The sequence below is a fragment of the Micromys minutus genome, assembly GCF_963924665.1.
Source record: "Micromys minutus genome assembly, chromosome: 12".
NCBI classification, from domain to species: Eukaryota; Metazoa; Chordata; class Mammalia; order Rodentia; family Muridae; genus Micromys; species Micromys minutus.
The window spans coordinates 36290112-36341572 of record NC_137981.1 but is presented as its reverse complement, the minus strand read 5'-3'; the positions used below and the strand labels follow the sequence as shown (position 1 = coordinate 36341572).

The window sequence follows — 51461 nt, the reverse complement described above, 5'->3', positions numbered from 1 at the left end:
TTTATTTGCATGAGTACACTTCTTCAGACACACCAGAAGAGGCCATCAGATCTCATTACAGATGGTTGTGAGCCACCATGTGGTTGCTGGGATTTGAACACGGGACCTCTGGAAGAGTAGTCAGTGCTCTTAACCACTGAGCCATCTCTCCAACCCCTAAATGTGATTTTTAGAAGTGGTGGAGAGTGACAGAGGAAGCCACCTAATGTCAAACTCTGGTTTCCATATGCACAGATACTAGTGAACACACCCACATGTGTGTGTGTGTGTGTGTGTGTGTGTGTGTGTGTGTGTGTGCACATGAACACAACATATACATAAAAGAAGGTAGAGGGCCAGCCTGGGTTTGGTGACACATGCCTTTAACTCCAATACTCCATAGGCAGAGACAGACAGACCTTTGAATTTGAGGCCAGCGTGATCTACATAGCAAGTCCAGGTCAGCCATGGCTGCACAGGGAGACCCTTCTCATCAATACAAAAGACAAGGAGATTTGTTGGACTGGCTTATTATGTAACAATGGCGGTATAGTCCAGCAATGGCAGTACACACATGCTGGAGAGGCCGAGCGCCTGGAAGCCGCTCAGTCCATGAAGCTGCGTATGTCAGCAGTCCTAAACTGATTCCAGAAGATTCTTAGAAAGCTGCTGGCCTTTAGCCTATGCTAGAACCCAAAGAAGCTGGTGTTTGGTGCCATCAGGTTATGGTGGCAGCAGCAGCAGCAGCAATGAGGCAGATGCACTCACCAGCACAGAGCAAAGGCAGGCAGGCCGGCAGCACTGCTTTCCCTCAGCCTCTCTGATCCGGACTATGACCAGAAGAAAACACAAACGCCAGAGAAGCGTCCTCTCTCAGGTAATTAGACCTGGAAAGGACCTCACAGACCTACCCAGCAATGCCTCCAGGAAGATTCCAGACTAATCAAGGTGACAAGGGCCAGCCATCCCACTTGCCATGAAGGCTTGCACCAGCAAACCTAAGCATCTTTCCTGCACATGCTATGCTCCTCCCCTTCTGCCAGACCCTTATATCCTCCATCTTTAACAGTCCATTTAATTCTGAGCCTTCCGAGTGCCCCCAGGACAAACTTTCCCCTTTGTTCTCCTACTCTCCCTCCTTTCCTTCCTCCTCTTTCTTTCTTTTTTTAAACTTTTTATTGATTTTCTTGTGAGTTTCACACCATGCACCCATCTCCCCATCCCCTCATATCCACCCTTTGCCCTTGCAACCTCCCCCCAAAATCCCAAAATAACACACACACACACCACCGCCGCCACCACCACCACCAACAATGAAAACAAAGGATAGAAATCTCACCGTGGAAGCTGCAGTGTGTCGTAGAATGTCTGACAGTGCACCTCTCTGTCCACACAACCTCACTTGATGCAATGAGTCATTGGTCTGGTTTGAGGTTTCTGGCTTCTCTGACTCCATCCATATCAGTTCATCGCTGGGACTCCTCTCAGACATCCCGTTGTTGCTCTGTGTCATGGAGATCCTGCAGCTTTAGACAGCAGGACCGATCCTTTCACACGCCCCGAGCATTCCCAGATGATACAGATTTGGGGGTGGGCCAATTCAAAGCCCTGGATCTGCGCCTGGGTGGCAGCTGAGCTGGTCAAGCCTCCAGTTTTACCAGCACCATCGGTGAGCTCCCCAGCGCGGCTCCAGCGCGGCCATCCAGTCAGTTCTCCTGCCCTCGTGTCCTCAGGCTGGCTCATGGCACCCGCTCTCCCGAGCCAGCTCCACTGTGCTGCCCAGTCAAGGTTCGGCGGCTACTCTCCAATGCTGCAGGGAGTGAGGGACCAGACAGCTCACCCGTTCTCATGACCTCAGGGCCAGTTCTCCCAACTGCTGTGGGGGTGATGAGTGGGGAGCAATGGCTTCGGGTTGCCACTCTCCTTTCTTAAGGATTTGGACAATACTTGTCATAGTCCTGCCCTTTCTAGGTTGTTAGCAACCAGTTTCAGTGTCTGATATATACCTGTTGCTTGATGAATGCTCAGGGAGAATGTGTCGAAATCTGAAAGACTAGGGATGGCCTTTGTGATCACAAGAGCCTGTGTGTGTGTGTGTATATGTGTGTATGTGTATATGTGTGTGTGTATATATGTGTGGTATATATGTGTATATATGTGTGTGTATATATATGTGTATGTGTGTGTGTGTATATATGTGTGTATATGTGTATATATATGTGTGTGTATATATGTGTGTGTATATATATGTGTGTGTATATATGTGTGTGTATATATATGTGTGTGTATATATGTGCATATATGTGTGTGTATGTATATATGTATGTATATATGTGTGTGTATATATACATGTGTATATATTTATATGTGTGTGAATATATGTGTGTGTGTGTGTGTGTGTGTGTGTGTGTAGGAATGCTGGGGAAGGCATTCTCCCACTGTGCCATGTCTTAAGACCCACATGATCTTTGATAGCTCCTAAGAAACAACTGAAGCACACTGTCTGAGAACTCACTAATTTACAGATGACAAATTGGATGCATTATAACTTTTTACAAACAGGGTTAAGCTAAAAATACCACGGTATAAACAAACACAGCCATTTCATGGACAAGTCGCCCGTTCCATATGAACAATGGACGAGTTGACTTAGGAAATATTCTCACCTATTAAAGCACATTCTCCTTAAGACCTACACAAACGAGCCACTTATTAGCATAGCTCCATGACATTCAAAAGGTAATAAAGCAGACTTCTTTCTAATGTGCTGGGCCTCGTTATTCTGAATTAGCTGAACCCACAGTTCTGGCCGCTGCAGAAAGCACTGGTTCATTCTGATAGCGTGCGTTTTGTAGCTTGTCTCAGACACTTGCTGGCAACTCAAGGGGAAACCCCTGCTGTTTGGAAGGGGTGAGGACAGTCTCTCTAGCACACTTGAACCACACTGGAGCCTCATGAATCTCATGCACTTTTAAATTACTTTTAAAATGGAAATCCACAGATATACTTCGTGCTCCTACACTAAGGTGGGTTTCTTTAAACCCTACATCCTGCAGGGACTATAAGCAATGAGGGCTTTAGCTCAGGGTTGGTGGATACACAAGATTATGTCCCCTTTGACTCCACAGTACCCACACCTTACCGCCTCTGCAGCAAACAAAAACTCTGCTACCAAAGCAAAAGCCCACAATTGTATAGCACATAGACTTCTTCTGAGAGGAAGGCCACAGAGGGTCATCCTGACAGAGCGGAAGGAGGCTCTAGGGTAGGAGACCTTGCCTCAGTCAGCATTCTTGCTTAGCAAAGAGGGCTAAGTTCCCAGTTAGAAACTTAGGTGGTTTTTTTCTGTCTGCCTTTTTTTGGGGAGTCAGAAAGAGCCAGGGGTTGAATCCAGGCCTCTGAGCTGCACCCCCAACCAGCCTACGTTCTCTGATACCATTTCCTTGGAGATGTGACTTCAACCAATAACCTTGGGGAATAGCTTCCCCTTCCAGCAGAACATTAGGCCTGGAAACAGGCTGAAATCCTTCTTTGGGCCTGAGCTACAGCTGTGCACAAAGGTAGAAAATGAAATCCTGGTAGCTGCCTCTTACCAAGACTCACAGTTTGGAAGATATCATGGTTTGGGCTACTGACGTGTTTATAAAAAGATAAAGAGGGCTGGAGAGATGGCTCAGGGGTTAGGAGCACCTACTGCTCTTCCAGAGGTCCTGAGTTCAAATCCCAGCAACTGCATGGTGGCTCACAACCATCTGTAATGAGATCTGATGCTCTCTTCTGATGTGGCTGAAGACAGCTACAGTGTACTCATATATAATAAATAAATCATTTAAAAAAAGATAAAGGGGGGATACATTCTATGGAGGTGTAGTCAGGTATGGGGAGAAAGGGGTGCCTCCGAGGGCCCATGCTGAGGGACCAGCCACAGGATGATGGTATAGTATAGAATAGAGTTTATTCAGGGCCTGGGGAGAGGAGTTAAGAGGGTAGTAGAGGCAGAGAAAGGCAGACGGGGGGGGGGGGTTGTGGGGAAGGGGAGGAAGAGAGAGAGAGAGGAGAGAGGGAGAAGAAAAGTAGAGGCCAGTCATGAGGACATGGAGGGGAACGGAGGGAATGGGGAGAGAGGGGAGAAAAGAAGGCAAGAGCAAGAGAGAAGGGGGGGGGCAAGTAGCCCCATTTTAGTGTCAGGCATACCTGGCAACAGCCAGGTAAGTGTGGGGCAGAGCTTAGACAGAAAGCTAACAGCTACCAAGACAGACTCCTAAGAAAACTAAAGCAGGGTGGTTTGGCATCCTGGGTGAAGCAGGGAGACTGGTTCTGATGGGCAAGAAAGACCTTGCTCTCAAGATCTTAATTGTGTTCCTTTGTTGACACATTATATCACTGTCCTTTCCAATTCCGTTCCTTTGGTTTCCTGCCCCCACCCACTCTTTTTTCCTAGTTGCCCTGAGCTAAGGCTTTCATTGCTAAAATAGTCCTTGCAGGTGTAGGGCTTAAAGAAACCCACCTCAGTGTAGGAGGGCAGAATATATTTGTGGATTTCCTTTATAAAAGTAATTTAATGGTACATACATGTATCTTATGTGTGTGATCATACTGTGGCTTACATATGGAGAACAGAGGACACCATACACCATGTGGGTCCCCTTAGATTGTAGCCTTGGCCACACGTGCTCTTACCTGGTGGGTTGTATTCACCTGTTGGCTCCACTTTTTATAATATTTTTAATGTATTGTTGGTTCCATGGATGTGGAGCTGGTGATCTATGCTGGGCCAGCCATGCTTCTGAGCCTCTGAGATACTGGAAGACTCAGCCTGCTTCTGATTGGATCCTCTGTCTTTGAGACAGCCCCACCCCCAACAGTTCATCTATTTGTTTACCCTCTGGGTGAAGCCTCTATCTCAGGTCCTTCTAGGCATTTATAGGAGAGGAAGCTCACATTCACCACACTGGGGAGTTTATAGTCTGACAAGGGAAGTGGAATTAAAAACCCTCTGCGACCGGAAATAATCCTGGTGATTCTATTCCTTCGAGTACCTACAGCACACCCATTTCATTTACTCCTTACAAGAGCTTGTCATAACCCTTCATTGTACAATTAATCGAGGAGCTTCCTAAAGCCTGAGGATTCAAACTTGCAACACTGTCTCCCGGAGTCTGTGAGCTTCGTTCCCTTCTGTAGTGGGACACCTCCAGGAGGAGCTGCATCTGGTAAGGATCTGAGACAGGTGGACTAGAATAGGTTCTTCCGGCAGCAGGTGCCAAAGCGGGATCAGATAGACAAGTGAGAGATTTGTTGAAGGTCAGTGAGCTGGCTCAGTGGTGAAAGGTGCTTGCAGTGCAAGCCCAGTGACCTGAGTTCGATCCCTGGAACCCACGTTAAGGTAGAAGGAGAGAACAGACTCCACAGAGCTGTCCTCTGACCTCCACACATGCTCCCTGGCAGATGCCTCCCTAAGTAATAAGATAAAATTAACAAGAGCTGTGTTGAAGGAATGTGCATGAGGGAGAGAGGCTTTGGATTGTGGTCCATGAAGCTACAGTCCTAAGAGGAACCAGCCAGGACAAAGCATCTTCAATCAGGATGCCTTGTTTGACAAATTGTGTGCTTTGCAGGGATAGACTAAGAGCTCCAGGCATATTGGTCCTGAGCTGGAAGCATCTGTGTGACTTTCAGTGGGTCCTGATGGGCAGAAACTGGGACACTGGTCCCGCACCTCACCATAGCAGACCTAAACAGTGTTCTTCATGGTAACCATGATAGACCCAGAACTGGTTACACTTCGGGGTGGCTATGCTGGGGGTGCTGTTTAAGATCGGCATACTTTCCGTGGAACGCGAGCTCTCGAGATCCTTGTTGAGAATTCTGTGTTGCTGCTGCATTGTCTCTGATTTATCATGCAGCGTAGCAGGACTGAGACACGGCTTCATGCTGGTTTAACACAGCAACTGTTAAATCCATTGTATCTCCGTGTGTGTGTGTGTGTGTGTGTGTGTGTGTGTGTGTTTAGACCATCAGGTCTGGGCCATGTAGTGGAGGTCTATATCCTGTGCTCAGCCCGGTGTGTGGATTGCTTCATGGTGAAGTTCTGAAGCAGCGTCATGGGCTTGGTTGTGTTTATTCGGCAGCCCCGTGTTGTGCAGACAGAAGAGGGAGACCTTCTAAGTCACCCCGTCAGTCACCCTGTCAGTCTTTATAGCCAGGACCCAGCTGGGTTCGCCCTCCAACCCTTGCTCCAGACCTAGGGTCGGAATCATTTAAAAATCAAGTTGCTCTCAACTAAAGCTCAATGCAGGCTGGTGGGAGGGGTGGCAGGTCACCCTGTGCCAAACCGACCAGCCTCCCACAGCTAGAAATAACGGCCCATTGTCCCTCTGCTTCCTCCTCAGTTTTGCTCTGTATGGAGTGTCCAGGCTGCCTGCCAAACTGCCCTTGTGACTTCCTGGGGCCCAGAATTCTTCCTGTCTTCCCTCCACTGCCTCCCACTCCGACTCGGGAGACACAGGGCAGGCACACAGTAGATACTGAAAGGTGTGGGGTGCAAGTCAGAAGGTAGACTTGGCATTGACCCAGTGAAGCTGTTGCAACCCTGCTAAATTTCTGGGGAGGGAAAAGTTAGGACGGCAGCTGTGTGTCAGGGAGCAGAAGCCACAGCTGACCTAAAGCAGCTCACTTCTTGTTTCTTTTGTTATCAGTCAGTAAGGCTTTGAGTGTAGACGGCAGAGTAACTGGCCGTTAACATGGTCTGTCTGCCTCTGCCCCTAACAAAGCTCGACTAAAACTGTGTCTCCCTAACTTAAAGAGCCGGCTGTATGCATTCAGAGCCAGGGACTGACTCACGTTCTCCGAGGGTTGCCGTAAGAATCTAATAAAGCATATGAACCTTTCAGAGCCAAGGAAGGGCCTGGCGTGTGTTAATCATGATTATTTTAATTATGTTCATGATCAATGTCTATGTCAGGATTATTACTTGTTGGCTAGGTGGGTGCAGCTGAGGAAAATATAGTACTCACAGTTAAAGAGCAGAATCTTTAAAAAGTGATATAGGTGAACTTTAATTGGAAAAAACCTATAAATTAATAACAAATTTTTGAAAAGATGTATTTATTTTATGTATTTGAGGACACTGTCGCTGTCTTCAGACACACCAAAAGAGGGCATCGGATCCTGTTACAAATGTTTGTGAGCCACCATGTGGTTGCTAGGAATTGAAGTCAGGACCTCTGGGAGAGCAGTCAGAGCTCTTAACTGATGAGGCATCTCTCCAGCCCCTAATATCAAACTCTTAACAATATGTAAGCTGAAGATTTCAACGTGTTTAAATGTACTGTCTGCACTGGGGGTGTAATGCACTAAAAAAAAAATAATAAGTTGAGCTTGGAGCTCACTAGAGAGATGGCTCAGTGGTTAAGAACACGTGCTGTCCTTGCAGAAAGAAGACTGGGGTTCAGTTCCTGGCACCCACATGGTGGTTCACTTTGTGTAACTCCAGATCTAGGGGATATCTGATGATCTCTTCTGGTCTCTGTGGGCCCCAAACAGTCACATAGTACAGACTCAGGCAAAATGCTCATACACGTTAAAAGTACAAAATAAAATCTGTGAAAGACAGAGAATTAAAGCAGCAGTAATGCTTGCCAATGTTGCAGGTCTCTGAATAGATGTGAATAACAAGGTCCTTTCATCAGTCTTTGTACCGACCCTCGGCATCAGCTGGAAGCAGCTATGCGGAGCTCACACCTCCTTTGTGCCTCTAAAGCAGCCGGTCCACTGACTACCCAGTCACCACAAACTAGACACTAAGCTAGTGCGGTAGTTTGAATGTAATTGCTGCCCCCACGACCCCCATAGGCCCATAAGGAATGGCATTATTAGGAGGCATGGCCTTGCTAGAGTAGGCTGTGGCCTGGCTGGAAGAAGTGTGTCACTCTGCGGATGGGCTTTGAGGTCTCATTTCTCAGGCTATGCACAGTTGTGGCACATGGTCTCCTGTCAGACACGGCTATTGAGGCTGTAGTCTGCCACTTCTGGACAGCTTTCCTGAGCGTGGCACAAAAATGAGTCTTTTTCTTTTTCTGCCTGATCCAGGGAGCCCGACCCCCACATCTTCTATGAGAGGAATGTCACATAATCCTTGGCAAAATGACAAGGTTGAGCCTTCTCTCTCAGGATAAGAGCCTGGTCCTCAAGTATCTGGGATTCCTGGAATGCCTCTCTGGGCCAATGAGGCATTCCCAGCCCATCAAGGTCCAGCCAAGGACTTACATTCTCCCTGAGAAACTCCTCCCCACTCCCCGAGGTTCCTAGAGTCCTTGTTAAACCTGAATACAGAGCACAGGCTGTTTCAGGAATATCCTCTAAGAGGATTTAACACTAAAACCCACCACGAAGACCTTCTTTCCCTAGAACTCACTGCTGGACCAGCATCCTGCTGACCACCCCAGTGTGCAGTGGAGCCTGAACACTCCAAGGGAGCTGAACTCGGAACCACACGTCTCCTTCTGCTACCTGTGAGTCTCAGCTTCTTCTTCAGGTCTGTCTGCAGGCCACCATGTCCTGCCATGCTGACAATGGACTAAACCTCCGAAAAGTGTCAGCCCCAATGAAATGTTTTCCTTGAACGAGTTGCTATGGTCATGGTGTCTCTTCACAGCAATAGAAACCCTAAGACACCTGGAGAGCACCCAACTTTGTTCTGATCTGGAATGCTGAAGGACAGCAGTCTTTCCCTAATTTGCCTTTGGAATATGAATGTCTTGTTTTTTTTTTAAGATATATTTTTCAGATTTTTTAAAATTATGTATACAGTGTTCTGCCTTCGTGTATGCTTGATCCCATTACAGATGGTTGTGAACCACCATGTGGTTCCTGGGAATTGAACTCAGGACCTCTGGAGGAGCAGTCAGTGTTCTTAACCACTGAGCCGTCTCTCCAGCCCGGAATGTGAATGTCTTAACCAGTGTTTTTCACACTGCGGTGTGTTTAGAAAACGGCACCCTGAGATTTAGACCTCAAACCGACTCATGGCCATTGTTCTACATGCACAATAGGGTGACTATCACATGTACTGACTGAACTTTGGAGACCACTTATTTCCAGGATATCCTTCACAGCTGACCGTGGGCACTAATGTCCTCAAATACAAAGCCGTGCGTGCTTTTCTGTCCTTCCCAGCTCTGCTGGCTAGTCTTCTGTCAACTGGACACACAATCTCAAGTCATCTGAAAGGAAGGGACTCCAATTGAGAAGATGCCTCCAGAAGATCCAGCTGAAAGTCATTTTCTTAGTTAGTGATTGATGTGGGAGAGGGTCCAGCCAATGGTGAGTGGTACCGCCCCTGGGCTGGTGGTCCTGGGTTCTACAAGAAAGCAGGCTGAGCAAGCCATGAGGAGCAAGGCAGCACCCCTCCATGGCCTCTGCATCAGCTCCTGCCTCGAGGTTCCTGCCCTGTTTGAGTTCCTGTCCTGACTTCCTTCAGTGATAAACAGTGATATAGAAGTGTAAGCCAAACAAATCCTTTCCTCCTGTTGTAGTTAGGGTTTCTATTGCTGTGATAACCTCGACAACATCTTATAAAGGAAAACATCTAATTGGGGCTGACTTATGATCTCAGAAGTCAATTTATTATCATTATGGCAGTGTGTAGCTCCACATGGTGCTGGGGAAGGAGGTGAGGCTTCTACATCTTGACCTGAAGGCAGCCGAAGGAGACTGTGTGCCACACTGACTGTAGCTTGAGCACAGGAAACCTCAGAACCCACCTCCAGAATGACACACTCCCTCCAAGAAGGTCACCCTTACAACAACAAGGCCACACTTCCGAATGGCGCCACTCTCTATGGGCCAAGCATTCAAAGACATGGGACTTTGGGGGACACTCCTTTTCGAACCACCACACCTCCCTAACTTGCTTTGTGGTCATGGTCTTTTGTCTCAGCTGCATAAACCCTAACTAAGACAATAGCTTCCCACCCTGTCTGTGCGCCTTTCTACTTGGAACTCCTACTCTGGTCACCCTGCCATGCTATGCTCTATGCTCTCTGAGCTTTCTAAAACCCACATTGCGGCTGGAAACAAACGACCTGTGTCTGTAGCCGCTCCGCTGAATCCTTTTCTTCTCCCCTTTCCCAGTTTCTACACAGTTTCCTATCTTGGCGAGCTCCAGCCTGGCCTGTAGATGGAAGGGCGCCATTGATTTCCTCACACGGTCCTACAAGATTGAGTTTAATCACCAGCTATAGCTTCTTCTTCAACTTGTCAATCTATTTTTGTTTTTTCGTGTAGCGCTGGGAGGGGAGGGGATAAATCCCGGGTCTTGCGCGTACCAGGCAATATCGTCCAGCTGGACCACACCCCGAATTCCTTTATGACCCATTAGCCGATCACTCCTTTTTAGTCACCGAGGACTTTGGCACCTGACTCAAGGCTGTTCTTGCGTCCCAGTCCTGTTGGGTTAATGTGGGGCCCCATGTCCGCTCTGCCACAGGGCACGGCAGCTCTGGGAGGAGGGAGGTTTGACTTCGCTTACTCCACGCCGTCACTGGGTGGGTGTCCGGCCATAGGGCAGCCACAGGGCTCCGCTCCGGGGGCACTAGACAGTCAGCCAGAGCTGGCCTGGAGGTCCCCGGGCCTGTGACGAGGCTGTGGTCGTCTGGTTCTCAGGCTCTTGGACACCCAGGCGCTGCTGGACGCCGTGGAAGAGCTGAGTGGGAGTCCACGGTCTGGATCTAGCCTGGAGCCGAGGGGGGAAGAGGGCAGCTCTGGCTGGTCCCTCGGTGGGCTGCAGGCTTGGGCTTGGTGGTGGCCGAGGCTGGGAGAGCAGAGCAGCCTTCTACGGGAGATTAGATGGCGGATCTGTAGGAGAAGGCCTTCCCCACAGCTCTCCACAGCGGATCCGAAGGGAAAGAGAGAGTCCATGGTTTTAAGGCTTTTATTGTCATGCAGGAAAGAGGATGAGTAAAACCGTACCCCACTTCTCAGGGTGGTCCTGAGATTAAATACCTTTAGGAGGGACGAGGGAAGAAAAGTGAATTGGCTAAGCCTCCAGACCTTTAGCTACCTCATTATAGTGAAGCTCTGTCTTGAGCCTGTGTGACCTGTGGTCTCCTCTTCTACCTGTGGAGGGGCTGTGGCGTTGCCCTTACGTGACCGATGGCCATAAATCTATGGAGGACTGTGGCTAGTGATGGGGCCCGGTTTCTTGGGAGTTTAGGGAAATTCCTACTGTCCCTTAGGGTTACTGAGGTTTCAAACCTCATCTCCACTGGGAACCAGGGTGTTTTTCACGGTCCCACAAGTCCCACTATTGTGTGAGATGTGGTGGCACAGCTCATGCCAAAGTCCTAGCCTTATTCAACCAGTGAACTTCATTTCTGTTCCACAGGTCAGACTCTCCTCAGCAACCAAAGTAGCTTAGTGTAATCCCAGTGGCTCTCTGTGTCTCTTTTTAACCTTCATTCTCACTCCTCTCTCTGTATTTTCTTTTTTCTTTTAGATTTGTGTGTGTGTGTGCCTGTGGAGGCCAGAGGCCTTGAATATCCTGGAGCTGGAGTTTCTTGTTTTAAGATTTATTTATTTCATGTATGAGTACACTGTAGCTGTCTTCAGACTGCACTGGAAGAGGGCATCAGATCCCACGACAGATGGTTGTGAGCCACCACGTGGTTGCTGGGAGTTGAACTCAGGACCTCTGGAAGAGCAGTCATTGCTCTTGACTACTGAGCCATTCATCTCTCCAGCCCCCAGCTTCTATATTTTCTCCCACACCCTTCCCACTTTGAAAACTACTGGTCTCACTTGACTCCTTCTCGGATTGTGCCCATCTCCAGGAGGAACGGAAACTCAGGCCACATTTTCCATATCTAGACCCTCTTCGACATGTAGGAGCTTCCAGAATCCCGCTGAGCCTTCCTGGGCTTAATGCTAGGGCCTGCATGAACTTTAGCCTCAGTTTGTTTGTCTGGAGGATGGATTGAATTTCCAGGGACACATCCCTAAGCCCATGAAATAGTCCAGGGTTGTGTAATGTAAGCAGTCATGTTCATGTAAGCTTGGGTGTGGGCTGGGGCGGCCCTCGCCCGGTCTGTGTCAGAGCCAGTGGCAGGAAGAGAAAGGTGTGTGTGTACCGGACCTTTTGGAGCCCATGCAGGGGTGAGGCTGAGTTTGCATGGCTGGATTTCAGAATTGCCATGGACCAATGACTCTCGTTTCCCATCTCAAGAGCAAGAATGTTCTTGAAACACTCCTGTGCTTATTTTACCCTTACGTGCTGGATGGGGGTGGGTGGGGGGAGGGTAGAGAGTATCTGGTTCACAGGAACCAACTGTCTCAGCAGCCCTTCTCCGGTATGAGGGTTAGATGGTTGGGGTGGGTGTCTTTGAAGGGAGTAAACACACTTGCATACAAGTTTGTAAATGACTCTATGACCAAACCACGGACTGGAGATTTAAAATATCCACATTTACTGACACTTCTTTCAAAAGATGTAGCCTAATCCCCCTAACCCCCATTGCTGCCCCTTGGTATAATTTGGTCTGAGTAGTTAATTAGCTTTTTTTTTTTTTTTTTTTAAAGTCTAAAGCCAGGTGATGGTCCAGCCTTTAATCTCAGCCCTCAGGTGGCAAAGTCAGGTGGGATCTCTGTAGACTCAAGGCTAGCCTGGTCTACAGAGCTAGCTCTAGGACAGCCAGGGCTACACAGAGAAACCCTGTATCAAAAGTGAATTAATAAATGAAACATAGACAGTGTCTAAGTAACCTAGGTTGGTCCTCAGACTTCTGGTTTTGCTTTTGCCTCCCAAATGCTAGGATTACAGGTGCATTTTCCCTGCCCAGTTTAGTAACTCAGGTCTAGCAGAGTAAGGCACAGTACCTTATGTTGTCTAAGACTGAAGAAGTCGCTGCAGCTTCAGTTTATGTTATCAGGTTTTGTTGTTGTTTGCAATATCATGAATTCAACATCATGCTTGTTGAAACAGGTGTCTGTAGACCGAGTTGGCACCAAACTCCCGATGTAGCCCAGGATGACACTGAAGACTCTCCTGCCTTCACCTTCCAAGTGCCGAGATTTCAGGAATGTGCCACCACGCATGTCTTGGTCTTCTAAAGGAGTCTGAGTGTGGATACTCAGGTGTGTTCACTGAATCCTGCACAAAGTGAAGAGAAACAGTTTCTCTTTGAACTGATCCTGTCCTGGCTTTGTTCTCCGCCCAAGGAAAGCCAAGAAATTAGATTAAAAAAAAAAAAAAATCAGAAACAAGTCTTATAGAGAAGTAAAATCCACTCCTCCTGTCCTCAAGGCCTCAAAGCTTAAAACCACTCACTTTGCCCTGCCATAAAGACATTCTCTTGATTAACAGATCATGAGACTTCTTTTAATTAATTAATTTTGTGTGTATGCATGTGTGTGTGTGTGTGTGTGTGCGTGCGCGCACTTGTGATATATGTAGGGGGCAAAGGAAGTCGGAGTGAATGAAGTCCCGAGAGACTGTGTACTTTGTCCTGGGCATGGCTCTTTCAAGAATCCCAAGGCCCTCAACCCATGGGGCAATTGGCAAAGTGGTTACCCATGTGGACCAGGCTCAAGAACAGCGGTGAAGCTTCTCTTGGGAGGTATGAATGTTTGTAGAAGATTAATAGGTGCAAAAACTAGCAACTGCAGCTTCCTCCTCCGGGATGTCCACAGTCTGAGACTGTTGCCTACAGACACCTCCTACCGAGCTAGCAAACCTCTACCCCTAATAAACACAGGGAGATTCCTGGTTGCCGTGGTAGCAATTAGAGATCCCTACCTCCTCTCTCTTCTCTGTATGAGGGTGACTGTCTTTTCTTTGTTTCTTCACAGCCCCGAGCCAGGGTTCCTGGATCACAGCTATGCTGGACAGGGAAATAACATTTTTGCATGTGGGCACATGTGCAAACGTGGGCATGCGTCTGTGTCTTTATCGATGGCTCTTTAATTCACTGAGGCAGAATCTCTCACAGAATCCAGAGCTTGCCATTTTCAGCTAATTAAGATAGCTGCCTTGCCCCAGGGCTCCCATGTCTGTCTGCTGAGATGCCTGAGTCCTGGACTGTTACGTCTTGCCCAGCTTTAAAGTGGGTTCTAGAGATCTGAACTCCTAGTTTACACAGCAAGGACTTTATTGAGTCATCTTCCCAGTTCAAGACCTCCACGTTAGTGGGGCTTGCTGGTTCAGGCCTATGATCTCCGGTACTTGGGGCAGGGTAGTGGTGGCCATGGCTGAAAGAGGAATATGGCAAGTTCAAGGTTTTCCTGGGCAACTTAGTGAGAGACTTGGTTTTGTAGAGTTTAAAAGGGGATGGAATTTATTGCTCAGTGGTATAATGCTGTCTAGTATTAGTTCAATTCCAAGACCCCGCCCCCCCTTTTTGAAGGAGTCCTCTCTACAGCTGGGGTAGTGGGTTACCTGGACTGACCTTGTAGGATTCTTACTTATTTTGTTTTAATAGATTACATGCTTTTTGTTCATTTATATTCTTATATGACCATCCATACTTCATTCAATCTAAGCACAAAAGTCAATAATAAAAAAAATTAATTCACCTTGGATATTTGGACTCTTCAGTTTGGTGGCTTGTGTATCCTATAAAATCATGATCGAATAAATGAGTTGCACATTTCTCTTGCTAACCTGTCTTTTACATGGGAGTGTCAGCTGTGTCTTTATGATGGGAAGGAGTCAGCATCCTTTGCTTAGGCAGGAGTTTGTCTCCAGTGGCCCTTAAGCTCTGCCCACATACTTTACAGAGTAAAGCTTCAGACTTGTATCAGAAAAAGTGGATATCAAAAATGGTCTTTAGATAACTGAGGTAACTAACTTAGCAGACTTGAGTTTTTCTAGCAGGTGGTGTTGTGAGGCAATGGGACGGGGGAGGCCAAACTCCACCACAAGCAGCAAAACTCCCTCAAAAGCATCAAGCAGCTAGGGCTGATTGTTTCCTGTGGTCCACGGCAGACCAACCTGCCTGAGCTTGAATGAAGGGCTGAGTCAGGTGCTGGAGTCCGATCTCATTTAATTTTTTTACAACACAATTCCAGCTGTGACTTTAATCTTGGGTTTGGGGTGGGGGTGGGGGACGCCCATCTAGCCATCTTTCCCCGGTTTAGGAGGAGAGTAACAGTACTTGAGTAGAGGAAGGATTTGGAGACAGTTGAGTAGTCAGTGTGTGTGTGTTTGAAGATTATTAAACAGCATCTTAGAGATGAGCAAACTGAGTTCCATGGGCTAAATTATTTGAGTTTACTGAGCTGAAGTGTCAGTTGTCTCCGTTTCTAATCTTCTGTATGGCTGTCGTGTGTGTGTGTGTGTGTGTGTGTGTGTGTGTGTGTGTGTGTGTATTGGATTGTGTTTACTGCTCTTCACCTTACTCCGTTGAGACAGAATCTGTTACAGAATCTAGAGAACTCCGTTTGCAGGCCACTTTACAGAGAGCCCCAGTGATCCTTTTGTTTCTCTTTCTGGTGCTACTCCTGGCTTTTATTGTAGGTGCTGGGATCCATCCGAGTTCAGGTCGTCTTGCTTGCACAGAAAGAGTTCTTACCCACCGAGCCTCCTCCGAAGGCCCCGTTTCTATCTTTATTATTTTTCTTCTTTTTAACCTGTTTGCCTCATGCTGTAGTTTAGTCTCAAACTGGTCGTAATCTCCCTGCCTTCCACGCTCTGAGACTACAAGGCGGCTGCTCCCCCACTCCTGCCAACCTAGAGGATTTGAGAGCAGCATTCTGATGACTGGTCAACATGAATCCTACAGTTCTTCCCACATCGCTGCAGCTCAACCGGGGCAAACTTATCTTCCTACCGCAGGATGTGCTTCTGCGCGTGTGTAAACCCATACCATATATGGGTGAGAAGGAGGCTGCAGAAGCGCAACCCTGAGGCTCTGAGAGAAATGTCCAGAGATTGGCTCAAGTTTGCTCCTCTGGAGCCCAGCCTAGCCCCAGCTAGGAGGACACTGCGGTGGGTGGTGAACCGAGATAGGAAGCGCACGGACGCTGCACTTGGGGGGAGCGCCTCATTCCCACGAAGCCGGACCTTAACTCCAGCTCTCCAGGCTGGGACACTCAGAGGAGGCTGAGAGGATGCACGTGACCCTGCGGGGCACACCGCCCCGCCCCGTCCAGACTCGCGTGGCCACTCCCATCCTGACCGCGCGGGTGCCGTTGCGCCGCCTCCGCCGTTCCCCGGTCCTCGCCTCTGGGGCTGTCCTGGACATTGCCTGACCCGAGGCCCGGCAGCTCCTGCTCGCCCCGTCCCTGCCGGACGGTCCGAGTTAGCTCACCCAAAGAGACCGCTGTGCTCTAGACCCACGTGGCCACTCCGGAGCAGGTGGGAGTGGGCAGCGGGCGGCGCGGCAAGGACAGGCGCGGTGGACAGCCCGGGCGGCCGCGGCGGGGACCTGGCTGGGGGAGGCCAGGCTTGCGGCGGGGCGCAACGGTGTCTCCTTCACTTCGCCCTCCAGCCGCGGTGGCTGCAGCGCAACTTGCAGATAGCGGAGTGGCCTCAGCTGCGAGCCGAGCGGTGGCGCTCAGGACACCCGCAGGTACTCTGGCGCCGACCTTTTGCGGGGGTCTGGGGCCCTAGGGCTGGTCAGCCGCCTGAGTGAACTCGGGGCGGCCCTGGTCCCCTAAGATGGCCGCAGCGGCCCCGGCTCTTTGCTCTAATGTCCGAGATCCCTAGTGGACACTTTTGACCGTCCACTGACCGCACTTCTTGTCCCTTCTACAGATCACCCTTTCCCCGCGACTTCGCCATGGCTGAGTGTTGTGTACCGGTTTGCCCACGGCGTAAGTAGCACAGAAGTGTTTGGGCGATGGGACGATGGAACTGCGCTGTTCCTCTTTAGAAAACCATAGCTGGTTCCGCCGTGACCCACATGCCAGCAAGGACTTGGAAAGTTTGCTTCTTTGTGCGGCCTCTAAGTCTTACTGCCACCTCTGTTGACGGACGTGGTGTTGGGCTGTTGGGTTGCAGATAGGGGGCTCGCGCCTGGGGCGTTGGTCCTTGGCCGCACCTACCCTTGGCTTTTGGATGTGTCATTTACAAATCCGAAAGCAAACCAAACCACTAGTTGTTGAATTCCGTCTTGGGAGGAGAGTTAGTTAGATCAGTTTACTTTGCAAGAGGAAGTAGTTCACCGGGCTGGCTGCTTATAGATCGAGTGCACTACAAGGTCATTACACGTGTTCCTAAGGGCGTGGATGTGCTCTGTAGAATGAATGAGCTGCTGTTGGAGCTCAGATTCCTTGCCCTTAAGCCTCAGGTTGGCGGAGGACTTGGGAGTCTAAAATGCCATTTGATATTTGGTTGCAGTAGACGCGACTGAAACATAGATGGTTGTTTTTATTTTTTACTTTTTTTTTTTTTTTTTAACCCCCATGTCTCAATATGTCAGTTCCCTGGGTGTTGCTTTTTGTTTTTGGAAGTCGTTCCAAGAGATTTGTTAGGGGAGAATGCCTAATCTTAAGTTTTGGTTTTAATCTCAGTTAAATCACTCAGTCACCTTGAGTTTTGGCAACTGTGTGTACATTCGTGCTAGTCCTCTGAGGTGAGGCTGTAGACACTATGTTTAGGAATTAGAAAGGCTTCCGCCCACTCTTAAAAATCGGTAGAAACGTCCCAGGTTTGTATTCCCACATCGCTACTTAGGAGTAAGTTTTTGTTATGGATGGCTACTTAGAGTAAAATTTACTGTAGTTCTGGTGGCATCAAAACCAACTCCCGTTGGACTGCTTGAGTGTAAATATTAGTAGTAGGTCATAGTGCAGTCATTAACTGTAGAATGTTTCTTTTTACTAGCAATGTGTATCCCTCCACCATATGCTGACCTTGGCAAAGCTGCCAGAGATATTTTCAACAAAGGATTTGGTAAGGACTTTTTTTTTTTCTTTTAATATTTACATAAAGGAGAAAATGTATGCTTAGACCTCTTCAGAAAATGAACTGCCTTGCTTTTCTAGACTGATTATCCTGCTGCAATCAGGTTTTTGCCAGGTGCTTGTGTGCCTCAGTTTCTTAGCCTTTCCTCAGGTCACAGTTGAAAAGCTTATTCTTTTTTATCTATCTATCTATCTATCTATCTATCTATCTATCTATCCATCCATCCATCCATCCATCCATCCATCCATCCATCCATCCATCTATCCGTCCATCCATCCACCCACCCACCCACCCATTCACCCACCCACCCATCCATCCATCCATCCATCCATCCATCCATCCATCCATCCATCCATCCATCCATCCATCCATCCATCCGTCTTTTCAAGACTGGGTCTCTCTATAGCCTTAGCTGTCCTATCACTCACTCTTTAGACTAGGCTGGCCTTGAACTTTCAGATCTACCTGCCTCTACCTCCCAGGTGATGGGAGTCAGGTACCACTCCCCATCCTGGGGGGAGGGGAAAGCTTGTGCATTATTCTTGGGTTCAGGCCATGGTTGGATAGAGCTGTCTGGAATTACTGTTTTATGAGTTTGGGCTTTGTAGAGTGAATCTGAGTTTTCTTGAAAATTGTATTGCCCATACCATGACCCCTTGCTTTTTGGTGGTACACCTTTGGGATAAATGTCCTTAAGTGTGTTGCCATAAACAATAGGCTAGTCTAAGGAAGTCATTTCCTAATGCAACATTTAAAAATGGCTTGAAAAGGGTGTGTCAGGAAGTGGAGCCAGTTACAGAAGCTACTATCACCTTAGCAGAACTGACTGCCTGTAAGATGCTCTTTCAGGTGCTGTGCAATAGTACGTTTTTGTTCCCTGGATGTTGGAATTATGTTAACTGTAATGTGAAAAGTGGTATACGTCGTTTCTGCAGAAGAATCATATCTTTGCTCTCTATTTTTTGAAGGCTTTGGGTTGGTAAAGCTGGATGTGAAAACGAAGTCATGCAGCGGTGTGGTAAGTGATTGATACATTTTCATGAATGTTAACTTCGTAGCTCATAACTGTCTACAGCTGTTTTCCCTTAGGGAGGCAGAAATTAATTTGTTTTGAGAGATTTATGTGTAATCTGATTTATTGGCTTTGTATATGATTTCTGATTTTCACGGGGTTTTGTGATATCCCTGTTTATGTGTGTGTTACTATGATTGCATAGAGAAGTTGGGAAGCCATTGGTTATTTGGGACGAATTACTGAGGTAGATGACAAGTTTGAAGGCCATGGGCCCATTAGACTCCTGTAACCTTTTTTCTTAATACCTGTCAGCGTTCTGGGCTTATCAGTAACTTATTTGACCACAATGATCATTTAGTATAGTGGCTACATTCTAACAGTCATCCATCTAGATGTCTACTGACTGGAGTATCTCTAAAGAATTTACTGTGTTGATATGCCAACACATCCTTCCCAACTGTTGTTTAAAACGGGATAAAGTAAAATGTTGTATGCTTTTTCTTTCTGTAAAAGTTTTTGTTTTGGAATTGGAGGTGGATGTGTAATGTACATGCTAAATGTATGCGCTCTGCAGATAACTGGTATTTAAGTTTGTGGTGGCGTTTCTTAATGCTCAGACCTGTTGCACTTATGGGTTTTATATTTGTCTTGTTCTGTGGTTTCTTTGGTCTGTAAAGAAGTCTAATAATTTGGTTATGGTTGAGTGACTGACTTGGTTGAATTAGTAGATTGCAGAATATTAGGTGACTAAATATTTTTTTTCTCCACTGTTGCTGGGGTTGAACTCAGGGCCTTGCATCTCTACTACTAATCTATATTTTCAGCCTACTGAGTTTTAAATATGTTTGTGCACATATGTTGTTCTAAACTAAAACATACCATCCTTGTCTTTTAAAAGTTTACGTTTTAGACTGGGAGTGTAACTTATCAGTAGAGTGTTTACCCAGCTATTATGTATGAGGTCCAGTGCTGCAAAACAAACAAAACACCCTTCTATTGGAAAGACAAACTTTAAGCAGAAAATAATCAGAGAATTGGATCAAGCACTAGATTTGCAGATGAAAAGTTCTTGTTGGAAAGGAAAGGCTGATGGTAAAACAGTTAGGGAAGGTTGTGGAAGTAAGTTTAAGTTCTTGAAAGATATGTAGGAATAAAGAGGGGATGCTTTGTTTATACTTTTGAAATTAGAGCTCTACCTGCCTCTGCCTCCCGAGTTCTGGGGTTAAAGGCATGCTTCACCACTGCCTCGCAGTGTTTGATATTTCTTAATTCTACAGGCATCACAATTACTTTTTTTAAAAAAGATTTATTTATTTTATGTATATGAGTACACTGTCAATGTCTTCAGACACACCAGAAGTGGGTGTAGGATTTTATTACAGATGGTTGTGAGCCACCATGTGGTTGCTGGGAATTGAACTCAGGACCTGTGGAAGAGCAGTCAGTGCTCTTAACTGCTGTGCTGTCTCTCCAGCCCCTCACAATTTCCGATAAACTTAAAAAAAAAAAAAAAAAGATCAATTTTAGACATAGCTTTAAAGTGGTTAGAGTGCAGAGACATTGAACAGAAACCATAAATCAGAACTCTGACTGGCTATTGTAAGAGTTACATTTTACTTTGGGATATTTTACTCACTTGCTGTACTTGGTAAAGAAAGATACTTTGTTCCTCTAGAAAATTCTAAGATACAGCCTCCCCTGTTGCCCCTTTACTTGGTATACCACAGGGGATTGCAGATCTCTTTTTGCTACAAACCCAAGATAAAAACTTTAAAAAAAAGATTCATTTATTTTTAAATAAGACTTTTATTTTAGGTGTGAGAGTGTGTGCTGCATGTATGTCGGTGTGTGCTGCATGTATGTCTGTGTGCTACATGTATGTCTGTGCTACATGTATGTTGGTGTGTGCTGCATGTATGTCAGTGTGAGATGCATGTATGTTGGTGTGTGCTGCATGTATGTCTGTGTGCTGCATGTATGTCAGTGTGTGCTGCATGTATGTCAGTGTGTGCTGCATGTATGTCAGTGTGAGCTGCATGTATGTCAGTGTGAGCTGCATGTATGTCGGTGTGAGCTGCATGTATGTCAATGTGTGCTGCATGTATGTTTGTGTGCTACATGTATGTCGGTGTGAGCTGCATGTATGTCAGTGTGTGCTGCATGTATGTCGGTGTGAGCTGCATGTATGTCGGTGTGTGCTGCATGTATGTCGGTGTGTGCTGCATGTATGTCTGTGTGCTGCATGTATGTCGGTGTGAGCTGCATGTATGTCGGTGTGTGCTGCATGTATGTCAGTGTGAGCTGCATGTATGTCTGTGTGAGCTGCATGTATGTCGGTGTGAGCTGCATGTATGTCAGTGTGTGCTGCATGTATGTCAGTGTGAGCTGCATGTATGTCGGTGTGTGCTGCATGTATGTCGGTGTGAGCTGCATGTATGTCAGTGTGTGCTGCATGTATGTCAGTGTGTGATGCATGTATGTCGGTGTGTGCTGCGTGTATGTCGGTGTGTGCTGCATGTATGTCGGTATGTGCTGCATGTATGTCGGTGTGTGCTGCATGTATGTCAGTGTGTGCCTGGTGCCAGTGCTGTCAGAGTCCCTGGAGATGGAGTCACACATGGTCGTCGTTGGTGCTGGGACCTGAACTTGGGTCCTCTGCAAGAGCAGCAAGTGGCCATTTTTCTAGTTCCAGGCCTGAGCTTTTTATGGTACTTCATATTAATCCCTGTATTAATTATTTTCTCTGCTGACAGGTGATGTATGATACAAACTAAGTATAAAGGAATCAATAAAGCTCCCACGCTTCACTTTTAGAAGAACTTAGTCTTATTGGTGTGTGGTTTTGCCTCCATGTGTACAACATGTTTGTGTCATATCCAGGGAGACCAGAAGAGGGCGGTAGATACTGTTAAACTGGAGTTACAGACTTGCTAACCACCTTGTGGGGTGCTAGGAACCAAACATGGGTCTGTACAAGAGCAACAGTGTTCCTAACTACTTAGACATTTCTCCTTCTCCTCCCACTGCTTTCCATAATTGAAAATAGGGTGAGTAGGGTGAGATGTGTTGGCGTGCACATCTCGGCACTAGGGAGGCAGGCAGGCAGGCCAGATTCTTTCTACTGGTCTAGGTCAGCCAGTGTCACATAAGTGAGACAAAACAGCAAAAAGATGATTTATAAGTTGTTTGGAAAGGCAAGAAGCCTAGTGAAGACTCATCTAGACAAAGCAGAGGGCCTGGAGAAGTGGCTCAGTAGGTGCTGCTCTTGTAGAGGGCTTTAGTTCATGTCTCAGGACCCACACGATGGCTCACATTTGCCTTTATCTCCAGTTTCAGGGAAATCAGACGACTCTGGTCTTCACAGGCTCCTGTGCTTACATACGCAAATTGAAGATAAATCTTTATAAAGGGAAAAAGAAAAATAGAATATGACTATGGAAGAATTTAAATCTTTCTTACTTAACATTTTTCACAGTATTCTGTGTGTGGATTATGTGACTGCAGGCATCTGTGTCACTGCACATGTGCAGGTTAGAGAGAGGACAACTTGCTGGACTCTGTTCTTTCTTTCCACTGTGGGTTTTAAAGATGGAAGTTGGGATCAGACTTGGCAGCAAGCCTTTATTCCCTCTCAGCCACCTCACCAGTCCTGTATACTTAATCTTTATTGACTCATGACTTGTTAGACTTGGAATGGGACATTTTGGTGACAGTCAGTTGTCAGAGGCTGGCTTGTCACTGTTGTTTGCTTAGGAGGTAGCAGAGTGGAGAGCTGTGACTGCTGTATTCGCTGGGCAAAGGATTCTTCCAGGCGTAGAGAAGGTTCATGGAGCTGTTTTTTGTCTTGTCAGGAATTTTCAACATCTGGCTCATCTAACACAGACACTGGTAAAGTCAGTGGGACCTTGGAGACCAAGTACAAATGGTGTGAGTATGGTCTGACTTTCACAGAGAAATGGAACACCGATAACACTCTGGGGACAGAGATTGCAATTGAAGACCAGGTAGTGTTTCCAGACTTGCCTCTTGTGTTACCTTTTATTTTCATATTCCAAAAAGGAGATATCACTGACCATGAATTCTTTTTCCTCTAAAATAGATTTGTCAAGGTTTGAAACTGACCTTTGACACCACCTTTTCACCGAACACAGGGTAAGTGCTGATGTTTCCGTGAGTTGTACACAGCACTTGTGAGGTGGGGCAGTGCTGTCATCCCCTGTGGGTGTTTTATTTAATTTACTTGGCTATTTTTAACCCTGTAATTGTCATTCTGCAGCTTGTTTAAATCTGTTTCACGCACACCATGCGTGATATGTATACATCTTTGTCATTGGCATCAGTTTCAAATCAGTCTCCTCTTTTTCCAGAAAGAAAAGTGGTAAAATCAAGTCTGCTTATAAGAGGGAATGTATAAACCTTGGCTGTGATGTTGATTTTGATTTTGCTGGACCTGCCATCCATGGGTCAGCCGTCTTTGGTTACGAGGGCTGGCTTGCTGGATACCAAATGACCTTTGACAGTGCCAAGTCAAAGCTGACAAGGAGTAACTTTGCGGTTGGCTACAGGACTGGGGACTTCCAGCTACACACGAATGTGTAAGTTCCTTTATGGGCTGTCGAGATGCAGGTTCTCGCAGGATGGTATGTGTGTGAATGTGTAAGGATTTCTGTTGCCGGGTGGTCCTCAGAAGCATGTGGGATGGATACTGAGTGGTGCTCATGTTGTCAGGCTCGGGATGTCTTATGTCTCTAGAAGAGGTGTTAGACTCAACTCAGGTGCCTGGTGAGCTGTTGCCTCACACCTTTAATCCTAATTTGGAAGGCGCTGTATCTTTCTGAGATTGAGGCAGTGTTAGTCTACGTAGTAAGTTTCAGCTGGTTAGAAGTACATGGTAAGTTCCTTTCTCAAAAAAGGGGGTGGGATGTGGCATTTTTACCCAATTTAAATTAGATAATTTAGAACGGACTTAACTTTTTTCTTTGACAAAACTGTATTTTTAAAAGATTTACTTAGTTTATATATATGAGTGCTCTGTCTACATATATACCCGAATACCAGAGAGGGGGCATCAGATCACATAGATGGTTGTGAGCCACCAGCATGGTTGTTGGGAATTAACCTTAGGACCCTCTGGAAGAACAGTTAGTGGTCTTAACTGCTGAGCCATCTCTCCAGCCCTGACAACATAGTATGCTAGTAAATAACAGGAGCACAAAAGAAAACTCTCATAATCCTACCAGCTAGACACAGAATCCTAAATTTTTTTGTTTATCTCTTTGTTAGTGGTACATATGTGGAAGTTAGTGGGAAATTGAGTCCCAGGGATTGAACTCAGGTCCTTAGGCTTGGTGGCAAGGACCTTAAGACCCAATAAAACATCTTTCTGCTCCTAGATAACAGTTTTTTTTTTTTTTTTTAAGTCTCTTGTGTGGCCTTCTGGTGGTGCTGCTGGGAGTTGATTCATAGGATAGGCAGCATTCGATCATTGAACCACAACCAACACGTGTGTGGAATCATACATGCATTCGAGCCAGGGTTTCATACTTTTGATCACAGCACTCCTGAGACAGAGGCAGAAAGATCTCTATGAGTTTGAGGCCATTCTGGTCTACATAGTGAGTACATATCCCTACATAGGGTAGCAGGGCCATATAAAGCCCTTGTCTTTAAAAAAAAAAAAGGCGGGGGTAGAAGGATTGTGGGGAAGGAGTCTAGCCTGGGCTACAGAGTAAGACTCACCCTATCTCAACCACACCAGAAAAGACTTTGCAGTTTTCAGTAGAACTCAGGGCTTCTGGCGTACTAGGCAGGCATTGTACCAGCGTCACCTACTCAGCTGTGGCAGTAGCTTACACCTGCTGCAGTGTCACCCAGTGCCTTAGAAGTGGTTACATTGTCTGTTCTAGATTCTAATTCAAAATATCTTATAGAAATAATGGGACAGAATTTGGAGGATCAATTTATCAGAAAGTATGTGAAGATTTTGACACTTCAGTAAACCTTGCTTGGACATCAGGTACCAACTGCACTCGCTTTGGCATTGCAGCTAAATACCAGCTGGATCCCACCGCTTCTATTTCTGTGAGTACCTCCTGGGCTTAGGATGGGGTTTTCTGGTTGTGGGGATTACTCTGGGTTTGTCGGATGGTGTGGAAAGCTTGCCTGGGATTCACACAGGAATGTTCCTTCTCCTATGGGAATTGTGATAGAGGTTTGACTTTCAAGCTAGATCTCTGTGGTGATTTAGATGAGGACCCCCCCAGGCTAAATATATTTGAATATGTGGTCCCCACTTGGTGAGAATGTATTAGTAGGTATGGCCTTGTTGGAGGAGATTGGGTAGATTTTGAGGTTTCAAAAGTCCAGCCATTCGCAATGCCTTATGTTTATGGATCAGATGTAAGCTCAGCTACTTATCCAGCGCCCTGCCTGCTGCCATGCTTCTCACCAGAATGGTCACGGACTCACCTTCTCAGTCAGAAGCCCCGAATTAAGTGTTTTCTTTATAAGTTAACTTGGCCGTGGTGTCTGATCACAGCAATAGAAAAATAATAATCATGTAACAATACTAGATAATAAAATAGAAAAATAACAGCAGTCACGGAAGTTAGCCTTACGCTGAAAGCTGCTGAATTCGTTTTGCTAATCTCTGAGCTCAAGCCTGCCTAAGCTCCAGGTAGCTAGCATGTGCAGCTCTGGGTGGCTTGTCTTTTTGTTGGGAATAATAGTACTTTCTTTGACTTTGTCTTTTTATAGTTTATGAAATACCTTCAGATTTTTTCTTAGAGGTCACTGGTCAAACACAATTTTTACAGGTGAAGCGACTATTGGTGGGGTGGGAATGGCTAGCCCAGACTAGACCCAGTTTTGACCTTAATCCGTCTAGGGTGAGTAGAGTATCTTACTGGTGCTGTTGTCTAAAATCCAGCACCTCCAGGACTTCCTTCCCTCAGCTAAAGGCAAAGTGAGATGGCCACTCTTGTCTGGATCTTGTCCCTTTCTTCTGTTTCTGTCTTTAGTCACAGTGGCTTGAGATAGAGGAGTGTGTGCTGACTATGAGGGGCAGGGAATTGGCTTCCATTTCTGGCAGCTCAGCAGCTGTTCTGTGTGTCAGGGACTGTCTGTACCATATGTACTAGGGATGACAGGAAGTTAAACAGGAGACTTACTTCTGTTACATAAAGTTCTCTTGATCCCCAAGGAAGGACAGTATGTTTTGATACCTTTTAAAAAATTATTTTATGCACGGGCACTCTAACACCTGCATGGCAGAAGAGGGCATCAGATCTCATAGATGGTTATTTGTGATTGCTGGGAATTGAACTCGGGACCTCTGGAAGAGCAGCCAATGTGCTCTGAACTGCTGAGCAGTCTCAACAGCCTCGTGTTTTAAAGCCTTAAGCTGTTATGTTTTAACCCTATCTTTTGCTTTATGTTTAAAGATTTATAATCAGAGATAGTGTAGAAAGTACCCAGAATGCTTTTTCCCTTTGACCAGTCTGTGGTGCATCTGTGACTGGCTGCACTAGGTGAAGCACTCTCCTCAGCACGCTGGTCTCTTTTACATTAAGTATTCTCGTCAGATGTATGCTTGTGGCACCATGGCAGAAACACCTTTTAGCTCACAGTCATGTGGAAACAAATACAGCATTTCCCACCCCAGTAGAGTAGCACCCAGAAGCATTGGCTTTATCTTGTTTTGATGTTATGTTAGTTATAAGAAGAGTCACTGAATCATTCCATATCTGTTGTTCTCACCGTACACTGTTATGTTCATACTTGTAGCCCCAGTATGCTGAAGAGCATTAAAATTGAGGGGAATGTGCTCCCCCCACCCCTGCCCCCAGGCATATCTATCCATCCTGTAGCTTGCATGTTCAGTGTGTCCAGTAACTGGATGTCCTAGCACATTTGTAGGAGAAGACGTCAGGGTACAATGTGAAGCGTTTAGATACCTGTTAGTGTGTAGGTGGCTCAGTGACGATGTTAGCTGAGGTCGTGGAGACCGGCTCTAGGAGGAATTCGGGTTGTGCGTGCCTGCTGCACCCTCCCAGCAGCCCTTTGGATTCAAGAATGAAAGACATACATACCAAGTAATTTTGATATGCCTTGACTAGCTCAATGGTTGGGCATTTCCAAACCTCCCTGTGGCTAGCACACACTTCCCTCTGGTATTCCAGGCTTAACACCTTCTAAATCTGTGTTGTATTGCTGTCCAGTAGTTACCTTTTGGGCAGCTTCCCCCCCCATGGGGCTGCTTTCCCTTCCCACCTACATTGCTGGATGGTTTCTGTCCTGTAGCTGTTCTTTCGAACCCCTCTTTCTTGAGTCAGGGCGATTCTCTTCTCTTCCCCTCTCTCTCTCTCTCTCTGTCCCTTGTCCTCAGAGTCTAAAAGTCCTGTCCCACCTCCTTGCTCAGTCATTGACTGTATGACAGTTGTTTCTTATCAATCGAAGGAGCTGGGGGCAGGGACACCCAGGTCTGGGGCATGGCTCTTGGGGACCAAAATAAGACAAGGCATTAGAACCAACTTCCAACATGCTGCTTAACAGATCCCTTAAAGGTCTGTGACCTAAATCCTAAATTGTCAAGGTTTATAAGGAATTGATAAACCATGTTTCTCATCAGACCCCAACTAGTTACAGCCAAAATCTGGCAGTTTAGAGGTCAGAGTGTGAGGAAGGAATTAAACTGGAGGCTTGAAGAAGTAGTGATGTATGGGTCTAAGCCATGAAAAAACTCCTCACTATTCGTTTCAAAGAAGGCTCTCACCTCTAGTGAGTCTGACAAGTGTCATCAGCTACATATTTACTTGTTTTTATGAGTCCCACAAGGGCGAGTTTTGTTGAGGGTTCTTTGTTTTTCTGTTTTGTATATGCTGTATGGATCATGTGGGGGTCTGTATACACATCCTAAAGTGTATGAAGAATGTTGTTGAGCTCTTCTGACAATTTGATTTTGAGTTAATGTCTAATGTGTAAGTGGCACTTAGTGTTTATTTAATATATGATACTAAATTTTAGTATCTCATTGACTTAAAGGCACACACCCATATCTCCATGATGGGGAATACCCAAGAACTTTTGTCTCCTTTCAGAAATGTCTTTCTCTCTTTCTAGGCAAAGGTCAACAACTCTAGTTTAATTGGCGTGGGCTATACTCAGACTCTGAGGCCTGGTAAGTATCTTTGATAAAGGATTGCTTTACACACCCCTCCCCTTTTTAAGGTTTATTTATTTAGGTGTATGTGTTTTGTCTGCTTGTACATTTGCACCCTAGAAGAGGGCATTTATCCCATGGGATTACAGATACAGATGGGTGGGTGCTGGAATTGAACTTAGGACCTCTGGAAGAGCACCCGGTGCTCTTAGCTTCAGAGCCATCTCTACATTTTACATCATTTTCAAGATTACGTATTTTAGTTTATTATTTTGTGTATTTTATTTAAAGCCTCTGGTGCGGCTGATACTCCTTTCCTGGAAGCTCCAGCTTACCACACCCTCCCTCCCCTCACTCCTTATAGGGAGTGGCCTGCTCTGAATAGACATGGCTGCCCTCACTCCGCACCATTTAACCATTATGTACTTCCTCTGGTGTCTTGGGTCAAAGGCAGCTGCAGCTCCTTTCAGGTCATGGATACCAGAGCAGTTCCAAACTTGGGAGTAGTCTGGGTTGCATGCAGATCCCCACCCAGTAGGTCTGAGATGGAGAATACTGTATTTCTTATGGGCTGTGGAACTCACAGCTGCTTAGAACAGTTGCCCAACAAGGTTCGAAAGCCCTGCCAGCCAGTTTTCCTAATGGGGCACCTGCTTTCCACACCTAAATCTTATGTAGACTTTTAAAACCTAAAGAAAAGTGAAAGTGAACACTGGACCAGTTCCTGATATACTAATCTCAGATGAGCATCAACTTACCCACTGTGTGGTTTCCACTTGTCTCCTCTCCCCACTTCCCACTCCCACCCCACAGCTGCTGCTTCCAGTCTTATTTAGTCTGGGTAGTCTGGTGGAAATGATCTTTAGAGCATGGCTTTTAGGACATTTTGGACTTATTACTCATTACCAACCTTTTTATGCCCTCAGATGTACAATTACCAGCAGGTTTTAGCATCACTGTCCCCCCCCCCCCCCGTTGCTCTCTGCTGGCTTGAGTGCTGAGGAGGGACTGGCAGGGTTGAGTGCTTTCAGGCATCATGGTGGTTTGCTTTGTTTACAGGTGTGAAGCTTACACTGTCTGCTCTGGTAGACGGGAAGAGCTTTAATGCTGGAGGCCACAAACTTGGGCTTGCCTTGGAATTGGAGGCTTAATCCAATTAAAGGAAACCTCTGGGAACGGTTATCAGAAGATTTGGCCTTAATATATTTCCATGCGACCAGCAGGCTCCTTCCCACCCCAGAAGGTGATTACATCAAAGGATGATTAGGCAAGAGCTGAGTTTTAAATATTTAGACAGTCACCCGTTGGCTGGTTTCTAGTTGGATGGTTATCTCGTTGTCAGTGCTGCCGTCGTGTGGCCTCCTATACATTATTTAAATGTACTTCACTGTTAAATGTGCTGCCCACCAATGATGAAATAGACGTTTATGAAAACCGTGCCATGGTGTGCATGTTTGTTTTATGTTCCATCATAACATTGACTGTTGTACTGAAGGAGATGGATCAGTGGATGTTTTAAGAAGAGGCAAAGATTTTTTTTGTTATATTTACCCATCATTAGAATTACTTTGGTAATCCCAAACATGACAAATTATGAATAAAACAAGTGTACATAACTAACGGCTCACGTATGTGCAGTTACAGATTGCCAGCCTAGGTCTTGGTAAATACTTTTTTCTGGTGAGCATTTGCTCTTCACCTAAACCTGTGCAACCAAATTCTCCGCATCCCTAGCATAATTCACCAGGTCTTTGAGACTACAATAAAATACAAGGATACATGCTTTAATACTCTGCAGTTTGTAAGTTTGTGCAAAGTTACAGTGAATCACTGTTAATCCATGGATGATGGAGGGAAATGCAGCTGTGGTGCCGTATGGTTAAGTAGGCATGCACACACTTCTGGCCACGCTGTAGAAAGTGGGGAGGTGGAAGCGGACGGAGCAGGGATCGGTGGCACTAACAGGCTGAGCAGGAGATGTCACCAACTCTTTTCTGCTGAGAGGTCTGGGGCCTGGCAGCCCCCTTAGCATCACCTGGGTGAGCTGCTTTACCTAGTGATTCTGCAGGGGGTGGGAAGGAGGTATGTCCCAGGTCAGAGAGTTAGTCAAAGATGAGAGGTGAGTGTCACTTCTGAGGTTTACTTGTGAGGACAGCTAAGGAAATGGATTACTCTGGGACTTACCCAATAATGGTGCATGTCCACTGAGTGCCCTGTGGTCCTCTGGCCTAGTGTCCCTCAGCTTACAAGTGCAGGTCATGCTGGCCCTGCTCTGGGCTAGTGTGCACACATGGTGCAACTGAGTATGTACTTGTGAATGGGCAGGGCACAGCTCGCCCCCAGGTCAGTAATGGCTGGCTCCTTACAGTGTCCCCCAAAGGAAATGCTGGAAAATCTTTAAGTTGAGGTTCCTTGGATGAGGCTGACACTCTCTTTTCTGCTTCACACCTTGGACATTAGTTTCCTCCCTTAGGACTTAAGCGGGTGAGGGAGCAGTTAGATACCAGCCAATCTTAAGTCCTCTGGTCTGGGCCAAGAGGTTTGTTTCTGGAGTAACTGCCACGGTTAGGACTTCCACTGCACACAGGTGAGGCCTTGTGAAACCGTGGGTAGACTGCCAGCAGACCTGACTTAGCTATAAAGGTACCCATGACTAGGTTGGTCTCTGGCCCGTGGCCAGGACACAGGAAACAGATAGGGTCCTCCCTTACATCTAAGCTCTCAGAACCTGTTGGAACTGTACTCACTGCGTACATCTGGGACAGTTACTACAACTATCCTGTCAGGTAGGGCCACAGCCTTGCTACCACTTTACTAGAAAAGCTACCTGTAGCTTTTTACTGGAAAAGGTTCCTACAAGGAGGGAACTCTCCGCCGAATGAGCACTGGACATGGATGTTCAGCATTTTTATTGTCAGGTTTAAAAGTCGGGTCACTGGCTGGGATTCTCAGGTTCTCACACCCAAGCCCTAGATCTTAAAGGCCAAGGAGAGTCCGTCATCCAGGGGCAGGAGGCTGATGTAGACCCTGGCGTCCCGCAGGATGCGCTCGTTTAGGTTCCGCACACATTCAGCAGCCTTGTTCTTGGGCTGAGGTTGGAGCACCTCTCCGCGCCACAGGACCTACAGATGGAGGGGCGGGGCCATCGGAAGTGGGGGGGGGTAGGGGACCCGGGGCTTTAGCGGGGAGGGGCGGGGCCTATGGTACTCTGGGCGGGGCTTGGGACGGGGCTAGGGCAGAGCAGGGACCCAGACACGTGTAGTAACAGTTTTGCCTTAGCTGGTCCTTACTCTGAGCACGGCGAGTACGCCTCCGGGGCGTAGGAGCTGCAGACAGCGCTCGTAGTAGGCAGTACAGTTCTCCTTGTCGGCGTCCACCACCGCTATGTCGAAGGTTCCGGCCTCGCCCGCCGCCAGGAGCTCATCTTACGGGGACAGAGGGCACGTGCTGCTGAGCTACGGTCTCAGCGGGCCAGAAGCCCCTGCCCATGGCGGGCCACTCAGAGTCGCCAGTTTTGTTCCCCCAGGTTGGACAGTGCTGGCCGGGTCCCTCCCGCGCCGGTGCTCACCCAAAGTCTGCAGGGCGGGCTGCAGCCGGAGGTCGATCTTCTGCTCCACTTCTGCCTGCAGAAGGAGGCCGGTCAGGCCGGCACGCCCCCGAGCCGGAGCCTGAACGGCCGCTTGTGTGGGGCTCTCACCTGCTTCCACAGGGGCTGTCCCAGCTTCGGGGGCTCTGCGTCCACCTCGCAGGTCACCACGCGGCCAGCCTCGGGAAGCGCCAAGGCTAGGGCCAGGGCCGAGTAGCCCGTGAAAGTACCTGTGGACCGGGACACCCGCAAGCTCAGTTCTGGGTGCAGGGTGGCCCTGTGACCCTGGTTTCCATAAACCATGGCTGCGCGTTCCTACCCAGATCCAGAGCTTTCTTGGCCTTGATGAGGCGCGCCAGGTTGGCCAGAAGCTGGGCCTGTTCACAAGTCATCATGGAATCCCCCTGCGGTTGCTCCAGGGTCAGCTGTGTGTGGGGAGAGGGTGGTGCCATTCATACCAGTCACTCACCCCCCCCCCACAGGTTTTGAATCATTCAGGGCCTCGGTGGCGGGTGTGGCTTGGAGGGGTCTGGTCGCTGGGAACCCGGAAGCCCAGAGAGGGTTTCTGCCTAGCTCAAGGTCACACAGCCACGTGAGATCCACCACGCTGGAAGTGGGGAACCCATTCTCTGCTCCAGTCCTACTGACCAGTCGCAGGCTCCGCAGCGCCGGGTGCTCCCTCATGGAACGGCTCAGCAGATACTGCCACAGGGGATTATCCTCAGGGGGCAGCAGGCGCTGTGGCCGCCTGGACCCCCACGGAGGCCACCGTTTCCCTGCCAGGGAGAGGGTGCCAGGTCAGGGCCTGCAGTTTCTGATCGGTTTTCGGGCTCTGCTCCGCGCCCTCCCATTCCCGGGCTGCTGCAGCTCAGCCCCGCTTACCCAGAAAGAGACCAGTAGCGAAGGCGGCGCCCAACGCGGCCGAGCCCAGGGCCAGCGCGGCGGGGACAGATAGCCGAGGTACGGGCTGGGCCATGGTGCGGGCTTGCGGCGGCGGAGGTCACGTGTGCTGGAGTAGACAGGATGGGACTGGGACCAGTTAAGCCGACTGGGCTCCACCTTGTCCGGGCCCTGCCCGCAGAGCCGCGGCCTCGGGCACCATCTGGTGACACAAGGCCGTATTGCAAGGCTTTGAACATCTCGCCGCCCGGTGGCTGCATGCGGAACTGCGTCGGGCCGTGGAGTCATCCCAGCACTGGGGCTCTTGTGAGGATGGGGAGAGGGGATAAATAAAGCGAGTGTGGCTAATGGAGGAGTCCAAAGAGACTGGGGGGATGCTTCTTAGAGAGGTGCTCAAGTTAAAGGAACCAGTAATCTGGCTTGGAGTCACCTGGGTTCCAGGACAGTAAGTATCCTTAGTGGCTGGAATACTGGGTATAGCTATTTTTCCCTTTTTTTGGTGCTTGTCTGTCTTTCCGAGTCTGTTTGATTTTTTTTTTTCTTTTTCTTTTCTGTAAAGCAAGAATTACAGTCTTACCACGAAAGGCATGGGATTCCTCGAACATAGTAGGTGGTCAGTAGTGGTGCTTGCTGTTATGATCATTGGCTAGAGAGGGTACCTTGGGAAGCGGTGACCTCTTGGAACAGGCAGCAGCTGAGATCCCCTTGCAGGGCTATCTGCTAGACTGGTGCTCCCTAGACATTTCTTGAATACCTACTATGCGCTGAACTCTGGTGGGAGCAAAAGCCGGTGGTGGTTTATGGTTGGAAACAACTGGACGGGTACAACTGGAATGCAGCTCAACTGTCCCTGTCCCTCTTCCTTTACAGAGAAATCCTTACTAGACCTCTCTAACCGACGACTCGGGCTGGCCTGCCCCCAGGGACCTAGCAATTGCTTAAGGTATCACCTGCCTCACCCCACGGGGTGCGACAGGTGTGTGCTGCAGATAAAAAGGAACCCCTGCCAGTACAGTACACACTCCCTCCCTCCCCCTCATCCCCTTTCCCTCCCTCTTTGCCTCCCTCCTTTTCTCTGCCCTCATTGCTTTGCTCCTGTTTACACGTCCACTTGCCCGCCTCTATCCCTTCCCCCAGGTTCTCCCTCCTCTCCCCTTTTCCCAATAACCCTCTTTATACCAGATCTGCTGCATAGCGAAATTTCTCAGGGGTGCACCTTGCCTCGGGCCACCAAGAATGCAGCATTATATTTCATAACACTCAACTGCACACAACATCTGACGGAGTTCTGGTTGAAAACACAGCGTGCCTTACACAGGCCTAGTAGGCTATTGTTGTCTTTAAGAGGGGACTCCACAGGGCCCCAGAGGTGGTTTTTTTTTTTTTGTTGTTGTTGTTTTTTTGTTTTTTGTTTTTTTAAAACAACACTGGCTAGGCTCTGAGACCCACGGAAGGCAGGATCAGTGAGAGACCCTAGGCCTGGTCAACTGGAACCAATGTTGCTAGAATCCTGGGCCTCGGAGGTAAGGGCAGGTCTCCAATCACAATCAGGGTAGATTGATTGGCTTCCTGACCTATCAGCATCTGTCGGGGCGGGGGGGGGGGGGCGGGGGGGCGGGGCGGGGGTACTGCCAAACAGGAGAGGAACCTACTTTCTCTAGGTGCACGGTGAAATCTCAGCCGTGGCTCCTAACTGCTCCTGGGACAGGCCCCTGGGACAAGCTTGCTCTTCTTGTTGACTCTCAATATCCGTCAGTCCTGAAAATGTCTCTGAGCTTGAGTCATATTCTCCAGGTAAAGCCCGAAGAAATGTAAGTTCCTTTAGGACTGAGCACACAGTGTGCTGGCGGGGCCTGTGTGGCCAGCGGTAAAAATAGGACAGTTGGAAGCCTTTACTTAGCACCTACTGGGTACCGTACACCCAGCGTCCTTAGAAGCAGCAGTCTTGTTCCCATTTTCAAGAGAAGGAAAGTCCTGAACTGCTCATTTCTCCGAGCTCACTGCCTAGTGGCTTTGCCCTCCTAAATTTCCACTGTCTTTATCAGTAACTCCCTGGGCCGCACACAGTGGGAACAGGCAGCCTTGACCCCTCTAGGCCTCTCTAGCCGGCGTGTGACACAGGGTCCTGGTCCTTAGCTGGAGCCCTCTGCCCCATATCTGGGCATTCGTGTGGTCTGCAAGTTCTCAGCACACGCGACAGCCTTTCTCCCCCAACCTGGCTCCAGGCAGGAGCGGTGGAGGTGGGGGGAGTGGGCGAGGAGGGGCCATGTCACCATATATCTCAGTCAGATTAAAAAACTAATTTGAAAAGATTAATGCCTTCCATTCCTGTTACGCTGGCTCTGATACCTCTGGGCCTGCGGCCGCTCTGCCTCCTGATTATTGAATTTTTATGGCCTGGTAATTAATTGCAGATTCCCTGTTTTGTTCTATTTCTTTTTCTCTGACATTTTAATTTCAACAGAAAGCACTGGTCTCTATGCAGATTCCCTCTGGAGACCCTAATGGTCTATAAAACAGAATGACTTATACATGGTGCACCCACTTCAGCGGGCGAGCGATTGTTTGAAACCTTGCTGATCACGCAAAATTTAATTTTCCCACCTCCCTCTTCCTTTTACTCCGTATCTCTTGTCTCTTTGGCTGCAAGGCCAGTGTTTTTGACTCCCAAACGAAGGGATCAGGGTGCCTCCGGAGGGCCTGAAGCCAAGGCAGGGTTTGATCCCTTTCTTTGGCGGTGGGTTCGGAACTGGGTGCATGCAGATAAATGGGTATCCATGGCCAAAATGGATCACAGCTATTCACAGACGGAGGGCTGAGACAAACCCTTGTCTTTCTGCCTGATGCCTTCCAAATTTTACTTCCAGCCCTGCTGACATCACATGGGCTTATCTCCTTGGGAGCCAGCGGCACACACCCCCCCCCCCACCCGTCAGTAGTCTGGCCAAGGAGAGGACAACATGTGAAGGTGACGTTTAATTGAACCGAAGGACTGGGAATTGAAGTGCTTCTAGGAGCCAGGCAGTGGAGGCAGGGGAGGGTGATCGGGGTTCCCTGGGGTCTGTGTCCGTCTGAGGACACTGTAGCCACTCAGTACGGGAGATAGATGGCCCAGTGTGGCCAGGGCTTCTGGGTCTTGGTTTGAATTCTTACAAACATCTGGGTTTGGTGTTTTAAATCTTGCCAGTCAACCTGTGCACAGCTTTGAGCGGTGACTGACGGAGCTCCCAGGGGTTCCCACTCACTCCTGCTGTTGAGAGAAGTCAGGACACGAAGTAGAATCCCTCAGGGCCGCCAGCTCCCTGTCGCCGTGTGGCCCCCAGGAACCCTCTTCTCTTCTTTGGGCCCTCCGGGGCGCTTCCTTGTATTTGGTTAGCTTCCCTTTAGCCTGGGCTGTGAAGACATTTTTTGGGTGGATTCCCAGGGCGTTCCTGCCCCTGCCTCTCAGTGAAACTTGCAGCTTGGCTTTGCCATGACTAGGCCTGCACTGCTAGGCTGAAGAGAAGGTAACACCTCTTAACTTGAGGCTTTGGGAGGCCAGGCTGAGACTCTGGGGACCTAAGAGCAATTTAAGATAGTGGACTGAGGAGGCCGATCATAAAATGGGTTTCTGGGATCCTTCAAACTGACTGGGGAGGAACCCAGAGGCGGGGTCACCTTCTCGGATCCTGGGCAGCTGGTACTGATAAGGCTCAAAGTGTTTTAGTCTCCTCATCTGAGAGGCCAAATACGGAAGCAGTAATGTGGACTCCAGAGTTAGAAAGGCCTGGGTTCAAATGTGGGGCCCATCAGTGACCCCCAGCCCGCCTCAGCCCAGAACCTCTCAGTTGGATACAATGGGATCATTATGGTTTGGATCTTAGAGGACTGGGGGTGGGGCCGGTGTGTGGGGAGATTGGAAGTGGAGCCTAGTAACAGAAAGCTGGGCTGTAAAAAAGAAAAGAAAGGAAGGAAGGAAGGGAGGAAGAAAGAAAGAAAGAAAGAAAGAAAGGAAGGAAGAAAGAAAAAGAAAGCTGGATCATTGGGGGTGTGATCATTGGGGGTGTGAATACAAAGTGAATATTGGGATCCCACCTCTTTTTCTGTTTCTGTTTCCCATTCTTTATGAAATAAACAGCCCGTGGCAACCCCTCGCCCCCTGCCCCCATGAAGTACTGGGCCAGCATGTGGACACACAGAGCGACTTGGTGAATGACTATGAACCCCAAACTCTGAAATCATCTCTCTGACCCCCTTTCAAGATAGCCTCCCCCTGTATAGCCCAGGTTAGCCCTGATCTTCTGTTCTTCCCAAGTGTCAGAATTACGGGGCCACCACCTTTCTGTCTCACTAGGTCGGTTTTAAGTGCATTGTTCACCGACTGCAATCGGGACTGTGCTTCTTAGTTTTCTGTGGTATCGTGAGTATCCACAAGCCCGGTAGCTTAAAAACCAGTGCACGGACCTGAGTCAGTGAAGGACAGAAGCCTTGTAAAGTCAGTACCGTATACTGAGGTTCTCCCGAGGATGACAGTTCTCCGGGTGAGGAAGCATCTCCCAAGCGCGGGAGTTGTCTCCACAACTCGCATCCTTCTTTTGAGAGTCATTCACCTTAAAGGCCAGCCATGGCACCTGGTATCTTCTGGTGCCTTTGATTTCTCCGCTTTCCCCGTTTGCTTCCAGGGGCTTATGTGGAGTCTTCATTATCTCCTGGTTTTCAGGAACTTTAGCATCATCTGCAAGGTCTCTTCTGCCGATTAAGATAACGACCCAAAGAGTAACATTGATGGCAAGAAGCCTTGGGGCCAAAATTCTGCCTGGCACAAACCCCAGACTTCCCCGAATGGTGTATGTATAAGGAGGCTGACCTCCCTCTGCCTCTTTCTCCAATAAGCAGATTCCGAATGGACAGCGAGCCAGGCAGGGTCTCCTGATGACAAGCCACAGCGCCACCTTGTGGCAAACATCAGGTTCGACTTTACTACTTTACTCGTGAAGAGGCCGAGAGGCTCAGGCTGGGATGTAGGAAGGACGGCTTGTCAGACCTCATGGCTCGGTGAGATCCCAGCACAACCACCACCAGTCAGTCAGTCAGTCACTGTCCTTCTCCTGGATCAACACTTGACTGGTTTTCCACGTTTGCTGGTACAGTGCATCTGATTGGCTGAAGCCAGCTTCTGCGTGTGTATGAGTTTCTGAGAAAAGCGTCTGTCGTCTTTGCTAGGAAGAAAGGTGCAGACAGAGGCCGTGGAGAGAGGAGCTGCGGGGAGGCTTCAATGTTACTGTTCTAAGCCCCCTAGGAAGGCTTTCCCATTCAAAGAGTGCCCACCCAAACCAGCCATACTAGGGGTGGCTGCAACTTAGCAGCCAGAACGAGCCAGACTAGAGAGAGAGGATCATGTACGCCCCCTGCTGGCAACTGCTCCGGCTACATGGACAGTTACGTTTTCTTTTCCCTTTTTCCTCTCTGGTCCTGATCGTCCCCCTCCACCTTCTCTCAGCTTCTCATCAGAGACAAGGTCTTACTGTGCAATCCAGCTTGGCCTCGAGTTTACAGAGATCCACTTGCTTCTGCTTCCTGTGCGTGCCGCCACGCCCGGCCAGGGCCCTTGATTCTTCCTTTTCCCTTGCAGCGAGAGCTGCTTCTGCCCTAGCCAGACCTCGCTGTCTCCCCGACAAGAGCACGGTCTTCTGAGGTGGAATTTCACCGCCGCACAGGCAGTCCTGCCAGGTGTGTAAACAGGATAAAGCAGCTAACCCTTACATCAGTCTTACCGTGTCCCAGCCACTCTTTGGGATTTCCTATTGGCCCTTTTTGAATTCCACATACCGTTAGTCTACACTGACGGTACCATTTTAGCCCCATCTCATAGTTGTGAAAGCTGAAGCACAGAGCGGCAAAGCAACTTGCCCCACATTGCACAGCTTTTAAGTGGTGGAGTAAGGATTTGAACCCAGATCTTCTGGTTTCAGGACTTACCAGTTTTTAAGGACCACACTATCCTGCAGGAAATGCCTTCCTCATCACGTGGCTTCTCTTTGGGGGCAGACAGCAGTTTGAGCTTCAGCCATTACACCTCAGATAATCGGGAGATAGGAAGGGTCAAAGCGGGACTCACTTCCTGCTTTTCATGAAGCAGAACAAGGTCCTGAAGGGTCCCTATAGACATCTATCTGCTTTTCCTCTTTTGACCACAGCCACACGGTCGTCCTTGTGCTAACAAATTGTTTTTATGTTTTGCAGTTATGAAAACTCCCTTGTAAAGTCGAAGGAAAGAATGGTTACTGGGAACATCTAGCGCATGGCTACATTTTATATACAAAGATACTGAAGGCCCAGAGAGGCCAATAATCGTCCGGAGGTCACACAGCTGGGAAAGGGCGGAGCTTAGATGTGCTGTTCCTGGGTGAAGCAGGTAGAACCCCAGAGATTTGCTCAGGGGAGCCCTCAGAGGGAACTTCTCAGTAGACTTCCCAACCTCTAGGGCCACCCAGGGTCACTGGTCAGATCTCCAGTGTCTTCCAGTTCCAGCCACCTCTCTGGCTCAGAACCAGCATCGTGGTACCAGCCGTGGCTGGCACTGACAGCATCCATCCCACTAACGCCCACGTCAGCGCTGCTCCCTGCATTTCTGTGGCTGACTCCGGAGCACTGAATAATTCAAGCCTGTGTAATGGGGTAATGAATTTACGGACGAGTCCCCAGGCCCACCGGGCAGGCAGGCAGTCCTGTTCAAACATGAGGCTACTGCCCCAGCCCTCTCTAGGGAGCTTCGCCTGATGGAGTAGCAAGCCCACTTGGGTCTTACTGGTTCTTCCTCCTGCTGAGGGACATGATCAGGGGAAGAGGGCTGGTGGGACCTTTAAATGGGGAAGTAGAACCCGATAGGACTGCAGAAACGGGTGGGAACACCCTCCCCCTCCCCCACGTGCCTGAGTGCCATGGTTTATGAGGTAAACCAGGTTGAGGCACGTTAGCTCTGTCGCTGTTCCGTGCTGGGAATTTTGGGGTTGGCCGTGAGCCCCTGGGGAGGAGACCAGCTTCCTTTCCTCCTAAACTTGCTTCTCGTCTGTTCCCAGCTGTGGAAGGTTCCAGCTGATGTGTCCCTCCCCAAGAGACAACCACACGCACCAGGCGGGCGGGCGGGCAGGAAGGAGTCTTTTCAGGCAACCCTGGCAGAATGTGACCGGAGGGGGTTGAAATGGCTGAGGGAGAGGTCTCTAGCTTGGAGGAACAATGGGTTCTCAGACTCACCCTTCCCTCTCTGCCTCCTGCCTGAGGGTCTGTGGGGAGCCGCACTGCAAACATACATTTTCTTGGCCCGAGCTCAGTGCCCATGATTCTTGGTCCTGGCTCTGCTATGTGTCAGGAAGTTTTGTCAGCAGCGGGCCTCAGTTTCCCATCTGTGTGTTGGTGAGAGGAGGCTCTCTCTGACCTTGCCCAGCCCTGCCCCACATGTTCACAGGCCTCCCTCTTCCTAGGTAAGTGTCTCCCGGGTCTTCTGGAAAACCCAGAGATGCCTCACTGCTCCCTGCCTGTCAGCAGTGTGAAGATTCCACAAGGCACCAATCTGGGGAGCCACGGCTGAGGTTTGAGGGGGACAGTAGCTTGTTACATACTCTAGCCCCAAGCCCCTGCACTTGTGTGGGGGACCCTTCTCTGAGAGACCAGGGACTCTGGATAAGGCAAGGAAGGGCATGGTGGCCCTTTGACTCAGAATGGAAGGAATGGCTTTGTTGATCACAGAAGCCTGGCGTTGCCCCTCTGCCACCTTTGAGCAGACACAGAAGTCCAGGTTTAGGGCAGGGCCTCGTCACGGCACTAGGTGCTGGTAGCTGAAGGACACAGTAGGTGGTTTTTCCTGAAGTAGCCAGGAAGCTCAGGCTGGGCCAGAGGAGCTGCTACGTGTCCTTGGTTCTAGGCAGGCAGGATTTGGCTCTCTTAAAATGAATACTCCATGTTTCAAGACCATAGCTGGATTGAGACGTCTGGCTTAGGAGCTAGAAGAAACAGCCTTGTTTATGGTCAACCATCTAGGATGGTGGCTGTGAACCCGGGGCAGTGATGCTGAGAGGCTCCAGTATGTGTTAGAAAAGGCCTCCACAGCAGATATATGTGCTAAGAGATGCTTATGTCAGACATGTACACTGGGAGTCTCTGCAGTGGCCCCCTCTCTCCAACTAATGCCTTCAGCAAATGATGGAACCAGAGGGCGAGGTGCCTGTGAGTCTGGCAGGCTCCAGGTTGAGCAAAACGTAGTGTATCTGGGTCCAAGGGTTTCCTAGGTGACTTGTGCTAGGTGAGACAGAAACTTAGTGGCCCAGAGTTGCTGGGACCAGTACTCAAAATCATAGTCCTGGAAAGGTGTTCTGGGGGACAGTCTGCTACTGGCCTCTCCCTCAGCTTGGGTGTTTTGGGTGATGCTTGGAGCCCCCCTCCCCCACCCAAGCTTGTAGAGTTCTTTCTATGCGTTGCCCTTTACACTGGGCTTTCTGGTGTCCAGGTTTCCCTTCCCTTGTCCAGTCATCTAACTTGGATTGTGGGGGTGAGGAGTGTCCCCCTCTAACATGCCTCCTTCTAACTAATGACATTTACAATGACTTTATTTTGACATAAGGTCACATTTTGAAGTACTGTGTAGGGCTTTAAGCTATCTCATTGTGGGACACGGTTCAACCCACGACAACCCATCACTTGGAGCCACTTGCTATGTGGCGATGGTTGTTTAGAGCACTAGAATTATGGGATGGCTGGAGTTGTAACTAAAACACCATTGAAGATGTAATGAGATGGAAAATACTTTCCAGAACATCCCTCCAGGAAGCTATTGCATGTGGTTGGAATTACTGATTTATTAAGACGCTTGGGGTTGCAGTGGGGTCTAGACCTTCTCCCAGAGCACAAATGTTCCAGCAACAAAACGAACTTGAATAAAAACAGGCTGCCTCCATAATGCCTCCTGAGGTAGGAGATCAACTTGGGTTTTTCTTTGTGGGACATTCCTTCCCTTCAAATAAATGTTGGCAACTTAAGGACAATCCGAGTTTTAGATTGTTCTGGTTTCATGTACTTGTGTTTGGCATTCCTTACTCCATTAGACGGAGGTGCTGTGTCCTGGCTGAATGTCTGGCTTCCTTGGAAACTTTATACAACGTTGGGGACAGAAATGGATTCTATCTTATTTTCTATCAAATTCTTTGCATAGTTTTTGGCACATAGTAGGTACCTCATAGCTATTATCTCAAAGAATGAACACTGGAAAAAGAACAAAGAGATTTTAAACATCTATGTAATGACTAAGGATTTTAAAAGCTATTAGCTCTTGTTCTCTTGCTCTCTCTCTCTCTCTCTCTCTCTCTCTCTCTCTCTCTCTCTCTCTCTCTCGCTCTCCCTGTTTACCTCTCCTCTTCTCCTCTTCCTGCTCCCTTCCACCTTCTCCCTCCACGTGCTCATAGCCAGCCTCTACTCCTCTACTTCTCTATTCTCTCTTCTCCTTCTCTCTCTGCCTCTACTACCCTCTTAACTCCTCCATGACTTGAATAAACTCTATTCTGTACCAAAAAAAAAAAAAAAAAAAAAAAAAAAGCTATTAGTTTCAGAGCATAAAACAATGTTAGTGAAAATGTTGTTCAATCCCCTTTTGTTGATGGGGAGAGTCTGTAAGAGACAGAATTACTAGAGGTCAGCAACAGATTAAAATTATTGTTATCAGGAAATAAGTAATTCTCTGGGCAGCCTAGAACTTTCATAGCTTGAATCTCTGTGCATAAGAAAGAGGTGAAGATTACAAAAATCACCAGGAAGATCTGGCAGACAGATTTAAATCAATTTCATGAAAAACTCAAACAGTAAACAAAATAGACACAGCTGAAGATAGAATTTAAAAAGTGAAAGGTTTTGGAAATTATAGCAAATACAGATGGAAAATCTACAAGAGTTAAGAGATATTAAAGTTGGAATTCAAAGTTTAAAAATGTATCTAATCAAATTATTTGAAAGGAATTATAAAAATAATGGGAAAGAGGCAATATTTAAAATTACAGTAGCTCACAGTTTTCCAGATTATTTAAAAAATGTCAGTCTAGTCTGGGAAGATGCCTCATTGGGTAAGGTGTTTGCCACATTATCCTGATCCCAACTTTGGGTCTCTAGAAGCTATGTAAAAGCCAGATGTTGCAGCATACATGTATATAATTCTAGAGCCCCATGGGAAAGTGGGGGCTGCAGATGGGAGAATTCACTATAGCTTGACGGCTCATGTGCAGCGCTCAATGAGGAAACCTCAAGTTTCACACAAGGTTAAAAAGTGAAGGCTGATACCCGAGTTTGTCCTCTCACCTCTACACATACACCATGGCATGTATATTCCTGCACTCACACATATGAACATGTGTGCACATACACACACAACAAAAGACAAAAAACAAGAAACACCATGAAAACCCCCATAAGTCTTTGTGATGCTTGTAATCCCGACACTTGGGAGGTAGAGGCAGGAGTGGGAGTTTCAGTGATATATTTTGCCCAAGTCCATTTTAAACTATATGAGACTCTGACTCAAGAAAGGTCCTCATTTGCAGGAATTCCAGTGATTTCAAGGAAGCTGAATGAAAATGAATTCATATAAGGACATACAGTTACACAGAAGAAAAACAGAAAATAGAAGATCTTTAAAGCATAAAAATGTTTACAACTTTTATGATTACAAGAGATTAGACTAATGATTGATTAATAACAATATCTATTGTAACAATGAAAGAAAAATATTAACTTTGAAACAAACATATGTATTCTGTGTGTATGAATATTTGTGTGGATGTACACCATATGTGAACAGTGTCTGCAGAGACCAGAAGAGGGCGTTGGTTCTCTGTTACTAGAGTTACAGAGTTGTGAACTGCCATGTGGGTTCTGGGAACTGAATCTAGATTTCCTGCAAGAACACAAGTGCTCTCAACCATTGAGCCATCTCTCCAACCTCAACCTCAGACTGTTAACTTTCAACAAGCCTTTTATTTTTTTTGGGTGATGTTAAGGTAGGCATACAGGTCTTTCATCCCAACTCTTGGGAGGCAGAGGCAAGAGGATCTCTGTGAGTTTGAGACCAGCCTGGTCTACACACTGAGTTCTAGACTAGCCAGGAGTACACAGTGGGACCTTGTCTCTACAAAACAACAAAAACAAAACCACAATGAAAGACAAATTCAACAGACAAGTGCATTGAAAATGTTATCTATGTACGATGAAATATTACTCATTCATAAAAGTGTGAAATTCTGTCATCTGTGGCTCCATGAATGGAACAAGACACTGTGTTAAGTGAAATAAGCCGTGAACAAAAAGATGAATGCTCCCACTCATTTGTGGGAGCTTAAAATGTTGATTATGGCATATCAACAAACATATAGCAAATAGTCTGATTTCAGAACTGGGTAGATAAGAGCTGGGGACACAGTGCTTAGCATGCAAGAGGCCATTTGTTTAACTCCAGTACCACTAAACAAATAAATTGAAAAGATATGGGGGTGGAGGGAATGATCTGAACAGACATCCCCAAGAAGATACACAAATCCTGAACAAATCCAGGACATGCTCTTCATCACCGACCACAAAGGGAATGAGAGTTAATCCCATGATCGATCACCTTGCCCCATCTCTTATCAAAAAGGTGAGAGGTAAGAGAGGCTGGCAGGCTGCTAAGGAAGGGACACACTTGCTTTTGTATGTTGGCGAGAATGTGCATTAGTTAGGTCATCCTGGGAACACTATGGTGGTTCTTCACAAACAAGAAACTAGCTGGGTGTGGTGGTACAGGTTTGTAATCCCAGTACTCAAGAGGATGAGGCAGGAGGATTGGGCAGTTGAGGCTAGCTTGGGTTAAATAACAAGATGGTCTCAAAATAAGAGTTCGATCTGCCAACTGCACTGTATACAAAGGCAATTAGTCATTTCATATTAAAGAAATACCCACATGCACATGCTTTTTTTTTTTTTTTTTTTTTTTTTTTGCAGTGCTATTTACAACAGTCAAGATAGTCAACCAAGACGCCAGCAGCAAATGCATTAGAAATGAGATGTGTATGTACAATGGGAATTTTATTCATCTACAAAAACTAGGGAAAATTTGTTATTTGTGTAAAATAAATAGAATAAGACACTATGTTAAGTGAAAGAAGTCAGAGATTTAAATAGTATATGTCTGTCCTAATTTATGGAACCAAAATCATTGATCCAGTAGAGGCCAGAAATAGGTACCAAACACACACACACACAAGAGTTTCTATGTAATGATGTAGCACAATGGGTCAGTTATAGTTTATAGTAGTTACATACTTTAAAATTACCAATGACCTAGGAAGTTCTCAGCACACAGAAATGATAATTAAGTCTGGAAGTATTATTACCTAGAATTGATTAATAAATAATGTCAAATTTAAAAGTGTGCAATTTGGGGCTTTATCCATAATAAAACTATCTTTTAGGAATAAATATGGAGTTCAAGAGAATTGAAAACGTTTCTCCACACGAGGACATACATGAATATTAACATTATTTACAATGGCTAAGAATTGGATATGACTAAAATGGCCTTTAGTTGTGTGGGACCCAGGGTTTGATCATCAGCAATGACAACAAAAAATTCATCTTCCAAGCTAGGGGATGGGGGAGGCAAGATGAGAGGGAAACCAACCAACCAACCAACCAACCAACCAACCAACCCACCAACCAACCAACCAACCAACCCACCAACCAACCAACCAACCAACCAACCAACCAACCAACCCACCCACCAACCAACCAACCAACCAACCAACCTACCAACCCACCAACCAACCAACCAACCAAAGAACCCACCAACCAACCAACCAACCAACCAACCAACCAACCAACCAAAGAACCCACCAACCAACCAACCAACCAACCAACCAACCAACCCACTAACCAACCAACCAACCAACCAACCCACCCACCAACCAACCAACCAACCAACCAACCAACCAACCAACCAACCCACCAACCAACCAACCCACCAACCAACCAACCCACCCACCCACCAACCAACCAACCAACCAACCAACCAACCAAACAACCAACCAACCAACCCACCAACCAACCAACCAACCAACCAAAGAACCCACCCCAACTCAAATTATTTAAAAAGGATACAAGAAGAAAAGAAATCCTCAAAGAATAGAAACCCCACCAAATGCCAAGATCAAATCATGGAAATAAAGCCAAATAGACTTGTGATCTCTAGAAATAAAAACAGGCTGGCTTCTCCAGATAAAAGCATTTACTCCCTAGATTTAAATATATACATACAAAAGCAGAATGGGGTTGTCTGTGGGGAGAAACGGGGACTGGTGAGGATAGGAGGGGATGGAGAAGGGATAGGGACACGTGACTACAGGCTAAGGATAACAATAATGTGAGTTTGCAAATGCCACAAGGAAACCCATCAGTGTGTTCATTAAAAAGTAAATGAGGGGGCGGTGGTGGCGCTGGAGAGATGGCTCAGTGGTTAAGAGCACCGACTGTTCTTCCAGAGGACCTGAGTTCAATTCTCAGCAACCACATGGTGGCTCACAATCATCTGTAAGGGAATCTGATGCCCTCTTCTGGTGTGTCTGAAGATAGCGACAGTGTACTTACATAAAACAAATAAATCTTTAAAAAAATAAGCATAAAAAGCTGCAACTACAAGACTGGATTTAAAAAGATTCTGTGGTTTATCATTTGAGTACTGACCTTACAAAAGACCCAAGCTCAGTTCCCAGCACCCACATTAGGTAGCTGTCCCTCTGGCTCCAGGGGATCTGTCTTCTTCTTCTGGTCTCTGTGTGTACTTGCATTCATGTGTACATATACACAGATTAGTCAGATTAGCCTTCTTAATCTCGAGAGTCAAGTAAGTAAAATAAGTAAGTAAAACAGTGGAAAAAAGATCAAGGAATCACTAACCAAAAACAAAACTAACAAAACAAAACTAACCTTGTCAAGTTAATGTCAGGCAAAAATAGATGCTAAGACAAAATGCATTATTAGAGACTGTGAATATAATGAAATTAAAATTTAACAAGAGAAAATTACAGTTGAAACCTGAAAGCCCACCTCCAGTGACACAATTTTTCCAATAAGGCCATGCCTTCTAATCCTTCCCAAATAATGCCATTTCCTGATGACTGAACATTCAAATATATATGGGCCTGTAGAGGCCATTCTCATTCAAACCACCACATTATGGCAAGATACCTGAGAGAAACGATTTGAATTATAAAAATATCTCCATTCTGACTTTTGTTGTAGGGTCTCATTATGAACCTGGCCAAAAGCAGTCAGAATTAACAATGCAACAGCTTGAACATTGGATGGTAGAGTAGATATGATGAATGCCTATCCTACCACATGGTTCTTTTTCCTTTTCCCTGTTTATTTTCCCTGAGCCTCCAACCTTTGGGATATACCAGAGACATTCAGAAAGGGTCTCTTTCACTATAGGAGTTAATCCTGTCTGGAAACCTTCACAGCTAGACCCAGAGGCTTGCTTTACTAAGCTCCTAGTTACTTCCTGAGCTGATGAAGGTAATAGATCAAGGTTAACTACTGCTTCAGGTACATGTTGCAAATATTTCCTCCTCTTCTGCAGGCTGTATTTATCATATTCATATTGTCATTTTTTATTTTGATTATTCATTATTTGTGTGGGTGTGTACATGTGAATAAAGGGGTTTGTGCAGGTCAGAGGCATCAGATCCCCAGGAGCTAGGGTCACAGGTAGTTGTGAACCACCCAACATGGATTCTGTAATCAAACTTGGGTCCTCTGCAAGAGCACTACTTAATTGTTGAGCCATCTCTCTAGCCTCTGTATTTTCTCTTTATTGATACTGTCCTTAAAACTAGAAATTCAATTAAAATTATTTTGTTGCTCATTCGTTTGGAGCCATATCTAAGAATCGCTACTAAACTCCAAGATTATAAAAATTAACCTTTCTTCTTTCTTTCTTACCTGTCCCCTGCTTCTCTCTCTCTCCCTTCCTCCTTTTATTCCTCCCTCTCTCCCTTCCTCCCTCTCTCCCTCCCCTCTGGGTCTCATGTAACACAGGTTGGCCTCAAACTCACTATGCAATGAGGGTGACCTTGAACTTGTGTGCCTCCTAAGAGATGAGCTTACAGGTGTGTAGCACCCAGTTTATGCTGTGCCGAGGCCTGAACCCAGAGCATCATGCATGCTAGAGACGTTTTCTACTGAGCTATGTACTTAGTACCTTCTTGCTATTTCTCCCATTTGGAACAAAGTCTTGCTATCTAGCATAGGCTAGCATCAAATTTGAAATCTTTTCTGAAAGTGCTAGCATGACAGATATGGCCCAGCTATGTTTTTCTCTAAGAGTTTTGTGTTGAGATCTTTGATCCATCTTGAGCTAATCGTTATCCATCCATGGCTTTCTGACATGCACCAGCTCCCCTTTCTGAATCACCATTGTTTTAGAGCAAGACGGGGAATCCCTGTCAGTCTTTTCTTTTAAGGATTGTTTCTGCTGAACCAGGCTCTCAGCACATGCTTCTGAATTATACAGCCAGCTTGCCAACTGCTGCAAAGAATCCATGTTCTAATGGCCCCACACTGGATCTACACTCCAGGTGGAGTGAATACACCTTCAGCCAGCTGATCACCGTGGATGCTCATAATGGTTTGGTGTGGCTGTCACTGGGACCGGATAGATGGTAAGAGTCTAGATGGCCGAAATGGAAGCCCAGGGATTCCAGGCGTGCTCAGTGAGTCTCTCATGGGCTGCACGAGAATTTAGAATGCCCAGGATAGCTACATATGTGGTTCAACACAAAGCTGTAAGGTTAGATAAAACATGGGGGTGAAGCTTTTATTTATTTATTTTGTATCTCAGTTTCATGATTCTCAAACATTGCCCCATTGAAAGGGTGGATATGCTTGCAAGACCTTTCTAAGGTTCTTACGTGACCCTAGGGGGTGATCTTAGGTTGGCTGGCCCACGGGGCAGATGTGCGACCATGGTTTTGTGAAAACAGTTATGTGGGGCAATGCAGAGCGATGTTGGCAGGGGCACTGGGTCTAGAGCCAGGGAGGGTGGGGCAGTGGGAAGAGTGTGATGAGCAGGATGGTTACTCACTCTAGGACTCTACCCTTTGGGGACCCTTGGGAGAGGATGTGACATGACTTCTCCCTATTCTCACTACTGACAACTCATCTCTTGCTTGTCAGAGGGGTTATCCTGGGCACTGCAGGGTGTTTGCACCATCCTGGCCGCAACTTCAGGTGCCAACAAAATTCTCTCTACTGTGCTCAGTCCAATGGTTGGCTGCGAGCATCTACATCTGTATTGGTCGGGCTCTGGCAGAGCCTCTCAGGGGACAGCCATACCAGGCTCCTTTCAGCAAGTGCTTCTTGACATCTGCAATAGTGTCTGGGTTTAGTGACTGTATATGGGATGTATCCCCAGGTGAAGCAGTCTCTGGATGGCCTTTCCTTCAGTCTCTGCTCTGCTCTTTGTCCTTGTATTTCCTTTAGACAGGAGCAATTGCAATTCTGGGTTAATATTTGGAGATGGGTGGCTGATGTGGATGTTTGCAGCCAACTATCAGAGTGATCATGAGGACCCCATTGGAAGAATTCGGGGAAGGGCTGAAGGAGCTGAAAGCGTTTTGTAACCCCATAGGAAGAACAACATTATCAACTAACCAGGACTCTCCCCTACCCCAGCTCCCAGGGACTAAACCACCAATCAAAGAGTACACATGGAGGAACCCATGGCTCCAGCTGCATCTGTAGCAGAGGACGGCCTTATCTGGCATCAATGGGAGGGGAGGCCCTTGGTCCTGTGTAGGCCTGATTCCAGTGTAGGGCAGTGAGGTGGGAATGGGTGGGTGGAGGAGCACCCTCAGAAAAACAGGGGAAAAGGGGAGAAATCAGGAAGGGGGACAACATTTGAAATGTAAATAAATAAAATATCCCCCTCCCCCCAAAAGGTCTCTACCAAATGTTTCCCATGGGAGCAGAACCATCCCTGGCCAAGGCATGGTAGGAGATATCTCAGAAACATCCCACCAAGAGGCAAGGTGTTCTTCATCATTTTTGTTTTTAGAGACAGGGTTTCTCTGTGTATCCCCTGGCTGTTCTAGAACTCACTCTGTAGATCAGTCTGGCCTCAAACTCAGAGATCTGTCTGCCTCTGCCTATTGAGTGGTAGGATTAAAGGCACGTGCCACCGCTGCCTGGCTCCCCATCATTGTTTTAGGGTTGCTCTTGAGGACTTTCAAGGCACTATGCTCCTGGGATATCCTGAGAGTCAGTTAAACATGGTCATCAGGAGAAAGTATCATAGGTGCATAGGGAGAGCAAGATTACAGCTCATTGGCAGCTGGATGTGTTGAGGGGAAGGGGCCATCTACCCTTAGGGTGAGTGGACCCTACTCTTCTGGAAGCCCACGTTCCTGGGACCTTGTAAAAGTACATCAAAGGCCAGGAGACTACACTGAGAGCAGGCCACCCAGAGCCAAGCTGTGGCCCTCAGCTCTGTTCTGAGTTCCAGTCCTGGCCCAACACCCACAGGAGAAGGAAACATGTCAAGCCATTGAAAATACAGTGGAAGACAGGTTTTCCCGATAGCTGCTGAGCGGGAGCCTGTGCCCACAGGTTAGCGCTGGTTCTGGCACCCACTGCAGCCTTCTGGGATGCTCTTCTTTTCCAGTGTGCTGTGTGACTTTGACCAAGTCACCTGTCCTCTCTGGTCCTCAGTTTGTTTTCTGTGAATTCAGAGTGACCTTGAGAAGTCCTTAGGACCCCAGTGGCTGCTGGGAGCCCAGAGAGGCAGCGCGAACCTCCAAGTAGGAAGAAGGAGAAGTCAAGCCAGACAGCACCGTTTCTGATAGCCTGGCCCCTCATGGTGCTGTTGGCCTCTGATCTCTCAGTGTTTCCACTGTACATCTGACACTGGGCCTGGACACAGGCCTGCTTGGCCCCTTGCTCACTCACAAACATCTGTTACAGCATTTTTACCACGTTAATAGATTCTCTCCGAGAACCAAGCAGGTGTTCACCACCCAAGCCAGAACACATCAAAATCACGTGCTCTCCAAGCCTGTCTGCAGCGGGCAATCGAGTTTAAAATGACTCATGCAGTCTAGCAGATAATAAAACACACATAACATTTGCTTTAGGGGACAGGTGAGGGCATTTTGTCCCGTGCATAGGAGAAACAAAAACTCGGCCTATTTGGGAGTCAGGTAATTGAATACAGATGGGCGGAGGTAAATGAAAGAATTTAGCAAATATCTCTGTGGAATAGCTAATGGGAATGAGACAGAATAGGAAATTAAAAATTATTCGAAGCAGATGGACCATTCTTTTGAGTTTTTAAAAATTTATTAGGGCCGAGGAAAAAATGTGTCTGTTTATTTTCTATGGCCATGAAATTAATGGCTTGGTGAGTTTTGCTTGGGCAACTTTATGACTGCTGTGTCATCTGTCATAATTTGGGGGCCGTTTGATATGGATTTATGAATGTCTCCACCCCCTCCTGATTTATAGGTGTGGCTCACATGTGAGTGAGGGCTGTCTTATTTGGAGAGTTCCATGCCAGTGGTAGGTAGCTTAGCCTGGCAGAGCCTGGGTGGGCAGGGGCTTCAGGGGGTCTGTCCACCCCCAGGTGAGTGGGGAGGTGACAGAGGACCAATGCTGAGGCTGAGGGAAGTGGACCTGGTCTGGCTCAACTTCTGCTATGGGGTGACCCTACTCTGCTGGGGCTGGAGAGGAGGTATGGGGGCAGAAAGGCTGGCTCACTGCTGGTGTACTTGGGAGTTTTGGAGCGCCTTGTTGCGTCTCTGTCTAGAGCCTTGGGCCCTTCCACTAACTCTACTCATCATGTGCCTTAAGATCTGAACTTTAGGGGAGGAGGAAAACA

At 47.4% G+C, this 51461-nt stretch overlaps 2 protein-coding genes and 1 pseudogene across 3 annotated transcripts; 2 read left to right on the top strand and 1 right to left on the bottom strand.

The window, feature by feature from the left end:
* Positions 1–16384: 16384 nt before the first annotated feature.
* VDAC2 (voltage dependent anion channel 2) lies at positions 16385–29844 on the top strand. The gene is made up of 10 exons (XM_080926646.1): positions 16385–16544; positions 16730–16788; positions 17801–17869; positions 18850–18899; positions 22748–22900; positions 22996–23048; positions 23264–23491; positions 24827–24977; positions 28017–28074; positions 29116–29844. Exons 2-10 carry the CDS (start codon positions 16755–16757, stop codon positions 29205–29207), a joined length of 888 nt encoding a protein of 295 aa, XP_080782772.1. The 5' UTR covers positions 16385–16544; positions 16730–16754; the 3' UTR covers positions 29208–29844.
* A 1115-nt stretch (positions 29845–30959) lies between these two features.
* On the bottom strand, positions 30960–32641 carry COMTD1 (catechol-O-methyltransferase domain containing 1). The gene is made up of 7 exons (XM_080926144.1): positions 32525–32641; positions 32291–32418; positions 31962–32067; positions 31754–31872; positions 31625–31679; positions 31347–31480; positions 30960–31178 (listed from the first exon to the last, which is right to left on the bottom strand). The coding sequence occupies exons 1-7, from the start codon at positions 32616–32618 to the stop codon at positions 31026–31028; spliced, it is 789 nt and encodes a 262-aa protein (XP_080782270.1). The 5' UTR covers positions 32619–32641; the 3' UTR covers positions 30960–31025.
* On the top strand, positions 32617–37997 carry LOC308428320 (annotated as a pseudogene). Its single transcript has 3 exons — positions 32617–32848; positions 37204–37297; positions 37745–37997. The product of its transcript is annotated as an uncharacterized misc_RNA (transcript).
* The last annotated feature ends 13464 nt before the right edge of the window (positions 37998–51461 follow it).

Excerpts from the sequence above, each read along its gene's own strand:
- COMTD1 (XM_080926144.1), bottom strand. The coding sequence starts at position 32,618 with ATGGCCCAGCCCGTACCTCGGCTATCTGTCCCCGCCGCGCTGGCCCTG. Across the intron at positions 32,419-32,524 it reads CGCTACTGGTCTCTTTCTGG|GGAAACGGTGGCCTCCGTGG; the intron begins GTAAGCGGGGCT and ends TCTCCCTGGCAG. Across the intron at positions 32,068-32,290 it reads CGCTGCGGAGCCTGCGACTG|CTGACCCTGGAGCAACCGCA; the intron begins GTCAGTAGGACT and ends CCCCACACACAG.
- VDAC2 (XM_080926646.1), top strand. The coding sequence starts at position 16,755 with ATGGCTGAGTGTTGTGTACCGGTTTGCCCACGGC. Across the intron at positions 17,870-18,849 it reads TATTTTCAACAAAGGATTTG|GCTTTGGGTTGGTAAAGCTG; the intron begins GTAAGGACTTTT and ends TATTTTTTGAAG. Across the intron at positions 24,978-28,016 it reads ATCCCACCGCTTCTATTTCT|GCAAAGGTCAACAACTCTAG; the intron begins GTGAGTACCTCC and ends CTCTCTTTCTAG.